General features: G+C 33.8%; 4 protein-coding genes across 6 annotated transcripts; 1 reads left to right on the top strand and 3 right to left on the bottom strand.

The window, feature by feature from the left end:
* Positions 1 to 8,877: 8,877 nt before the first annotated feature.
* tmem196b (transmembrane protein 196b) lies at positions 8,878 to 11,167 on the bottom strand. The gene is made up of 3 exons (XM_051131606.1): positions 11,003 to 11,167; positions 9,378 to 9,434; positions 8,878 to 9,153 (listed from the first exon to the last, which is right to left on the bottom strand). Exons 1-3 carry the CDS (start codon positions 11,165 to 11,167, stop codon positions 8,878 to 8,880), a joined length of 498 nt encoding a protein of 165 aa, XP_050987563.1.
* Positions 11,168 to 19,260: 8,093 nt separating this feature from the next.
* macc1 (MET transcriptional regulator MACC1) lies at positions 19,261 to 29,374 on the bottom strand. The gene is made up of 5 exons (XM_051132367.1): positions 29,231 to 29,374; positions 25,808 to 25,974; positions 22,908 to 24,958; positions 22,168 to 22,356; positions 19,261 to 20,224 (listed from the first exon to the last, which is right to left on the bottom strand). Exons 2-5 carry the CDS (start codon positions 25,923 to 25,925, stop codon positions 20,021 to 20,023), a joined length of 2,562 nt encoding a protein of 853 aa, XP_050988324.1. The 5' UTR covers positions 25,926 to 25,974; positions 29,231 to 29,374; the 3' UTR covers positions 19,261 to 20,020.
* Positions 29,375 to 33,994: 4,620 nt separating this feature from the next.
* abcb5 (ATP-binding cassette, sub-family B (MDR/TAP), member 5) lies at positions 33,995 to 55,369 on the top strand. The gene is made up of 29 exons (XM_051131825.1): positions 33,995 to 34,104; positions 34,859 to 34,934; positions 35,257 to 35,368; positions 38,411 to 38,465; positions 38,582 to 38,732; positions 38,977 to 39,064; positions 39,235 to 39,426; positions 39,546 to 39,717; positions 41,260 to 41,384; positions 41,564 to 41,741; positions 41,831 to 41,944; positions 42,042 to 42,152; positions 43,326 to 43,451; positions 43,610 to 43,813; positions 43,928 to 44,098; positions 44,273 to 44,434; positions 45,788 to 46,021; positions 46,119 to 46,268; positions 46,412 to 46,516; positions 47,937 to 48,014; positions 48,133 to 48,216; positions 48,682 to 48,885; positions 48,997 to 49,097; positions 51,812 to 51,952; positions 52,048 to 52,204; positions 52,283 to 52,480; positions 52,587 to 52,793; positions 53,755 to 53,901; positions 54,279 to 55,369. Exons 2-29 carry the CDS (start codon positions 34,883 to 34,885, stop codon positions 54,477 to 54,479), a joined length of 4,020 nt encoding a protein of 1,339 aa, XP_050987782.1. The 5' UTR covers positions 33,995 to 34,104; positions 34,859 to 34,882; the 3' UTR covers positions 54,480 to 55,369.
* Positions 55,370 to 55,889: 520 nt separating this feature from the next.
* sp8b (sp8 transcription factor b) lies at positions 55,890 to 60,932 on the bottom strand. Of its 3 annotated transcripts, none has more exons than XM_051130607.1 (2): positions 60,858 to 60,932; positions 55,890 to 58,502 (listed from the first exon to the last, which is right to left on the bottom strand). In XM_051130607.1, the coding sequence occupies exon 2, from the start codon at positions 58,467 to 58,469 to the stop codon at positions 57,156 to 57,158; it is 1,314 nt and encodes a 437-aa protein (XP_050986564.1). In that variant the 5' UTR covers positions 58,470 to 58,502; positions 60,858 to 60,932; the 3' UTR covers positions 55,890 to 57,155. The 3 variants fall into 3 exon arrangements, with proteins under 3 accessions (XP_050986564.1, XP_050986562.1, XP_050986563.1); XM_051130605.1 differs by lacking the exon at positions 60,858 to 60,932 and adding an exon at positions 58,875 to 59,005; XM_051130606.1 differs by lacking the exon at positions 60,858 to 60,932 and adding an exon at positions 58,722 to 58,862.
* Positions 60,933 to 64,913: the final 3,981 nt, after the last annotated feature.

Raw genomic sequence — 64,913 nt, 5'->3', positions numbered from 1 at the left:
ATATATATATATTTTAAGTCATTAATGGACCATAATTATTGGACAAATAGTATTTAGTACTAATTGATCTCCTTAAAATATTAAATAAATATGATTGAACTAAAATATAGAACATTTATTTAACTGAAAAATAGTTAAACTGTATGATCATATTATAAGTAAGCAATACCTGAGGGTTAAATACAAGAAAACCATATTAACCCTTACGAAAATTAACCATGGTTTTATTATAATAAAAGTGTAGTAGCCATGTTTTTTTTTTTTTTTTGGCACATTGATTACCATTTGTATAGCCGTAGTTTTACTACAAATACCATGGTTAAACTATGGTTAGTGTAGCAAGACCATGGTTAATTTGTGGTTACCATGGTTTAACTATTATTAACCATTAGTAACCATTATTTTTTGGTTTTATTTGTAGTAAAAACCATGTTTAATTTTCTTAAGGGTTGTCTCTCCATCACTCTCTAGAATCAAATTATACTGTAAATGTCATCGACGTAAAAAAAAACCCAAACCAAAACAGAACAAACAAAAAATAATAATAATATGCTGTAATGTTTGGCAACCCTGCCAACTATTTACAAAAATGTGGTAACCAGCATTTTGTAAGGCGGAAGTAAGCTTTTTCTTATGAATGTGTGAGACGTTTTATTTCGTAAACAGGCTAACTAGAAGAATAGTCAGTGCAGTAAACGGTAAAACTATTTGCGTTACAAAAAAATGATGGTTCTACTTTGAAATTCTATGATAATAAAGACCAGTTTGCAATATAAAGCAGCAAAACAAACTGTTTTGTACAGGTATAATAACTGGAAGCGAATGACACCGGAAGTGCACATTCAAGTTGCAAATGGCTGCGTTCTTACGTTAAAATAAGGTGAATAAAGGTAAGCATTTATAGTTATTTTTCAAAATATCGTCAGGGCTGTGATATAAGTTATATGTATATATGTATATAAATAATGCTAAAATGTGTTCTGATGTGGAGAAACCAACATGCAGGAAACAAAACAAAACAGGAAACAGGAAATTATATCACAGGGAGGACCCTCTGCAGACCCACTTGTGTGTCAAGATGTCATGTGGTGCAATTACCCCAAAATGTAATGATGTTTCTGAATTAATAATAATTCATTGTAATTGTGTGTGTTTACCTTGAAAAATATATTTGATAAACATTTCTGAAAATAATTATTAAAATGTGTACATTCACCTGTTGAAGGTGTAAAGAAATGATTACGTTTTCAAAAACAAGTCTGTCAGAACACAAATATCAGTGTTATATACAAATCTAATGATAAAAAATAAATGTTACAAAGAAATCTATAAAATATTAATATTGTAATACTTAAGTTGAAGTTACAGTAAAGTACTAAAATTACTAACACTAAAACTATCTAAACTAGTTTAAAAAATGATAAAAGCACATAAATAAAATGTAAACTAAAATTAAAATTAAAAAATTTAGCTCATAAGTGAAAGGTGTAGTTTGTAGAAATACATAAATAAGTTAACTGTGGATTTAAACTACTCTTTATGGTCAGAACATGACAAAGACTTCACGTTTTTTTGAATTCTTTACACCTTTCCAGCCATTTTTCTTTAACAAAATAACAGATTTTTTTTTTTTTTTTTAGTGTCTGCATGTTCTAATGAGTGATATTGTTTAAAATCATAAAACAGGTTTGTGTTGCCTGGCTTTGATGATGTGTATCTTCAACAGTTTGCAGTGCAATAACATTTTTGTCTCTTAGAAATGCACATTTGACAGTAGCTTGAATTGAGCGAGTAAACACATCTGTTCTAGTAAGCCAAGGATGAAGACATTTCATCTGCTTGATTTATAAACACACTGGAGTGATCCTTTTGTAGCCATTTCTAGAGATTTGTGGTAAACATCCTAAGGCTTCTTTGTCTGCAGTGCTGAGGTGTGTTTATGTCCTCAGTTTTAATTCAAGCTTTGTGCCAAGTGCTCGTTTTGATAGATTTCATACATATAGGAACTGTCTGATATGTTAAAGAAATAAAAATGTATTATTGAAACCTCATTTTCGTCCTACATTCATCATGTCATGCTCACAATAAATTGAATTCAGTCTGGTGATTTATCACATTTATTAAAGTGTAGTTGAGAATCAGTGACAGCAGTGCTCTAAAACTATTGTTAACAATATACTGTAATTATTTCATTACTTCAAATAAATTTAAAGTCTTCATGTTATATTTGTGCTTGTTAAAATGTATTTTACACCACTGGAATACTTCAGTGACACGCACACATACAGCACACAAATGTCATGCATAGTAATCACCACTAGATGGCAGTCATAATACTTTATTTAATATTAGTAGAAAGAATAGAGCATTTCAATGAAATTCAATCAATATCAGATTTTTAAAATCTGTATTACTAATTTACTATTAGTCAGAATTACAGTCAAAATTATTTTAATGAGGTAAACAGATATTGGTATGCGTAAAAATAAGCAATGGATTATTTATATTTTATTTATATGACTTTTATTAAATTCAACTTATCGAAAATATATTATTATTTTTATATTATAATATATATATATATATATATATATATATAATTTTAAAAAAATATTTTAGCATTTGATAAATGAATCATTAGTTGATAGACTTATATTGGATTATATAGCTTACATATAATATTCCTCACAGCAGTTAAACTTTTTATGGTCTTTTGCTGATATTTAGTGACCATTTCATCAATATTCTTGTAGTATTTGTATTTTTGTTCTTGTTATTTTGTTATTATTTTAGTTATTTTATTTTGTTACTTTTGTTGTTATTTTTTTCATCTGTTATTGTATTTGTGTTTTTGTTATTTTTGTTGTTTGTTATTTTTGCTATTATTGATTTTTATTTTATTTTTGTTGTTGTTATTTTTGTCCTTGTTATTTTTGTCATTTGTTACATTTGTTATTATTTTTGTTGTTGATGTTATATTTGTTATTATTTTATTATTATCATGATTGTTATTTTGTTTTTGTTAGTATTATTATTTTTTGTATTATTTCACATTATTGCTCCCTATTTTTTGCTTTTTATTTTATTTTATTGTTGTTATTTTTATTATTTTTGTTGTTATCATTTTTGTCATTTGTTATATTTCTTATTACTATTTTGCTGTTAATGTTATTTTAAAGTTATTATAATTATTGCCATTTGTTATTTTCATTGGTTGTTTTTGTTGTTGATGTTATTTTGTAGTTATTTTAGTTATGATTATCATGTTTGTTGTCTTTTTGTTATTTGTTATATTTGTTATTATTAGTTTGTAGTTATCTTGTTATTAATATTATTTTTGTTGTTGATGTTATTTTTGTTATTATTATTTTATTATTATCCTGTTTGTTGTTGTTATTTTTGTTGTTGTTGTTTTTATTATTATTTTTGTTGTTTATATTATTTTATAGTTGTTATTTTTGTTATTATTTTTGGTGTTATTTTATATTATTGCTCCTTATTTTTGCTACTATTGTTTTGCTGTTATTATTTTGTTGTTATTTTTGTCATTTGTTACATTTGTTATTATTTTTGTTGTTGATGTTTTTTATAGTTTTAATATTTGTTATGATTTTTGTTATTATTATTTTTGCTGTTGGTGTTATTTTATAGTTGTTGTTATTATTATTATTATTATTATTATTATTATAGTCATAATATTAGTTACAGTAGTTATTATTATTTTGTTATGTTGTTTTAGTTATTATTATTGTTATTATTTGTTAGAATTTTTGTTGTTATTTTATAGTTGTTGTATTATTTCATATTATTGCTCCCTATTTTTGATGTTTTTTTTTTTTTTTTGTTAATTTTGTTATTATTATTTTTGTTGTTATTATTATTATTGTCATTTGTTATATTAGAGATTTTGTCTTTACGGTTTGATCACTGTCAGCACTCCTCACTGTCCTTTACAGTCCATTGATGATAGATTATTAAAATAAAATTCATATAAAAATGTTTGTAGATGTTTTATCCTGAAATGGAAAACTCAATAACCATTCCACAAAATCCTTTTTTTCCTCTGAAGTTTATTTAAAATATAATAAAGTTAATATTTAAAACCTGACAGTCAGATTTAGTAGTGAGATTTAAAAATAATATTCATCCATCTGGTTCATTCATCTCACTAAAATCACATTGCATTGTAGTATACATTATGCATGAATTGTACTTGGTTGTATAATGCACATTTAGGCACATGCAGTAGTTCATCTAGGTATTAGACATAAAGAAAACATACATACTGTACACATACTGCAGAAATAGTAACGCACTTATATGACATGAACATGTTTGGCTTTGAAAAAGTTGGAAATGTTTTCTTTAGATATGGTCCTATTATATTATATAAGATTATTCTCTGTCCAGTCCAGTGGTGTACATTAATGATTGAACTTGTTGTTGTAACTTACATTAAATGGTAAAACATTTCAACAGTATGAAGGAATTCCAGTATAACCCAGTAAAACTGAAGGACAAAAAATAAAAAAAGGAAGAGTATAATTAAAGTTTCAGCCAGCACACTGTAAAAATGTATAGCACATGTGACCATTATATTATGTATTATTAAGACTTCTATTGGATGGATGCTCGTTTTGAAATGTACTGCTTTCCATTGAACATCTGATATGGTAACACTTTGCTTGTACAGAATCTTCATCCTTTTTTAATATTTAAATGAAGATGTTTTCATTGACAGAACTATTTACAAAGCCTATGAACATTCCACAAGGGGGCGATGTTACAAGGTAAAGTACTTAATCGTAATGGATTTGCCCACAACATCAGATACAAGCCTCTTTAAATGTAACTATTAGAATATTGTGAAAGCAATTAGATTTCACTAAAATGTATTTTGGAGTTGTAAAGTCTGATAAAACCTTACAAAAGGTGTTTTCTGTTTTTTTTCCACACTTACACACAGATTATTTACGTCTTGTGGCTTGTGAAACAGTGATTATTGTGTTCACAAATGTCTATATTCACAGTCATTATTTGCAGATTCACACATTCGAAATTTATAACGAAATCTTTAGTGTTTGTTTTGATGTCTTTTAGATAACTGATGTTTAGTCAACTGCTAGTGATGGAAATTTGAGTTGCACTTTATGTTTACTTTATATGTACATGTAATAATTCAGAAGACCTTAAAAAGTTAATTAAAAGGAAAAAAAACTCGACTGCCACGAAAGTCATTTTATAATTCGAACACTACCTGTAAATGGCTGCATATTGTTAGAGATCCACTCAGCTGCTGACACGTTTCACCAGCAGATGTCGTTGTTGTATTGTAAATTCAGAATATTCTCAAGGTCATTAACCGGCATGCTTGTCCTTAGTTATTAAGTAACAGCTTGGAGTTTTCCATCTGTAACTGTAATTTTTTGGCATTCAGTAATCAATTAGTACCAGAGTAGGCCTACCAGATCCTTGATTGGCCATTTTGTAAGGTGCTTTGAACACAGCCTGGTTATTGGAATGAGTTTTTCTGAGGAGACCTGGATGCAGATCCGAGGGTTTATGGCAGCTTTATGGCAGTGACGTGCTCCTGTTGTGTGTGGCATGCTTCACTGGAACTTCCTGACAGGCCAAGTGTAATCGTTTCTTCTCTCTCTCTCTCTCACGCACATACTCAGACAATTACACATAGATAAGAAGTATGCCTATGCTGTTCACTTATTTTTAACTCTATAAAGACTACTGGTCTTTATAGGCCTCTAAATTATCAACATGACCAAAACTGCTAAATAAACTGTTGAACACAAGCTACTATATGCCTTCTGTGCCCTCAGATTGAGTTTATACTTTTTAGACTTTAGTATAATTCTAAATACATTCCCCTAAATACAGTAAATCTTTATGCTGTGAAATCTTTTCTGATATTTATAAACTAAATGTAAGAATAACTTTTATATTGTTAGTAATGTTGTTAGTAATAGTTCAATCTCAAACTGATGCTTCATAAGGAAAAAATTATGCATGAAGAGCCAGGGGTGTAAACTTTTGAATAGAATGAAGATGTGTACATTTTTCTTTTCTTTTTTTTGCCTGAATATCTTTTTTTTTTTTTTTTTTTTTTTTCATTTAGCAGATGCTACAGAGACTTACATGTTTCCCAGAAGACAAAATAAGTTACATTTACCCTGTTCTTCAAATACTCACACTCTGTCCTCAGTGTGAAAATGGATCTCAAAATCATACAGTCATTGCTGGAAAGGGTTCAAATACTGAAATCCTGAAAAACCTGAAGGATTGTTCTGAAGAAATGCAAGCAGTTTAACTGTTTAGGACAAAGGGACTCATGAACAACTGTCAGTAAACAAGCTGTGGATCATTCAGTTAACAACACAGTATTAAGAATCAAGTGTATGTTAACTTTTGAACGGGGTAACTTTTATAAATTTAACGTCCAAATTTGTATAAATTTGTATGATCCTTATTATTTTGGTAAAACAGTTAACATTTTGCAGATTTTGCAAGGTGTATGTAAACTTTTGAATTGAACTGTATGCTATACGGTTATAAAGATCACATTTTATATGAGGTGTTTTTCCTCCTGTAGTATGAGCTCCTTAGTGTATGAATTAAAACATTCAAAACAACATTTTGTCAAAAAATAAATAAATAAAATAGATAATTCGAACTATTATTTTATATTTGGCCCCACAGGCCAACACAAAGTCATACTGACCTTTTAACCTTTGGAACCTTTGGTTTAACATATATTGCATTCTTCATTATTGGAAACTGACACCATCACACCTGACTCTTCATTCACTGACACTTAAAACTGTCTGGAATGTGGTAACTGATCAGCAAAAGACCAATAAAGACGAACTCAACCAAGATGTCAAGAAATGCTCGATTGCATTTTGTCAACTAACCTGCAGAATACTGGACGATGTATTAAATACTCGTCCAAGCCTGCACGATATATTAAACCCATTTAAAAATCATAATAACGCACAAGATATTGTGAATTCAGAGACTCTGTGATTCAATTAAATAAATATATGCGATGCAGGTTTAATATATGAGCTTTATTTAATGCAAGTAGGTCACGTAGTCTACGTGCCTCTCAGAGCGTCCGCGTTCACAGTAGTTAAATGCTTCTCCAAAGAAACAGTTATCATTTATGTGTGAAGCGTTTCAAACTCCGTCTCTGCATATCGTTGTGAATTTGTGTTCATTATAACGTTTATCTGGGAACGCAACGTACGCTATGTAAGGTAAATTATTTATAAACCTACACAAACACAAGAGAATACATGTTTCTCAATATGCAGTTTGTCGCGTTTTCAAAATAAAAGTTTAAACCCTCACTCTGAGTTCACACGTTTTCATGTCCACATATTCAAGAAATTACAGTAGCAAATAAAGATATTAGAGATTAAGTGGACATTTGAATTGTTGTTTAGTCAGTATTAGTGTAAAAACAATCGTCGGGCCGTTGGCGCCCTTTGCAGTCATTTGTTATAATGGGTGATGTACATTAGTTCTATTGTTTATAGAGAGTTTGCACCGACGTCACGTTCTGGTCAGTTACCCGGATGCCCGGCCATTGCGGCGATACTCATTTGTAAACAGAAGCATTACTTACGCGGTTTGTGTACCACTGAGGACGTTATTCTACTAATTTATGCTGTCTAAACTACGGAAAATGTGTGGAAGCTGCTAAATCATATAGAGAAGGACTTTTTATAGGAAAGGTCGTTTTATTTTGACAAACTGAAGTTAATACAGGGCTCAACGCTAAGAAGCGACAGTGTTTCCTTGGTTACTGCTGTACACAAATCTCCGCTGCTTTATAATGCGTTATACAGATGCTAGATGAAAAGAAAAAGCCATGTAAACTTTTCTGAAAACAGACAGTACCCCTCAGAGACACATTCATATAAACTCCTACGTTACCCCCTATTCATTATTATGGGTTTCTTACAATATTTCGTGCATCGTGAACAGTGAGATTGATCTGCCTGATACAATATTTACTCCTTTTTATGTCCGTTTTCAGCTGTTAACGGCTTTTTACAGACTAAATATGATAATAACATAATATTTACACACAAATGACATTTTGGAACATGAATGCTGTGCAGTGAATGTACGACTTGCACGGGCCACAGAGCAGTCCATATTGTCCAGCCCTGTAATAAGTTGTAAACATCCATACGATCTGCCTCCGTTGTCGCGGACTGATGATAAGACAGTTCTTCCTTCTATTTCTTATCCTGACATAGTGAATTACTTTCGTTTCTTCGTTTTTTCGCCAAGCCTATACGCAAGTTCCGTTCGGTTCAATGGCATTGTTTACACTCAATGCCGCCGCAATGGCCGACTTCCGGATTGATGACGTAACATGAAAACACTCTATAATAAATTACGTATTTTAACAGTTTTGTTTAATAAAACCATATGTTTGCTGCCTTTGATACTTTATTTGAACTAATTTGTTGCCTCATTGTTAATATTTTAAGTAGCTAATTTTAAAGGCTATTGTTCGCTTGTATATTACCACAAAACAATTAATAATGTGTTATCCGATTACTCGATTAATTGTCGGAATAATCGACCGTTTACTCTATTATCAAAACAATCATTAGTAACAGCCCTAACTATATATAAATGTTACTTTTATGGCACAAAACAAATCCTTTAGAATGATCATATTCCAGGATTTATTTTTATATATAACAGTGACATGAAACAGAATACCTGATATCTCACAAGAGACGTATTATCATGACTTAACTTACACTAAGCAATTTTACAAACCAAATTTACACTTTTACATTTTTAATGAAAATAAAATGGATCTCACAGTCCTTAGATAGTTCATCCACACGTTGCCTTCACCTTCTCGCCCATCTCCACAGAATGATGCAACGACAGATCTCTTTCCAGAAACAGTCTTTTCTGTTCACAGCTGGCGAGTCTGCAGGTGAGCCAGGTGGAGAGGGTGCAGCCCAAGATGCCCAGGCTGGCCAGGCAGAGGAAGGCCAGGTGTAGAGAGTACAGGCTGTTTGGTCGTTTCACCACTGCACGCACAAACTGGATGTTTAGAATTCCCCCAATAAGTCCACAGATGCAACAGGCTGAAAACAGGATCATCTGTGATGTGAGGCAGGACAAAACTGGTATGAGATAACAGTAATTACACAGCATTGACTATATGATGCAGTTTCTTATTACATGATAGTATCACTAGAGTGATAAAGCAGGGATTACAGGCAATGTTTACATGTCAGTGGAAGTGGCTTGCAATGGCTGTTATCTCTGTGAATGTGTATAGATTAGATAAAAAGTATTTATATTGTCACGCCTTATACTCTTACAGTCAGTCCAGTTCTTTTCTTCGCACACAGTATCCCGCATACTCCACAGATGAGAAACTGAAAAACAGATGTGTTATTGAATCTAAACCAAATTCTAATATGATTTCAAATTACACATTCTGGATATGATAGTTCAGTTGATCATTGCATATTGTGACAGTAAAGAAAACCCCTGATTAATCCTTGCTTAAGAATAAGAATAATTATTGTCAATTGTATTTTAAATTAAAAAGATTTCATATTACACATTCTGGGTATCATATTTTAGTAATAATATAATATAATATAATGTAATATAACTATATAGGAATAGGAGAAAAAAATACACTACTAGTCAAAAGTTTTTGAACAGTAAGAGTTTTAATGTATTTTAAAGAAGTCTCATCTGCTCACCAAGCCTGCATTTATGTGATCCAAAATATAGAAAGCAGTAATATTGTGAAATATTTTTTACTATTTAAAATAACTGCTTTCTATTTGTATATATATTAAAATGTAATTTATTCCTGTGATTAAAGCTAAATTATTAGTATTTTAAAATTTCTCCAGTCTTCAGTGTCACATGATCCTTCAAAAATCATTCTATGCTGATTTGCTGTTCAAGAAACATTTGTTATTATTATTATAATCATTATTAATATTTAAAACAGTTGAGTACATTTTTTCAGGGTTCTTTGATGAATAGAAAGATCCAAATATCAGCATTTATCTGAAATAAAAAGATTTTGTAACATTATACACTATACCATTCAAAAGCTTGGAGTCAGTATTTTTGTTTTTTGTTTTTTTGAAAAGAAATTATATAAATTAATACTTTAATTTAGCAAGGATGATTTAAATTGAACAAAAGTGATGATAAAGACATTTATAATGTTACAAAAGACTTCAATTTCAGATAAATGCTGTTCTTCTGAACTTTCTATTTATCAAAGAAACCTGACAAATTTCTGCTCAGCTGTTTTCAACACAATAATAATGATTACAAATGTTTTTGAGTACCAAATCATAATATTAGAATGATTTCTGAAGGATCATGGGACTGGAAAATGCAAAAAAAAAAAAAAAAAAAAAATCAGCTTTGAAATCACAGGAATGAATTACATTTTAAAATATATTAAAATAGAAAACTTTATTTTAAATAGTCAAAATTTTACTGTGTTTACTGTACTTTGGATCAAATAAATGCAAGCTTGGTGACCAAAAGAGACTTCTTTAAAAAACATTAAAAATCTTACTGTTCAAAAAATTGTGACTGGCAGTGTAGTAATAGATTTAACAAAGTATTAGCCAGAAATAATGTAATATAATATTATGGGTGATTATAATTGAATAACTGATTAACAATAATTAAACAAATAAATTCAATGAAACATTTGACATAAAAATATTTTAATATAATATCCATCCTTCCATTCCCCAAACCGCTAGTCCTATACAGGGTTGTGGATAATATAATATAATATAATAAAAGGTGACATGCATTACTTTCAGGTTTAAAATTACTTAAGAAAAAGTAGTAGAAATTAGTAAAGTTTTCTATTTTTTTATATTTCATTTTTGCTGATAAATATATTAATATTGTATACAAATGTCATGCTGAAGATACATTAGGATCTCTTACTTACACACACGCCGCTCCATATCGGTGTGGAGAAGGACGTCTGGCTTTTCTGTAGCCAGCGGGCTTGTGTGATCCCCAGCACACCCAGAGAGATGCAGGACACCCCGAGTCCAATATGAAAGACAGAGAGGACCAGCAAACTCCAAACAAGCGCTCGCTTGGTGCACATGCTCCTCCAGGCATCATTCCTTGCACTGTGAGAATGAGTCAAAGGGAGGAAATCCCTCTCTCACCTCGCCAGCCAGCTATTACAGATCTTCTATTACACATTCCAGCTTATAAGTGTTTAGTTTAAACTCTGATTTCAGTTTTGCAAGTATTAAAACATAAATAACCTACCTGTGTAGCTCCTTTCTTTCATTACATATAAAAATGTGTTTCTGATTTCAGTACTCTTATAAGCAGTTGGACAGTTTGTGATATGGCCATACAGGTCACATGACTAGATGACCTTTAACACACCAACCATAAACAAATGCAGCCTTCTATAATAGTCTGTTTCCCTGAATGCTTATTATTAAAGCACCTAAAGTTCTTAAAGAGATAGATCACTCAAAAATGAAAATTCTTTAATTAGCCTCATGCTATTCCAAACCTATATGACTTTCTTCTGTGGAACACAAAATAAGATATTTTGATGAATGTTTCAACTGTTTTGCAGTCAGTGGGGTCCAAAACATTTTTAAGAGGTGAACTGTGGAAGGACAGTTCCACTAAAAATGAAAGTCATTTACTCATCCTAATGACATTTCTGTCACATTTTGGGTCTGAAGAGATATGTAAATACAGATAATCCACAGAAGAATATCAGTGAAGCAGTGTTCATGCATACACATTGAACTCCGGACATAATATGAAGGAAGTGAAGAGCAGAGGAAAATGAGAACAAAGGAAAAGTTACTAGATAACAAAGGCAGGTAAAACCGGAACTGAACACAATAAAACGACACTAGTTTCAAACCTGTCTGCATTTCTTTCTTCCGTGAAACACAAAAGAAGATTTTTTGAAGAATGTTGGTAACCAAACAGTTTCTTGTCCCATTGACTTACATAGTATGTTTGTCAATGGGACATGAAGCTTTTGATGACCAACATTTTTCAAAATATCTTCTTTTGTTCCACAGAACAAAGTAAGTCATGCAGCTTTGGAACGACACGAGTGTAAACACTGACAGTAAATGATGACAGAATTTTCATTTTTTGGGTGGACTGTCCCTTTAAGTCTAAATATTAGAATAAATTAGTACCCTTCATTCACTTTACATTTTTAGTCCCTTAATTGCAAAATAACCGCTGTAAGTGACATCTGACAAATTAAATAGAAATGTAGTTTAACAAATGTATTATGATGGCCGTGACTCTGAAATAGCTCAGTGGGAGAGCTGGAGGTAGGGAAAGGAATCTATTTTTATCTTTCATCATTACATAAACTCCAGATACATGGCCCACTATCCACACTGATGTGCTCAGATTCCCCTCAGTGAGTGTGACACTGCTCGGCCACCCTCTGCATGTGATCCGGTGAAAGGGTCTTGCGACAAAGGCAGTCACATCCCATTAAGCTCAGTTTGATGTGCCTCAGTGCTTGTGAAAACACTGTCGAGTATGACCGCTCAGTGCTGACTTACCTTCAGGCACTTCTCACACGCTCTCTGAGATCTGCAGCACAGGATGAGATCTCTCCGCCTGAAACCTTCATTAAAAAAGTGTAAAATTGTCCCACTGTATTTTTAAGACCAAACAAGGAAACTTAAAAAGTTAGCTAGTTAAGTTATTAAAGTAGTTCTACACTGTAAAAAGTGATAACATGCAACTGTTTCCAATTTCCTCCTGATTTGACCCATAAGTATTCAGGTTGTTTCAGTAATGTTAAATAATTGAATTTTGACATTACTGTTTTTCAGTGTAAATTAAAGTAAAAGCTGTCCATACGCTTTCATTCAGTATTTTTAATATTGATTGTCTATTTTTTTCCTTATGCTTTCTTAAATGGCTTCTCGGGCTGCATTTTTAGCTTTTTACTGCTGGGAAATCATTAAATTGTTGCAGTACAAAAAGGTAAATTGCCGTTTCAAATTTACTTTACTGTGACCTGCTAGCTGTGTTTTAGAAAAGAAACTGCATTACACTGGAGGTCACTGTGTTGAAGCAGTGCAATGTGAAGCCTGCTGTTTTCCCTGTTTGTGCCTCTGAAGTGTGAAGCCAGTATGTTTTCCGGTCATTACCCTTGCTTTTCTCATTAGCGTGTGGTGTCACAGACACTGAGGTGCCCTGCAAGTTTTACACTGGATGGAGATGCAGCACATCTTGCCCACACAATACTCAGCATGAAGAGTAAATTCTTATTCTCAACCAATTTTTTACACTTTGTTTCACTGTTATATTAGGATTGAGGATAAGGATATAGACAAAAAGTACTTTGTACTCATATTTGCTACCCCATTAAATATAGAGCTTTGCAAAACTAGAAGATGTTTACATATAGTCCACAAGAGAAAATAATAGCTGAATTTATAAAAATGACCCCATTCAAAAGTTTACATACACTTGATTCTTTGATTTTTTGATTCATTTTTTTTTATTTCAGTTTTTTATTTCAGATTATTTCAGTTAATCTGCCTGCTGTTTTTCAGAAAAATCCTTCAGGTCCCACAAATTCTTGGTTTTTCAGCATTTTTGTGCATTTAAACCCTTTCCAACAATGACTGTGTGATTTTGAGATCCATCTTTTGACACTGAGGACAACTGAGGGACTCATATGCAACTATTACAGAAGGTTCAAACACTCACTGATGCTCCAGAAGGAAACACGATGCATTAAGAGCTGGGGGGTGCAAACTTTTTGAATTTGAAGATCAGGTTAAATTAAACAAATTTTGTCTTCTGGGAAACCTGTAAGTATCTTCTGTACCTTCTGAAGCGCCTTACTAAATGAAAAAAAAAAAAAGATCTTTAGGCAAAATAAGAAAAATTTACATTCTGTTCTTTCTGTTCAAAAGTTTTCACCCCAGCTCTTAATGCATCGTTTTTCCTTCTGGAGCATCAATGAGTGTTACAGGTGGAGCTGGGGAGGTGGAGGATTTCAGAGGAATGATGCAAAAGGCAAAGTAAATGCTAACCAGCCATTTAAATGTAAAGCAGCAAGCTCATTGGCTGCGTATGCAACATGAGCCAATCAGCTTGTGCTAAGTAGTTGCTGTGAATATCAGAAGTTTGCGTTCAAGAGTTTCATGACAGAACTTGACCTAATCCTAAAGGCTTTCACACACTGAACTCATCTGTGCTTGCAAAATCATATTCATCTTAGCAATTCATATAAATAATGAACATCTAACTCCATAAAAGACTTTTATTCCACCCTATTTCATTGCAGGTAATGACCTTAATTCTGAAAGCTGAATTGGCTTTGCTCGATTGCTCAATGGATGCCAAAGGTTAGCAGCTTGCAGAATGGAACAAACTAGTCCTTGAGAATTTCTCAGCTGCTTTGTGAGGTAAAAGTACCATTTCTTCACATACCAGACGCTATGATTAAACACCAGTGTGAAAACAATGGCTAAAGCTTCTCACCAAATAATAAAATAACAGTTAATGATGCTTGGCAAGGCACTTTCAAGGAACTTTCTAATATGCTATTGGCTATATTTCATTTAGTTCGCTCTGAAAAATGCTCTGTTATCCCCAGCTTTAACAATCCTTAAAGCAAAAAAGGGTAGATTCATAACGTCACTGAGGTTTTGGATGCAGTGTTTGTGTCCTAATATAGTGTATTATTAGCAGTCATTTAGAAATAGGTGCAGCACATGAGAAAAAGCAACACCCATTGATTGTGTATCTTGGAACGCATTCAGATTTAAACATTAAGTCGTGTCTGGGCGAGCTTCTTTATCAAATTAAGAATTTAAAAACCTTTCTAAACATAAAAAAATTACATAATAACAGATCTATACAGTTGCCATAGTGCAAAAAACATTCCAAGCAAACAGTCAAGGCTGACAGGAATGATATATGTCTATTGTATATCTAGACAAAATGATCCAAAAGCAGATTGAATCATTTACTGGACTAAAGAGAAATCATAAAACTAGGTGTAATAAATCAAAAGCTGTGATAAACAAGAATGTCATGCAAATTAAGCATGTTTTTTTATTATTGAGTATTTATAATGTATGTGCATTACCAGTCAAAAGTTTTTGAACAGTACGATTTTTAATGTTTTTAAAGTTTTTAAACAGTACAATTCTGAAATATTTTTACTATTTAAAATAACTTTTTTATTTGAACATATTTTAAAATGTAATTTATTCCTGTGATTTCAAACCTGAATTTTTAGCATCATTACTGCAGTAGCATGATTCTTCAGAAATCATTCCCATATTCTGATTTGTTGCTCAAAAAACATTTATTATTATTATGTTGAAAACAGCGGAGTAGAATTTTTCAGGTTTCTTTGATGAATAGAAAGTTCAGAAGAACAGCATTTATCTGAAATAGAAATCTTTCGTAACATTACAATTGTCTTTATCATCACTTTTGATCAATTTAAAGCATCCATACTAAAAAAAAGTATTAATTTCTATTTTAAAAAGTGTATAGTGTATAATATTACAAAAACGTTTTATTTCAAATAAATGCTGATCTTTGAATCTTTTCTATTCATTAAAGAATCCTGAAAAAAATTTTACTCAACTGTTTTAAATACTGATAATAATAATAATAATAATAATAATAATAATAAAAATGTATCTTGAAAAGCAATATTAGAATGATTTCTAAAGGATCATGTGACACTGAAGTCTGGAATAATGATGCTGAAAATGTAACTGAATAAATAATATTTTAAAATATATTCAAATAGAAAAAAAAGTTATTTTAAATATTAAAAATATTTCAGAATTTTACTGTTCTTGCTGTACTTTGGATCAAATAAATGCAGGCTTAGTGAGCGGAAAAGACTATTAAAAAAAAAAAAAAAAAAAAAAAAAAAAAAAAAAACCTTAAAAATCATACTGTTCAAAAACTTTTGACTGGTAGTGTAAATAGAACTACAATAACACTGAGAAATTGATGGTGAAACATTAAATAGACAGTCCATCCAAAAATAATTAATTGTGTCACCATTTACTCGCTCTCATATCATTCCAAACCAGTATGCATTTTTTTCTTTTATGGATATTTTGAAGTATGTTGGTAGCCAAATAGTTTCGGTTCCCCTTGACTTCCGTAATATTTTTAGTCATACTACGGACAATGGGTCCCAAGACTGTTTGGTTACCAACATTCTTCAAAATATCTTCTTTTGTGTTCCACAGAAGAAACAAAGTCAGGTTTGGAACACAGTGACAGAATTTCTATTTTTTATATTTTTATTATATTTATTACTTTAGATAACCAGTCAGAGACATCTAGTCCCTCCTCATCACATGCTGAGGTTGGGACTGGATTGGTGTTACCTAAAATAACACACTAACAGTCCTTGTGGCCTGTGAGACAGGAAACCACTCAATCAAGTTTAGATATTTGGACATGAATTGCATTAATATCATAGTGATATAAATGCAATTTCTAATCATTATTTCATATGTAATCATCAAAAATAATCAAAAAATATGTAGAGAAGTAGCTAATCTGAAAATGAAAATTCGGTCATCACGCAAAACTTCACTCTAGACTAAATGATGACAAAGTTAATTTTTGGGTGAACTATCTCTTTAAGGCAAAAAAATCATCTATGGCCCCGTCCCAAATGGCACCCTAAACTTCTTCCTCTGAGTCCGCACTTTCGTGACATAATGCCGCTTTGACTTTCAGGGAGAAGTCCGCTGTGGAGCTCGCACCCGTGCCGGCTCAGCAGAAGTGCGTATCGAGGGCACATAACAGCCACAAAGGGGGCACTTGTGAGCACCCTTCTGAACGCTAAAATGACGAGTGGGACACCCTATGGTCTCATGGATTTAACGGACATGCGCATGTGGCGCCCATTGTAAGACCGTAAGACAGCAAGTACACATGAAGTGTTCCATTCGGGACATGGCCTACTTCTCAAACATTGACTCTATGGTGGCACATTCCTGTAGCATACTTAACCTTTTCCTGGGCTTTTGAGTACTTATAAGTACTACATAACCACAACTTGGTAAAAGGCCAAATACAGCTTAGCTTAACTTATAGAGGGTGGCACTTGACAGTGAAACTCTTGCAGGATAAGGCCTAGGTAAACATGCAAGTTAAACAAGCAATAGATACCACAGGAAAGGGTGAAGGACATATTGATGTGCTAGCAAAGGTAAGGTTTGTTATTTGAAGAGACCATGCTTGTGTGTGACTGAGAACGCTTGAGATCTCTAAGCAGCGGACCGTACTTTCTTTGAAGTACTTCAGATAGTCTAGCAAGGCTGAAGGCTAATAAGCTTTATGAATATTCTATATTGTAAATGAGGCTGTGACATTGAGGTCACTATAGGATCCACTGGTGTTCACATAATGGCATCATTTTTAAATCATTGAAACAAAGTGACAGATTTGAGGCTGAGTTGCACATCACTGCATTACTCAGAATGCAATGCAGATATCGAGCCCTATGATTTCTGCGATGTGGAAAGCATGGATGGAATCCAGTCATGAAAATAGGGTTTACTTTATAATGCGGAATGTCATGGAAATTGTCAAATTTTGGATGAATAAATCAAAAGTAGGTCAGCCCTACGGACACCGTGGCAATAGAATAACCATTGGCTAGTACATTGATATTACAATGATATTACACAGCACCTGAAAGTGACCGACTCTAAGTTTGTGTAGATGCAGAGTTGACGGCTGCTTAATATCATTGCGCCTACTGCACCCATGGTACGGCAGCAAAGTTGCTTGATTATTTCTAAATGAGAATATAGTTCCTAGACATATTGAGCTAGAAAATCACAACTTTTCATTTTTCGTCCGTCTCTGAACACAATGTAACTACAGAAGAGTCCAATTTTAAATAGGAAAAATATCGAAGCTCTTTGGTCATTTTTAAGCAATATGTTAACGGTCTAGTCAGATTCAATGATCTATGCTAAGCTTTGCTAAAAGTGCTACCGCCAGACCCGGAGATCAGATGAATGGAATCGAAAATGGTAAAACTGGTTAAAAATGGTTTAACTCAAAGGGAGTTGGAAAGTGAGCTTATTTTTTTTAAAAGTGGAGTGTTTCTTTAAGATGTTATTTGTCATTAGGTGTTTCTGTAAAAAAGGGGGGGAAATTAAAATAATACTGGTAAGATAACAAAACTAATGTTACTACGAATTCTACTACTAATAACAATATAAAACACACTAAGGACTAATGAGCTGCTGGGTTCATGAATATTAATTACGTCGTCTGCATTTGCTCTAAGTGATTTGCTGAAATCAAAACAGGGGCTATAATAGGTGAGCACCAGCCAATGAGATTACCGCTTCCACATTAGTTCCGCCTACTACCAGATAAACCGGCTGTTCTTAAAAGCTGAAGAATTCCAAAGGAATTACGTTATTTTGACATGAAAATACAACAAAAAATATAATGAAAAAAAAAATTATAATAGTATTATAATAAATTATAGTACTGCTGCATTTTATTGTCAGTAACGTAACAGCGTTGTAACGGGTGAAACAGTAATTCGTTTGATTACTCGTTACTGAAAAAAATAACGCCGTTAGTAACACCGTTATTCCCATCACTGCCTAAATCAAAAGACAAAAAGTGTCTGTGAATATTAAGCCACAAAAATGTGATTTAAATATGAATCCTGCATGTTCTGCGTGTCTCTGTGTGAATGAATGGCGCAGACGCACGGTTTTGTTTACTACACAAATACTGAAGCGCACTTGAAGTGTTTTTAACCTCTGCTGCCTATATATATTAATTAGTAGAAATAGAAATTAGTAAAAAAAAAAAAATACTGAATTTGACAGAAAAAAAAAAACATTTTATAGGGCTTAAAATGTGTATTTTTGTTAAACTTGTAACAACTGATTTTAATTAATTAGAGATGTTTTTTTGATTAATATTTTTAAATTTAACCATTAAAAAAAGAGTCTAGAATTTAAATTTAAATTTAGAATTTAATAAATAAATAAATAAATAAAACACCTCAATCCATACAAATCTAAATGGAAAAAAATTAAATAAAACAGAATTTGGAAAAAACTAAAACGGAATTTGGGAAAAAACGGATTTAATGGGCATTTAATGGGAAGTAATTTCAAGATTAAAATACTTTTTTAAAATACAGTTTTATTAACTTTGCCCTTTATTATAGAGCTCCTTCATGAAATAAATGGTTACAATAAGTATTATGACAAATCTCAGTGTATTGGCATTAAAAAAATACAGCAATATAGATGCAATATAGATTTTTAAAGACTCTTCTAACACAAGAAAGGTTTGCAAGGACCCTTACTCTTAAACACTGTAGTTAGTACATTTAAAATGACAGTTAGAAATACGCAAAATATAAAAATAGATTAATACAATTTTCGAGTATAATACAACATACTTGAATATAACAAAGATATGATGTTAGATGTTAAAACTAGTATAACGGTACATCCTTGGATAGTGAAATTATCGATATACACTGACACGGACGAGTAACGAGTCACATTCCAGAAGGGCCTAAAAGCATGTAACACTTACACCAGATATTCCACATACAGCTTCAAATATTAAAACCTACTGATACAGATACTTACAGTTCAGCAAAACTGCTTAACTGAAACAAAGAAAGGAGGTAACCTTGAGGCAGTTCATCTAGAATGAAAATGTTTCAGATTCCATCTCTTAGTAACAACTTTTAAAAATCAGATGCGTTTTCACAAATTCATTATCACAGTGAATTCAACGTGAATACAACACATATAATATACAGACAGGTATACAGTAACAAATATTCAGTACTTTTCAAATAACAGATCCATTAAAAAATATGGCACAGCTATCAGTATGAACTCAGCAGGATCACCTCAATATGAAGTGCAGGCGCTCCGAGAGTCATCTCCTAATCTCTGAGGAAGGCGGATGCCCTTAGGATCTCCATGCAGTTGACAGTAATGAGAGCTCCAGTAATCTGTCTCCACTGCTTGGTCACTGGGCTCTTCATCTTATCCAAGGCCAGGTGAAGGTCCTGGATCATATCCCTGTAGCCGTCCCCATACCGCTTACTCCAGGCATACAGGAAGTCATATGCAGGCTTCCACATTGACTGTTGAAAGAAGTAAAATGAAAAATGAAATTGAAAAAAACATTTAAAATGCTGACATGTCAAATTACATAACTAGGATTGCACAAAAGAATATCATTAGCAAAAATTAAACTGGTTTGAATGGCTTTACTGCAGAGCAATTACTGTACACAATGTCATTTGATGGTCGATGTACGGAAGCCCGTTTCTGCCACAATATATAAAAAATAAAATAAAATAAAAAGAGGTAATTGGGACTTATCTGACAACTGTGGCTTTTTTCTTCGCAATTACGATTTTACATCTTACAATTCTGATTTTTTTTTCTCAGAATTGTGTGATATAAACTCACAACTGCGAGAAATAAAGTTGCAATTCTGAGTAATAAATTCAGAATTGTGAGATATAAACTCAGAATTCTTCCTCAGAACTGCGAGTTTATATCTCGCAATTTCGACTTTATAACTCACAACCGCAAGCTATTAAGTCAGAATTGTGATATAAAATGTGCAATTCTGAGAAAAAAAAAAAAAAAAAAAAAAAAAACTCTCAGAATTGGACAATTGTGAGTTTATATCTCACAATTCTGAGAAAAAGTTGTGAGATACAAACTCGTATTTGTGAGGAAAAACAAATCAGAATTGCAAGTTTATAACTTGCGACTCCGACTTTATTTCTTGCAATTGCTAGTTTACATATTGAGTAATGTACAATTTACATTACTCACAATTCTAAGGAAAAAAGTAAGAATTGCAAGATACAAACTCATATTTGTAGGGAAAAACAGAAATGCAAGTTTATATCTTTCGATTCTGACTTTATATTTTGCTATTCTGACTTTATAACTCACAATTCTGAAAAAAAAAGTAAAAATTGCGAGATACAAACTTGCATTTATGAGGATAAACAAGTCAGAATTGCAAGAAAAGTCAGAATTGCGAGAAAAAAAGAATTGTGAGATCCAAACTCGCATTTGTGAGGAAAAACAAGTCAGAATTGTGATATTATATTTTGCAGTTCTGACTTTATAACTCACAATTCGGAGATAAAAGTCAGAACTGCAAGATACAAACTTGTATTTGTGAGGAAAAATAAGAGAGTTTATATCTTGTGACTCTGACTTTATGACTCACTATTCTGACTTTATAACTCACAATTCTAAAAAAAAAAAAAAAAAAAAAAAAAAAAAAAAATTGCAGAATTGTGAAAAAAAGTCAGAATTGCGAGATACAATTCAGAATTACAAAAAAAAAAAAGAATTGTGAAAATGATATCTTGCAATTCTGACTTTATATCTTGTTACTCTTGTTTATAACTCACAATTCTGAGATAAAAGTCAGAATTGTGAGATACAAACTTGTATTTGTGAGGAAAACCAAAAAAAAACAGGACAGAATTGCGAGTTTATATCTTGCAATTGTGAGTTTATAACTCACGGGTTTTTAATCATGCAAATTTGAGAATAAATGTCAGAATTGCTAAATAAAAAGTCAATTGCGAGATAAGTCATAATTACCTTCTTTTTTTTATTCAGTAGCATAAACTGGCTTTAATATGGATGTGGTGAAAAAGCTGCCAGTAATCAAATTATTGATTTTGAAGCCATTGAAAATGATAGTTTTGAGAATACGGTTAAGATCGTGAATATGAGACAGATGCTGACTGTACTGGGGAAATGCTGTGACTTGATAACAGTGATGTTAAAATCATCTGCTCAAATTGAACACTTCTTAGTTTCAAAAGGTAACTAAATACACTTTAGTTTATTCTTTTGTAATTGTTGTTAAAATATCAGGAGAAATGTATGCTGTTGCAGCAGTTAGAGATCCATCCGTGTTGCATATACAGGTCTGGGTCGCTAAAGACCCGAATATATGTAATAATGATTGGCGAAACATCCATCCATTTAATGGATGATTGACTGAATAAGAAATGTTACAAACACGTTTTAGATTTTAGCTCACCTGGGTACTAACTTCTCCATTTTTCCCTTTGTGTGGTGCCTCATAAGCAGCAATCTGGGTATTGGAGAGCTTCCCGAGTTTCTCGGCAAGTTCCCGCCATCGCACTCCCAGCTCAACTGCTGTGGATAGAATCACTATATCCTGGATGAGATGGGCTACTACACCTTGAACATCCATCTTTAACAGCCCCTGTGAGGGATATAAATCATTAATAAAACTTGTTTTCTTAAGAATTTTGTTGTACACATAAATGTATGTCAGAATTAGGGCTGCAACGCTAAATCGCAATTCATGGATGGATTCCACGTTTTTCACGATTCCCTCTGGAATTGATTCTCAGATTGGTTTTTTACCAGCAGATGGCACTCTGATCTAGTTTTTAACCGCACACTTAAATGTTCACGAAGAAGAACACTGAAGATCACGTGTGCGTTCGGCTAAGTCATGTACTTGCACCTCAGCTCAGAATGCTTTTTGACACACCTCACTGTAAACACCCTTGTAATTCGCTTCAAACTTTTCGAACTTTATGCATGATTATTTTAGGTTCAAGAGTGTGTAAGAAATTGGAAGCTAGCAGAGTACGGCTGTTTCTAAAGCTAATGCCATCTGATGTTAAAAGCTAAGCTCAGAATCGATTAAAAAAAAGAGAATTGCGATGCATTCTAAAAATCTCAGAGAATTGATGCAGAATGCATCGATTTGTTTTCCCAGCCCTAGTCAGAATAAAAGATGCATACCATAATAAGCTCATGCTGGAACTTTTTCTTGATTTTCTCTGCATGACAGTCTTCCTTGAGCTTTTCTAAAACACAAGCCACCTTCTCTGCCTCTGTTTCAGCATGTCTCCTGGAGATGGCATCTATTGAGACCTCAGAGTAACCGAGAGCCTCCGCGAAGGTTCTCCAGCACTTAACGTGCTCTGTGACCAGGGTCTGAATAGCCGAGTACATGTAGGTGAGTTTTTTAAAAGGAATTGTCATATTGTCCAAGAGGACTGATGTGGTGAGATTAATTCCAGTGAAGTCAATAACTTGATCCCTGGTTATGACCTTCAAGTTCTTACAGTGCACCAAGCCAACTCTTCCTCGAAGAAAGCCGATGTACCATTCCTTAACCTTCATCTGACCTACAGATCTGACCGTTTCCTTAGAAAGCAAAGCAATTGTATCTCCTTTGAAGTATTCCAGAAGATATTCCACTCTTGGTTGTCTGAGAATCGATTTCATTGCTACCCCATACCAATGCAAATCCACAGGTCTGTCCTGAAACTTCTGGGAAAGGATTTCAGGGATCGATTCCTCAGGAATGGGTGTGGAACGAGTCACTTCCTTTTGTCGATCTACTCGCCTGTGATTATGTTTTTCTGACCTCAGAGGAGCAGCTTCGGGGGAGGTAACACAGAAATCTCCTAAAGTGAGATTATTTGGATCCTTCACCTCAATGTTGAGTTTGAAGGGACTCATTTCACCTCCACTCACCTTGACCAGATCTAACGGTAGATGGAGCACTTTTCCAGCTTCAAGCTGCTTCTGCTTAACCTCCTTATTCAAATCCGCTGGTTTCACTTCGAAGTTTGAATCCAACACTCTAGAAGCAATGTGAAGATCTTTAAGACCATGTGGGTTGAACTGATACTTTCCCCAAAGCTCCAAGACAACAGGGGGCAGGTTCCTGTCACCCCTATGGATATCAGAGAACGGAAGCCTCGGTGGAATATTATCATGGCTTGAAAAGACCAGCACCACTTTGAGCAAAGGGTGTATGTGTTTGGGCCCATAGATGGCAACCGTAATATTGCGATCCAAGTAATCCCATACTGACATAGCGGGTGGCTCCAAAACAGTGGCCTCGGCAGCAGTTATGACATACATTCGTGGTTTTAAATCAAAGAGCTTCATCTGTAACATGTCGTTGTATATGTAACAGTCTTTTATTTTCTGATAAGGTCCCTCTTTCCTCTGAGAGACTAGACCCACAAATGAGGTCAAGACGTGGCTTGTGGGGTCACTTTTTACTTTGGCAGCCATTCTCATCTCTAGCGAAATGCCCCCTGAAATATTATGGTTACTGAGGTTGACCTCTAAAAGAGGGCTCAGAGTTGTGGTGTAGTTGTTGTTTATTCCAGCGGGAGGATCAAGAAGAACTTTGAGGCCAATTTCTTGCACTTCACCTGGGGGGACGTGTCCCTGGGGAATATGGGCGGTGATATTGGAGTCTGGCAACTGCACAGAGCCTCCGTTGTGGTCAATTTTGCAGAGCATTTGAATGTCTGTGGCCTGAGTCTGGGCCCATCCAGGACTTTGTTTCATTAGGCTCAGGTCCAAACAGGACCTGGTTAGCTGCCTATGACTCAACCAAGCCAATTTGTAAGCTTCTCTGTCATTCTTCAACCACTCAAAATCAGGATTCAGGAAGGATTCTTTAGAGTTGAGTCTCATCGTTCTTTTGTCTTCCTTCTTCTCGAGGCTGTCAAGTATATCCGAGGCACTCCTCCACCTCCCAGATCGGTTTAAATTGTTTTGTCTGGGTGCTAAAAGATGGGCGAAGTTTGTTTCATCTGAGGATGTGCTGAGTGAGTCCTCATTAATACTGTCAAACAGAGATAAGGGATCCTCTTTCAGCATGGACACTCCAGAGTCGTAGGTGGTGGCGTGGACGATTTCATTTAAGAATGGATTTGACCTGCCCAGCTGATTCCAGAAGGGGTTGGTAGTTTGTTTCGGATTTTCAATTTCTTTCGGTAAGACAGGCCACTCTGAGGTTTTTCCAATCTCATAACCAAAGCCCCCTAAGAGAAGAGAAGATATCAAATGTCAGGACAGCCAAGAAACAAAATTCTAATACATATACACTACCAGTCCAAAGTTTTTAATGTTTTTTTAAAGAGGTCTCTTTTGCTCATCAAGCCTGCATTTGTTTGATCCAAAGCACAGCAAAAACAGTAACATTTTGAAATATTTTTACCATTTAAAATAACTGTTTTCTATTTTAATATATTTTAAAATATAATTTATTTCTGTGATCAAAGCTAAATTTCCAGCATCATTACTCCAGTCGTCAGTGTCACATGATCCTTCAGAAATCATTCTAATATGCTGATTTGCCATTCAGAAACATTTATTATTTTTATTCTTATTATCAATATTTAAAACCGCTGAGTAATTTTTTTCAGGATTTTATGATGAATAGAAAGACTCAAAGATCAGCATTTATCTCAAATACAAAGCTTTTGTAACATTATACACAATACCATTCAAAAGATTGGAGTCAGTAAAATTTCCATTTCAGATAACTTTCTATACATCAAAGAGACCTGAAAATGATGTTAAAATCACAGGAAAAAATTACATTGTAAAAATCTATTCAAATAGAAAACAGTTATTTTAAGTAGTAAAAATATTTCAGAATTTTACTGTTTTTGCTGTACTTTGGATCAAATAAATGCAGGCTTGGTGAGCAGAAGAGACTTCTTTTAAAAAAAAAAAAAAAAAAAAACATTACAAATCTTACTGTTCAAAAACGTTTGACTGTTACGTGTATTTTTAAGGACAAGTAGATCAGTTTAAAAAGTATGTTTTTGAAAATACAGCGGATGAATAAAATAGTTGGAAGAGAGAGCTAGTTTTTGCATACTTACCATGAAGGTTATTGTTGTTGATGGTCACATTCTCATCAATATCTATCAGCGTCCCCTCCGATCTACTCCGAAGTAGAGTCCCTGCACGACTGTTTGACTTTATCTTTGCAGCTGCCATTTTGAATATCCAAGATCAAATGACAACAGTCTTGTCTCTAATGTTAAAACTATTGAAAAAGAATAAACAAGTTAATATAAAAAAAGTCTAGTTTTGCATTTTTAAAAATGAAAGTTTTTAATCACAGCAGCTTGAGTTCAGTATGGACCCCTTTTATCAAATTTTTAAGCATTTTTGCTGAATAATGTTCTTGAGTCTGTGGTGTTTTCATGATCCCGCACCAGTCGGCAGTATCGGCACCTAACGTAAACAATGCCAATGAAAGTGAACAAAATTCGCATATTTTGCTGATTACTGCTGCTGAATGGTCAGTTATTGTCATGTTTTGGGCTGTTTTAATCAGTCGGACCAGGAAAACATTTTGAGTAGCCTACTATAGACTACTAGATATAACAAAAGTTATAACTAATCAAGGAAGAGTGCAAAAAATTGTCTGAGGATCAAAAGCCACTTGTGGTTGGCGAAACTGAAGCAGGATTTCCAGGGCAAGAATCTTGACAACATTCATGTTTGTGCTTATCATTTCCAGTTAGGTAGGTGAAATATTAGGCTAATATCTTAATTATTACTGCTCGTACACATTTTTGCCACCTATTAACTTTAGTTTGTCAAAATATTGTGCCCTTTCCTGCTTACTATGGGGTTCCATTTGTGCCAAAAAAGAGGCGACTGCTTTGTGCTTTGTACTACACATTTGTCTTTGTCTACAGTTATTGCCTAATTATTCAGGTAAATCAGTATATGTTGACGTGCATGTTGTCTGTTGACATCGTCTTAATCTGTCGTCCTGTCGTCTTTTTCTCTGTTTTTTTTTACTGTTGTCCTAACTGTCATTTTGTTCTGTCGACCTGTTCTGTCATCCTAACTGACGTCTTGTTCTGTCGTCCTAACTGTCGTCTTGTTCTGTCGTCCTGTTCTGTCATCCTAACTGTCGTCTTGTTCTGTCATCCTAACTGTCGTCTTGTTCTGTCATCCTAACTGTCGTCTTGTTCTGTCGTCTTGTTCTGTCGTCCTTACTGTCTTATTCTGTCATTCTTACTGTCGTCTTGTTCTGTCATCCTAACTGTCGTCTTGTTCTGTCGTCCTGTTCTGTCATCCTAACTGTCGTCTTGTTCTGTCGTCCTGTTCTGTCATCCTAACTGTCGTCTTGTTCTGTCGTCCTGTTCTGTCATCCTAACTGTCGTCTTGTTCTGTCATCCTAACTGTCGTCTTGTTCTGTCATCCTTACTGTCGTCTTGTTCTGTCATCCTAACTGTCGTCTTGTTCTGTCATCCTTACTGTCGTCTTGTTCTGTCATCCTAACTGTCGTCTTGTTCTGTCGTCTTATTCTGTCATTCTTACTGTCGTCCTGTTCTGTCATCCTAACTGTCGTCCTGTTCACCGCGGTCGAGTGAGCCGCCATCTGGATTTGCTGCACGTCTATTAGTGGCCGGCCATCTGGCCAAAAAGCTGAGGAACATCTATATTTCAGCGGTTAAAATTTAAATGTGCTAGAAAACAGGGAAAAAGCATTTACAAAATGTATATATATATTGTTCATTATAGAAGATACAATATTTCGAATACTTTCGAGATATACTTTCGAATACATTATACTGTAAAGTTTTCTGAAAAAATAAAGTTTGTTAAAATACATTCTAACACTGAATGTTTGCTCCTTTTTTTCTACATGCATTATTAAAATCTCTTATTAAAAGTTTCTTATTACTGTCTTAGAAAACTTTACAGAATAATGTATTCAAAAGTAATATAATTGTATCTTCTATAATGAACTATATATATATATATATATATATACCTTTTGTAAATACTTTTTCCCTGTTTTCTAGCACATTTAAATTTTAACCGCTGAAATATAGATGTTCGTCAGCTTTTTGGCCGCATCTTGTCTCCTTACCGTAATTCCACTAATAGACGTGCAGCAAATCCAGATGGCGGCTCACTTGACCGCCGTGAACAGGACGACAGTAAGAATGACAGAATAAGACGACAGTAAGAATGACAGAATAAGACAGTAAGGACGACAGAACAAGACGACAGAACAAGACGACAGTTAGGACGACAGAACAGGACGACAGTTAGGACGACAGAACAAGACGACAGTAAGGATGACAGAACAGGTCGACAGAACAAAATGACAGTTAGGACAACAGTAAAAAAACAGAAAAAAAGACGACAGGACGACAGATTAAGACGACGTCAACAGACAACATGCACGTCAACATATACTGATTTACCTGAATAATTAGGCAATAACTGTAGACAAAGACAAATGTGTACAAAGCACAAAGCAGTCGCCTCTTTTTTGGCACAAATGGAACCCCATAGCTTACAGAGTCCTTCTCTATATGATTTAGCAGCTTCCACATGGTTTTTCCATGGTTTAGACAGAACAACATATTCAGTAGTACATTAATCAATCAATCCATACTGTTGTTTACATCCGAGTATCACCAATATGGCCATGCCTCCTGGTAACTAACTAAATTGTGTTATATATGCTATATATGTAACTTAAATTTACAGTACATAATTCAACAATGGTTTTAGAAATCATCGAACACTCCTTTTCTTTAACATACCTTTATGTTTTTCACATCACATCTTGAATTTCTTATCAATAATCTGAGTAATGCATTGTTTGTTTAAACAGTAAATAGTCGTTTACAAATAAATAACTCAAAGTTTATGCTTAAACAATGAGTCAATAAATGTCTCAATGAGTCAGTGAAACTCCCCAGGTTGTTTTGAATCATTTCTTCTGTCGTAAGTCTCTGAATGCCGTCCAGTATCCTCTCTGTCCTGCTTCCGTCAATGACTCATTATAATACTTATTATTCAGTGGTGATGCATGAAAACAGGTCTGTCTTGTCTGAATATCAGTCTCTTTTACAAAGCTTTGTCTCGGTGGTGAAGGGCTGAGAACTCCATTAAAATCAACACGCGCTAACACGCCCTGCATCAGCCACGTCACAATACACCTGTTTGTTTTTCAACGCATGCAAACGTCATTCCATATTACAAACATAAACGTTCTATTCCACTGAGAGTTTCTCTATTTTTTTTTTTTTAAATCATGTTAAAATTTAAAGATTAGCCCATTAACACGTCACATAATAAAAACACGTCACGCTGTACTTCAACATGCACACAATCTGTTTAATTCAAAACACGTGAAAGACTTGATGTAGTCAAATACTTTTTTTTATTATATATATATATATATATACTCATGCTTAGGTTTAACAAATAAACTATATAGCCTAAATACATTTTTGAAAACTATTTAAGCTTAAAACACTTACCTGGAACATGGTAGTTTACCCACTCAGTCCTTATGCGAACTTTTTAAACGTCGGGGAGTGTCACCGACTGTACACCTTACGCTTCTGTGTGCCTCTGTCTGCTTGAATAGTGGAGAAGTGCAAACTGGGATACGTAGTACTAAATAGTCAAACAATTGTATTGAACTTCATTCACAGGTTCCCATTAGACTCCACCACCCACAAGCCTCCTGTTTTTGTGCGCAGAGCGTTGCAACACCTGAAACTGAATGGAAAAAGTGGTTTCGGTATGCAAATTCATTAAAGACATTTTTTTCTATGTTTACAAAAGAAGAAGAAAAAGAAATAATCTAAAGCACTTAAAATGTCTATCACGAAATAACTTTTTATTATTAATAACAGCTGAAACTCAACAAAGCCAAGTCAGAAAGAGAAAACGTTTTCTAGAAAGGCTGTAAAATTGATGAAATGATCATACGAAGAGTTCCAATGCAAAAGCCTCTAAAAGCCATCTTGATACAAAATGAGATAACCATATTGAGTGAATGCTTTCCAAACATAGTGTATGTTTATCAAGTATCACATCAAGCCTCAACCCATCCAGAAATACTAGTACATAGAAACCTATTCATAGCAGCCAGAAAGAAATGCTAATTTTAAAGAAAAACGTCAGACGTGCTTAGAGGGTTTTGCATCTGAACTCGTCATATGTACTCAGATGTTGTTCATTTGGATCTATTAGTTTATACCCCTGCTTTATGACGTCAGTGAAATTACCTGTTCACACGAATCATATTTATAGACCGTTTTATCACAAGTAGGCTACGCCTTTAATTCATTTTTCAGTTAATTTCTTGGTTAAGTTTTCCCCTTGGGTCACTGAGGTCACTCATTGATAAAACAGAGGAGTCTTGTTGTTTGTTTTGGAAAAGAAATGCATGCTCGAAGCTATGTATACATTTTTATTTATTTATTATATAGTTTACATTATAAATTTTATATGTCATTGAAAGTGCATTTTCACCATCTGAGTGTGTGTGCTCAAACGTCACATGTTTATAGCCATAATATTATCTAATAACCTCACACAGAGGGCACGCCTTAATGTGAAATTCACATTTTTATGTAGTAGAATTACGTTTAAGATAAGATTGACTTGAGACGTAAACGTCAAGGGGTCCAGTAACATCGTGTTAGATTATATTTTATGGCTCATTAACACGATTAAACGTCGGTGACCACCATCTAGTGGTTAACTTTAGCTAGTTCAGCTATGAATTCATGGTAACACATGGTAACTATTTCGTAAACATTTGATTTAACAGCGTACAATACTTTTATTGAAAGCATTTGTTACCTAGGTTAACGTTAATTTACAAATATTATTGTAATTGTTGTTCAGTGCTAATTCCTGTTTGTGCATAGGACATTAACTATTATTTTATACATCAATAATGCTGTATAATTGTTCGTTGTTATTTCAAAATGTAACTAATTTTAACAAATTTAATCTTTATTAAAACAAACATTTGTATTTTATTTTATTTTTGTATTTGAAAACAGAAAAATGGGCTCTTGCATTATTTGTGATAAGTTGCAAAGTAGGCTAAACAGACAGATTATTTTTATTATTTTCATTTGCATATCCTGTTAAACACTGCCAGGAGGAATATATGCTGAATACATGCAAACACACACACACACACACACACACACACACACACACACACTCATTCACATACTAACAAATCAACTTGAACAGAGTGCACATTTATTAAATACTTAAAATAAGTTAGAGGGCAACAAGTTTAAAAGAAACTCACATGCCTCCGGGCAACCAAAGATCTTGAAATTTTAAGATCTGCATTGATAATGCTGCCCTAACACTCAAGGTGATCAGATGAATGGAATGTCCTAAGAAAGAATGTCTTCATTTCTTGAACACTGGCACCTAAACAGATGATCAAAGACAGATAGGGTTATGCCTTAAAATGGTCATGGGTCTCAGTGTAATGCTTTCTTAAAAAATTCAAAGTTTAATTAGTTCCGCAGTAACTGATAGATTTACTGCCTAAAACAAAATGTATGTTTATACCCAATGAAAAAAAAAAAAATATGAGCAATGTCTAGATATAAATGCAAATTATGAAGGACAAAGGTAAAACCCTGTATTCAAATACCATTCATAGGCTTGATGTGTAACCCTGTGCAGAAGTCAAGCCAAGTTCTTTTTTTTTTTTTTTTTTTTATCAAAACATAAATTTACAGTATCTTGTTGTGAAACAATCTGTGTTCAATGAGAAACCTGACTGTACAGGTGTCATGCGTATTTAAAAGGGAAGAATTTCGCACAGAGCATTCTTTCTTATGCGGGTTCATCTTAAGAAGACTGTCAAACCAGTATGTTGATTGACCTGTCAGGCTGCCACCAGAGGAGACAAAAATGCAGATTATTTCTTAGATCAGGTACTAAAGTTCACGAGTGCAACTGAGTTCATTTATAAAACTGCACTTATATAAATAGACAGACTGGTTTGCATATGGCGCCAAAATATGGACTGTCACGCTATGACTGGGTACATGCCCGCATGTTTGTTGTTAATGTGTTAGAGGTCGACGCAGCTCCAAAAACAACTCCTTTTGTAGATATTGTCTTAGGTTTGCTCTCAGAAACGTTGTCAATGCAAAGAGCAATACTAAGAAAAAGTTAAGCCATATTGAAAGTTTGTTTTAAAATCTTGGGAGGATTAAAACTGTTTAGTTTGTCTATAGCTATGCTATATATTTTTAATACAAAGTTGTTCAACATAAATCTATTACCTTTGCTTGACATTTTGCCTCAAATTTCTCATACACCCACCCGACTCAATCCAGTCCTTGCACCATTCTGAATATAATTTCTAGCTAGTTTTTTGAGTATAGCAGATGACCAAACCCATAAAATCACCCTAAAATACTAATAAATAAATAAAAACACTACCATGGATTTTATAAATGCACCATGGTATAAATAAAAAAGCCACTACTGGTACTGAGTTTTAGAATAGGAAATTCTCAACTGAATGTTCATAATCTGGTTTAGAATATTGTTAATATAATGTTGATGACAAACACACATACACAATTTGTTGTGTCAGTTAAAAATAATTTGTTACCCCGCTGCCTTAAAATTTTAAGTTCAGTCAACTAAAATAAGTTTAGTCAACTTGAAATGTTAAGTTGTACTAAGTAACAATTTAGATATTGGTGTTTGCTAAACTTAACAGATGGGTAAGTAACCCAGCTGCCTTCAAATTTTAAGTTGATTCAACTCAAATATCTAAGTTGTCACTTAGTATAATTTAACATTTCAAGTTGAATAAACTTTTTTTTGAGTTGAGTGAACTTAAAATTACAGCCAGGTTACAAATAATTTTAAGTTGACTCAACAAATTGTTTTTTACAGTGTACCTTACCATTAATTACCCATTAAAATAATATTTATTATGTTTTTTTTTTTTCATTTTATATGTTTTTAAAAGCCATTGTTAAATTAACTTTAAAAAAACTGCTTATAATTTTGTAACACAAATATTTGTTAGTGTTGCTTAGTATTTACAAATTGAAACAATTTAAAATATTTTAATCTCTCTTTGGTTTGCTTGATCACTGTTTTTTGTTTGTTTGTTTGTTTGTTTTGGTCAGTATCCTCTGGAAAACCACTTTAGATATAAGATTTGTAAAGCTATATATATATATATATATATATATATATTAAATGAAACATTTTAATTGAATTAAATACATTTAATAGTCTAAACCATGGTGTTATTATAGTAAAAAGTATGTAGCTGTGTTTTTTGGTGTATTGATTACCATTTGTATAACCACAGTTTTAAACCATGCTTAACGCAGCAAAACCATGGTTAATTTGTGGTTGATAAAAAAAACAATAGAACATCACAGAAAAATCTAAGGGTTTCCACTACAAATACCATTACAAACATCTATAGTGTGTTTTGGGACATATTCCATTAGGATTTATTAATTTTAACAAGCCACCAACAGAATGTAACCCCAACAGAGTTCATTACAGTTTCCAATAAAACCAATACAAGTCCCATTATAATCATACAACTTTTTCAACAGGCTAACTAAAGCAACTATGGTCATTTGGATTTATTTGTAGTAAAACCATGATTGATTTTCATAAGGGAGAGGCCTTATTAACATTGTTTCATTAAACTTTAAGTTTAAGTTTTGTAAATACAACATGAGGTTTGTATTGACCATCATTTCACCATCTACACTCAAAGCCATTTCTGTGCCCCTATCGTCATCAAACTGCAAGAATTATGATAACAGTATTCAGACAGGTTTCTCGAAGTCCCGCCTCACGCCATTGAATGCTCTCATCGGGAGGGCCAAAAAAACACAACCATGATTTGAAAATGCTAAGTCATAGTGTTTGATTATCCCATATCTTCCTTATATGGCCTAGCTGCTTCTGCATAATAAAGTTTGATGGGAAGTAGGACGTCACCTTTAATCAGTGATGAAGACGAAAGCGCAACATAACAGAAAGCTTTAATGGTATTCTTAAATACCGTATAAAAAGTCTAACGCACCTCCATTTCGAACTCTTAGGAGGACCATAGTTCGTACCTTCTTATCAGTTCATCTTTAATTTTTTATATAACCTCATTTAACCTAAATTTTTCCGTTATAAGGGCAAAAGTCACTGTATATTCTGCTTCGCACGCCTACATTTTTGTCTTTTGTGCAGCATTGACTCAGGAGGAGGCGTGTCCAGGTATCACAAAGCGCTATAAAACATCATGTAACAGAAGGAGAGGCTCAGCCTGCTCTATCTACATATTGTCTGTTCGATTGCAGCTTTGTGATCACCACATGGGGTAAGCCGGTAAATTTACATATTAAATGCTTTTTTTTTGTTTAGACTTTCTGGTAAATTTCGGACAGTATTAAAATATAATATTTTACTATATACAAATGTGAAAATGGGTGATAGTTAGGGTTTTAAAATTTAAATATATTTTCTTTTTAAGTTATTATTATTATTATTATTATTATTTTTATTGTATGCTTTCCGATCACAGGCTATCACATTGCGCTTTTAGCTTATACACTTCCGTTTATGTTGTAACCGGTTATGTAACATGCATGTTGCATGCAGGAGGGATGAATGAATTTAAAGTAAGAGATAAGCTTATGTAATAACACCAGCATGCTAGATAAGGAAGTAAAACATATATGTAAAACATCTCTTTGTATTTAAAGGTCTTGTATTTATAAGAAAATATTAATGTAATATTATAAATGTGTTCACTTAAGCAATACGATTTCGTTTTTCATCCCCTCTGAGCATTTATTCAAATTAAAATTTTAAAAGCCGTTATTTACATACTAAAATGATTATTATAATGGCTGTGAGCTTCTTGAGTTGAAAAAGTTCTAGATGTGATTCCTTTAAAATCACCACTACACTAATTATTTTCTTAAAAAATGCTGAAAAAAATCTTTAAATGATTATCAGGATAGAAAACCTTTAAGCTGTAATTGTAAACTGTTTTTAATGTGTACATTCTTTTGAACCAGCATTGTTTACAGTCAATGTTTTATTTTTTTATTTTTATTTTTTTTATTTAGCCACGAGAACCTTGTGCTGTCACAATGAAAGAAGAGCCAAGCGTTCCGTCGACAGACCCTCCACCTTACTTGCAAGGTGTGTTCTGTATATTCATTTACATATTACATTTACATTTATTCATTTGCCAGACATTTTTCCCCCGAAGTGATTTACAATTTACAAACCTTACTTGTCGCAGCAGCCAACAATATTCAGAGTACACAAATATAAAAAATATTAGATTGGTGTAGTTTGAGCAGAAGTGATTTCATTAAATGGCAATTCTAAATATATATATATGTATCTAGGTCTATTTTGTAAAATGCTGCGTCATTTAGAGTTAATTATTTATATTCGTCAGACACCCTAGACTTACACCACCTGTTCCTTAAGTAAACATAAACCTCTTTTTGTGCAGAGGTGATCCCTGAGGGCTTCGTCAACCTAGCTTACACCCAGGATGAGAAACCTCAGGAAGACAAACCAGAGGAGCCACCAAAGGAGTCCTCTAAAAAATCAAAGGGCAAAGGGTAAATGTGACCAAGAAGCTGATTTTTTGTAGTTTTTGATGTGTTAGATTTGAATTAGGTTGTTTTTTATGAGAAAGTAGATTCACTGATAAAATAAATAAACTAGAGTCAGAAATGAACCAGAGCTGAGGGCAAAAATTCCACAGAAACTGTTCAGAATTCTCTAGATATTTAAAATGTTCACCAATACACATCTGGTGTTTTTAACTGATAATCTAATCAGGGGTTTCAAACCGGAGAACCTCAGTCGGTGTACAATTTTAGGAAATCATTTTGTGTTTAAATCCTAATTTGAGCTTAATTATTATTTTTTGCCTTTTCAGTTTTTTAGAAGTCATGGCGTTGATGTTGTTTCATTGCAGTATGTTTTATTATAATGTAAAATAATATTTATTATGTATTATTTTTTTCTCTGGAAAACCACTTTAGATATAAGATTTGTAAAGCTATATATATATATATATATATATATATATATATTAAATGAAACATTTTAATTGAATTAAATACATTTAATAGTCTAAATATTTTAATAATCTCTTTTGGCTATAACATAAATGAAAATTACTTTAAAAAAAGAAAAAAAAAAAAAAAAGGAAAGAAGGAAGAAGGCATACAGTTGCAAACTTCTTGTCTAATATTATATACCAAATATATTTATATTATTCTGTTCGATTTTTGCTATGGATTTAGACACCATGGTGACCATATCAATTAATCAATAAGTTGTGTTTATTAACATTAGTTAATGCATCGTGAACTAACATGAACAAATGAAAAATTACTGTATTTTTTTAAATTAACTAACATTAACAAAGATGAATACATACCGTATTAAATATATTGTTCATTGTTCATTCATGTTAGATAATACGTTAACTAATGTAACAAATGACATCTTATTGTAAAGTGTTACTGCATAACATGTTGTATAACTTATTTTATTTAGAGAATACTTTATTGAAAAAATGTTTTATTAAAAAAATAAATAAATAAATTATAAGTAAATAAAAATGAACATTAACTATTGTTAACAAATAACACCTTATTGTAAAGTGCTACTGCATAACTTATGTTGTGTAACTTTTTTTTTTTAAAAAAAAGCCTCTAAAAATTATTTTATTAAGAGAATGCTCTATTAAAAAAATTATTTAATAAAATAAAATAAATTATAAACAAATTAAAATAAACATTAACTAATGTAAACAAATAACACCTTGTTGTAAAGTGCTACTGCATAACTTATGTTGTGTAACTTATTTAAAAAAAAAACCTTTAAAAAATGATTTTATTTAGAGAATACTTTATTGAAAAATTATTTTATAAAAAAATAGCAAAATAAATTACAAGTAAATTAAAATAAACATTAACTAATGTAAACAAATAACACCTTATTGTAAAGTGCTACTGCATAACTTAAGTAGTGTAACTTATTTTAAAAAAAGCCTTTAAAAAATGATTTTATTAAGAAAATTATTTATTGAAAAATTTAATAAAAATAAATTAAATTATAAACAAATTAAAATAAACATTAACTAATGTAAACAAATAACACCTTATTGTAAAGTGCTACTGCATAACTTAAGTAGTGTAACTTATTTTTTTAAAAAAGCCTCTAAAAATGATTTTATTAAGAAAATTATTTATTGAAAAATTTAATAAAAATAAATTAAATTATAAACAAATTAAAATAAACGTTAACTAATGCTAACAAATAACACCTTATTGTAAAGCGCCACTACATAACTTATGTTGTATAACTTATTTTAAAAAAAGCCTTTAAAAATGATTTTATTTAGAGAATACTTTATTGAAAAATTATTTTATAAAAAAATAGCAAAATAAATTACGAGTAAATTAAAATGAACATTAACTAATGTAAACAAATAACACCTTATTGTAAAGTGCTACTGCATAACTTATGTTGTGCAACTTATTTTTTAAAAAAGCCTCTAAAAATGATTTTATTAAGAAAATTATTTATTGAAAAAATTTAATAAAAATAAATTAAATTATAAACCAATTAAAATAAACATTAACTAATGCTAACAAATAACACCTTATTGTAAAGCGCCACTACATAACTTATGTTGTATAACTTATTTAAAAAAAAAGCCTTTAAAAAATGATTTTATTTAGAGAATACTTTATTGAAAAATTATTTTATAAAAAAATAGCAAAATAAATTACAAGTAAATTAAAATGAACATTAACTAATGTAAACAAATAACACCTTATTGTAAAGTGCTACTGCATAACTTATGTTGTGTAACTTATTTTTTAAAAAAGCCTGTAAAAATGATTTTATTAAGAAAATTTTTTATTGAAAAATTTAATAAAAATAAATTAAATTATAAACAAATTAAAATAAACATTAACTAATGCTAACAAATAACACCTTATTGTAAAGTGCTACTGCATAACTTATGTTGTGCAACTTATTTTTTAAAAAAGCCTGTAAAAATGATTTTATTAAGAAAATTTTTTATTAAAAATAATTAAAAATAAATTATAAACAAATTAAAATAAACATTAACTAATGCTAACAAATAACACCTTATTGTAAAGCGCCACTACATAACTTATGTTGTGCAACTTATTTTTTAAAAAAGCCTGTAAAAATGATTTTATTAAGAAAATTATTTACTGAAAAATTTAATAAAAATTAATTAAATTATAAACAAATAAAAATAAACATTAACTAATGTAAACAAATAACACCTTATTGTAAAGTGCTACTGCATAACTTATGTTGTGCAACTTATTTAAAAAAAAAAAAAACTTTTAAAAATGATTTTGTTAAGAGAATGCTTTATTGAAAAATTATTTAATAAAAATAAAATAAATTATAAACAAATTAAAATAAACATTAATGTTAGCAAATAACACCTTATCCTAAAGTGTTACTGCATAACAAATGTTTTATAATATATATACAGGTATAAAAAGCTTCTAAAAAATATTTTATTAAAAAAAAAAAATATATATATATATGTAAAATAAATAAATAACTTTAAACATACTATATTTTTGTTTAAATAGCAAAAAGGAAAAAAAGAAGAAAGAGCCGGTGAAAGCAGTTGGATTTTTTCAGCTGGTAAGTGTGCATCTCTTCTGCATCAAAGAATTATTAATTTGTGGCTTTTACAATCAGTGATATAACATACAGTGATAAGCCCTGAGGACAGCAGTCACATGTTTGTTGTGTTGCAGTTTCGGTATGCCACCTGTCCGGAGGTGCTGCTTATGCTGATTGGCCTGGTGTGCGCGGCAGCCCATGGGGTTGCGTTGCCTCTCATGTGCGTGGTTTTCGGAGAAATGACTGACAGCTTTGTGTCGAGTGGGCAGGCCGGTAACCTGACAGGTATATTTAACAGTACAATAAAGAATCATCCCTATCTAAGCATGCGTGTATTCATGCAGTAGAAACATTAGTCCTTGCTAAATATAGCTCTTTTAAAGTCTGTCAATAGAACGGCCAGATCTGAGTTGCTAATGTAAACGTAACCCTTAGTGTTACAGCGCAGCAGTCGTTTCATAAATATTTACTCTTATATGGTGGTCTGGTATTACTGGTTTCGGGAAATGCTGCTCTCAAATGTTTGCAGGAAACTTCACTGGAAACATCAGCTTCATCAACTCGTCAACGTGTTTGGCTGGTTCTCCTGAAATAGGCATTGAAGATAAAATGACAAAGTAAGGAGCCATCTGGTGTCAGATTCATTCTCATTCAGTTCACCTGTTAATAATTTAGTGAAGTTTCTTAATTATATTTGTAACATCAGTGACTGAGTTAGAATCTTTCACCTTTGATTCATTCCCTTGTTTGTTTAACTGTGACATAATTTGCTGGATTGTTTACACAGACACGCTTATTACTTCGTTGCGATCGGGGCTGCTGTCCTGGTCCTGGGGACGTTCCAGGTAATGCTTTTCCTGCTTACTGCTGCTAAGCAAACAAAAAGGATCCGGGAGAAGTACTTTCATGCCATCCTTCACCAGCAGATGTCATGGTTTGACACGCATCCGATCGGAGAGCTGAACATAAGACTCACTGAGTACGTGAAGTGCAGCTATGTTGCAGACTCTTGTTTCTGTCACCTGATCAGTTCTTTTGGTTACATCTCAGGTGTTTAAACATAAGCTTTACTGATCTTTCTTCTTTCCCCCAATGCAGTGATATAAACACTATCAACGATGGCCTTGGAGACAAAATCTGTGTGTTTGTTCAGTTCTTCTGCACATTTATTGCTGGTTTCGTCATTGGTTTTGTCTACGGATGGAAGCTGACACTGGTTATTCTTGCTGTCAGTCCCCTGCTGGCAGGATCAGCAGCTGTTTGGTCTAAAGTACGTGTGATGTTTTATTGTCTGTTTATATATATACGTATACAGTACCAGTCAAAAGTTTTTGAACAGTAAGATTTTTAATGTTTTTAAAAAAGTCTCTTTTGCTCACCAAACCTGCATTTATTTTATCAGCAAAAACAGTCAAATTTTAAAATATTTTTACTATTTAAAATAACTGCTTTCTATTTGAATGTAATTTATTCTTGTGATTTCAAAGCTAAATTTTCAGCATCATTACTCCAGTCACATGATCCTTCAGAAATCATTCTAATATTCTGATTTGCTGCTCAAAAAACATATTATTATTATTATGTTGAAAACAGCTCAGTAGGATTTTTTCAGGTTTCTTTGATGAATAGAAAGTTTGGAAGAACAGCATTTATCTTTATATGATTTATTTATATATTTTGATCAATTTAAAGCATCCTTGTTAAAAAGAAGTATTAATTTCTGTCATTTCTTTCCTTTTGATCTTTCTATTCATCAAAGAATCCTAAAAAAATACTCAACTGTTTTAAATATTGATAATAATAATAATAATAATAATGTTTTTATTGAGATTTAAATGTTTTTTGAGCAGCAAATCAGAATATTAGAATGATTTTTGAAAAAAATGTGACTGGAGAAATCACAGGAATAAACTGCATTTTAAAATATATTCAAATAGAAAACAGGTATTTTAAATAGTAAAAATATTTCAAAATATTACTGTTTTGCTGTACTTTTGATCAATTAAATGCAGGCTTGGTCAGCAAAAGAGTTTTTTTTTTATAGAATCTTACTGTTTAAAAACTTTTGGCTGGTAGTGTATATATAGCTGGGTAGATTACTTACAAATTGTAGTCCGTTAGTGATTACAGATTACATAAAAACTAGTTAGTAATGTAATCTAGGTTACTTATTTTAAGTTATGTATTCTGAGTACTTTTTTAGATTTTAAAATGACTTATTATCTTATTAACTTACCATACCATATAAAAAGAACAGAACATATATTCAACATTACACAGTGAATTGATAGATGAGTTCAAAAGCTACTAATTAATTAAATCCTAAAAAATGTAAAATAAAACATCTGAATATAGTCAAAATCATAAATAAATACTATGACACTCAGTAGGATTTTTATACAGGAAAATTTAAAAGAGAAAAATTAGGGAGAATAAATTATGAATAATTTAAATAAATAATATAATAATCCAGATTAACAGTGTTTAATAATAGATGTTTTTTTGAGCAGTAAATCAGTATATTAGAATGATTTTTGAAGGATCATGTGACTGGCGTAATGATGCTAAAAATTCAGCTTTGAAATCACAGAAATAAATTACACTTTAAAATATATTCAAATAGAAAACAGTTATTTTAAATAGTAAAAATATGTCAAAATTCACTGTTTTTGCTGTAATTTGAATCAAATAAATTCAGGCTTGGTAAGCAGAAGAGACTTCTTTAAAAATCTAACTGTTCAAAAATTTTTACTGGTAGTGTATATTTTTTATTTTATTTATTTTTCATTTATAAATATATTGTCGCCTACAGATTCTCGCTTCCCTGACCAGTAAGGAGCTCACAGCATATGCAAAAGCAGGAGCCGTAGCTGAAGAGATTCTGGTCGCTATCCGGACTGTTGTGGCATTTAATGGGCAGAAGAAAGCAGTGGAAAAGTGAGCACATTCTGTACTTTTAACTCATCACCATACATTCACAACTATTATGTCACTTAAACAGGAGAGATAAGATTGGGCCTTCCTCTAAATGTAAAGAATGTGACCAAGCTGTTCTGAGGGTGTATGCAATAGAAGACAAACGGTTTTCTGTGACCAACTATTTTTATGTATTCTAGGTATGAGAAAAACTTGGTGGAAGCAAAGAACTTTGGGGTTAAGAAAGCCATTACCACTAATGTGTCCATGGGGTTGACACAGTTCATTATATTTGCCACTTATGCGCTGGCATTTTGGTATGGGACAAAACTCTCTGTGGACGAGCCACAGAATTACTCCATTGGAAAAGTCCTCACTGTAAGTTTTTTTTGAGACTGATCTGTTTCTGAATAAAGTCACAGGAGGAGATGTTTCTTAACCACCTGATTTGTTACTTTCAACCCCAGGTTTTCTTCTCTGTGATGATTGGCGCCTTCTCTTTGGGTCAGGGAGCTCCAAACCTGGAGAGCATTGCCAAGGCCCGTGGTGCTGCTTATGAGGTCTACAAAACAATTGACATGGTACAACATACAGTCTGTCTTTAAGTTCAGATTTATTATATTTATACCTGTATTGTTATTCTGGATGACTTATTTCTGTTTGTGTTACCTATTTCAGCCTCGTCCCATTGACAGCAGTTCAAAAGAAGGTCACAAACCAGACCATGTGAAAGGGGATATTGAATTCAAGAATATCCACTTCAACTATCCCTCCAGAAAAGATGTGAAGGTACAGTTGCATGTTTTTCCACCTGTCAGGAACTTCATTTTTGATACTATCCATTTAGTGTTGGGGTGTAACTATTACACATTACTATTACTATTACTATTTCACATGAACCAATCATCTTTACTAGTTATAGCATGAAATAAACATGAATGAACATCAGAAGGTATCAAGTTCAAGTCCACCGACTTTAATCTACTCTCCTGTCTGGTTTGTCGGACAAAACTGTGTATTTGGTGTTAGCATTGGTCAGATCGCCTATTAATCAAACTCCTGGCGAAGAGTCCGTTGAGCAGCCAAGACTGAGCAAAGTTCAGAAATAACTCAGGCTAAAGATATGCCTCATGTCTCTTTAAATAGATTTTTAATGATATAAGGCATTTGCATCATTTGGAGCAACCACGCATCGTGTGGTGCGACCAATAATAGGAATAACTGTATTAAAATAAAAATAAAATATCTCATTTCTGCGGTTAAAATATAAATCACTGCTACAGCGTGATTAAGTAAATGGTATTTTTAAAACTTTTCTATCAGTTTTATGCAATTTACAGAAAAATAAGTCTGCTATCTACATTTAAGAAGGTGACTCTGAAATTATAAAACAAAAATATGAGATCATTATTTACAAAAACTCAAAATAAATGCGATTACTTTGTTTCCAAACACTTTAATTACTGAGAACGTCTAATGTTAAGCATGTTAAGGAAATGAATTAATTTCAATAGAAATCGTGGTCGCACCACATGACATTTTTTAAGGCTATGGCCAATTCATCGAGATGAAAAAACACTAAAATCACTGATTTAATTTATGTTTATCAAAGCCATATATTTTATATTTATCAAATATAGGCGGTAACAGGTCATGTTTTCAGGCCAGTTTAATTTTTATTTTGACTTAACAATGTGGTTATATAGAAGTGTTTGAGTTGTTTACTTACTTTTTTAATTAGTCTTCCCATTAACGCCATTATATTGTTCATTCAGACTGATTCGCGAATGTGAAACGTTTCTCCATTCATTCTCAATTACCCCCTACCAAACTCACACACAGCATTAACTAATACTGGTAAATTTAAGTCTGAAAAGTTGGCTTATAATCAGTATAGTACTGATATATTGAGCTTCTGTAATGCTAAGCTACTGAGGACTGATTCATTGTGTCCCATTGCAGATTCTACAGGGAATGAGCCTGAAAGTCCCTCATGGAAAAACCATTGCTTTGGTTGGAGCCAGTGGCTGTGGGAAAAGCACAACAATCCAGCTTCTGCAGCGCTTCTATGACCCTGATGCAGGAGAGGTAACACTGACTAATGAGCAACCGTAAATCATTTCCCCTCTCAGTTAAAGCTGCATTCTTGCAGTACTTCATATCACAAAAAATCTGATGTATTTCAGTCATAAGAGCAGCCTCAGGAAAGAAGAGCTGTTTATTTTATGAAATGTGGACAATTGCAGGTGACGCTAGACGGTCATGATATCCGCTCTCTGAATGTACGCTGGCTGAGGGAGAACATGGGTATTGTGAGTCAGGAGCCTGTTCTGTTTGGAACCACCATCGCTGAGAATATACGCTACGGCCGTGAAGACGCCACAGATGAAGACATTGAACGGGCCATTAAAGAAGCCAATGCCTACGATTTCATTTCCAAACTACCAGATGTAAGTACTGCAAGGTGTCCCCCAGGGATCTGTTCTTGGCCCGCTACTATTCATTATTTACATACTACTCTTGTTTGTTTGTAATTGTGAAATTTTTTTCTTTCTCTGAGATAGAAGCTGAACACTATGGTTGGAGAAAGAGGGGCTCAGCTGAGTGGGGGCCAAAAACAGAGGATAGCTATTGCTCGAGCTCTTGTCAAAAACCCCAAAATCCTCCTGCTGGATGAGGCCACATCAGCCCTGGACACACAGAGCGAGTCCATCGTTCAGGCAGCTTTGGACAAGGTAATGCAAAACATACAGGATTTCCACAAGTACTGGAATTAACGGGTTACAGATGTAGATTATGGATATAAATGTCTTTTATTACAGTTTTTGTTGTGCTAACAAAGTATTAACCAACAAAAGTTCAACACTGCATTAAACAAGTGATTAATACTTATGTGTGTTGTTTCTTAGGCCAGAGCTGGACGTACCACCATTGTGATTGCACACCGGCTGTCAACTATTCGTTCGGCAGATATAATTGCTGGCTTCAATGACGGCAAAGTGGTGGAACAGGGAACTCACAGAGAACTCATGGCCAAGAAAGGAGTTTACTATTCTCTTGTGATGCAACAGGTACATTTGTTTCTGTACATGGCAACTGTGCAGTAATAGTGGGACAGAACGGACTTTTTTTATTTCAGTGCTGTTTCCTTAAATGAGAAATAATTTCCTTAAAACACATGTAACAAATTTGATATTCTTAAATTTTTTTTTTTGTTGTCTAAACTTTAAATCATGAAATGAATAAAATGTATTTTATTCTATTGACAGCCACTATTTGTAACAGAAATACCAGTAAGAGAAATACCAGTTTGTTGTTACTTTAAAGGTTTATACATCTTATATTTATTCTTACAGTTAGTAGAAAAAAGATTGGCAAATAGATAGATAGACAGATAGATTGTTGACCATTTTTTTATAATTATAAAACAGAATAATATAAGATGTATTTTTTTTTTTTTATTATATTGTCCCCAAAAGTTGGGTTCAGTAAGATTGAATCTTTTTGAAAGAAAGAAATCTTTTATCTTACTGACCCCCAATTTTTTTCAGTAGTGTGTGTGTAGTGTGTGTACGTGTGTGTTGGTTGCAGTGAAAATATAAAAGCTGATTATAATGAAATATTACCATTATAATATCATGCTTGATATATATATATATATATATATATATATATATATATATATACATACATACACAAAAGTTTTAAGATTTTTAAGGTTCTTTAAAGAATGTAATTTATTCCTGTGATTTCGAAGCTGAATTTTTTGCATCATTACTCCGGTCACATGATCTTCCGAAATTATTGTAATATTCTGATTTGCTGCTCAAAAAATTATTTCTTCTTATTATTATGTTGAAAACAACCAAGTATAATTTTTTCACGTTTCTTTGATAAATATAAAGTTCAGAAAACCAGAATTTATTTGAAATAGAAATCTTTTGTAACACTATACATGTCTTTAGCATCACTTTTGATCAAATTTAAGCATCCTTGCTAAATAAATGTATTAATTCCTATTAGTTTATAATTTAATGTATGATGTTACAAAAGCTTTTTAATTTCAGATAAATGTTTTTTGGATCTTTCTATTCATCTAATTCATCATGTGACACTGAAGACTGGAGTAATGATACTCAAAATATAGCTTTACAGAAATAAATTATATTTTAAAATATATTCAAATAGAAAGCAGTTATTTCAAGTAGTAAAAATATTTCACAATATTACTGCTTTTGCTGCATTTTGAATCAAATAACTGCAGGCGAGCAGAAGAGAAATCTTAAAAAAAAAAAAAAAAAAATCTAACTGTTCAAAAACCTTTGACTGGTAATGTATATATATTAGGAAGGGGGAGTTCTTTGGCATGATAATTAGTTATTTGTTGATTTTTAAAACATGATTGTATTCATTTACGTTAACAGACGGCTGGGAGACCGAACGATGATCTTGATGCCAATGAAGATGACATTCAGGATGTTTCTGAGGGAGAAACCGAGGATGAGGAATCTTCTGAAACAGAGACTCCTGAGGGAGGAACGGAAATGCAAATGGAGAATGGAACCCTTAGACGAAGCTTAAGACGTGGCAGTGGAAGACATTCCTCCAGAAAGAAGTCCTCAAGGAAGAAGAGCAAGAAATCCAAAAAAGACAAAAAGGTACATGCACTCTACTTCTTTGATGCTACAGAGTGAATCACACTGGTGATTCATAAATGCAGTAAATGGATCCTAATCATTTCAAATTTTCTTTTAGGAAAAGGAAAAAGTTGAAGAAATACCTTTCACTAAAATTCTGGCTCTGAACAAGCCGGAATGGCCTTACCTGCTGGTGGGCATTCTGGCCAGCCTTGTGGGTGGAGCTGTTTATCCCTGTGTGGCCATTCTGTTTGCCAAAATCATTGGTGTGAGTGTCCTTTGTCTTTGTTCACACATCTCTGAACAAAAATCTCTATTGTGCAAATTTTGCTTCCAGCTCATCTCCATGTGATAGTTTCAAAGCAATTCATATAAAAATGTTCATGACAATAGAATCTCATCTGTTTCTAGGTGTTTGCAGAGGTTGACCCTGACATAAAGCGCCAGAAGACCATGATGTTCTCACTTCTCTTTCTACTAATTGGAGCAGTGGCCTTTGTCACCTATTTCTTCCAGGTGAGTCTATGTTGCATTGCTTTTGCTCATAGTTCATAGTTTATAGATATGAAAAAACTGCTAACACATAATTTACCTTTAGTACTAACCAACCAGAAACCTAACAACCACCTAATAATTCCCTAGCATAGGGACTTTTTGCACAGGCAATAAATAAATAAATACATAAATAAATGCATACATACATACATAAACTGTGTTTTTTTTAATAAAGAATCTCTTATGCCCAGCAATGCTGCATTTATTTAATTAAAAATACAGTAAAGCAGTAAACATTCTTGTAATATTTGACAATATAATGTAAAATGTTACTGTGAAATATTATTAGAATTAACAATTACATATATAATAAATAATATAAATAATATAAATATAAATATTAAATAAATAAATAATACTTGAATGTAGTTTATAAATAAAGTATATTTATACATACACTATTCAAAATGTTGAGTTTGGAAAGATTTTTTTTCTTTTTTTTGTTTTTAAATAAAGAAGTCCATATTCCCCACCAATGTTGCATTTATTTGATTAAAAATACAGTAAAATAGTAAATATTCTTGTAATATCTTACAAAATAATGTAAAATGTTACTGTGAAATATTAGAATTAACAAGTATATATATAATAAATAATATAAATATTAAATAAATACATAATACTAGTATCTAGTTTATAAATAAATTATATTTATACATATACCATTCAAAATTCTGAGTTCGGTAAGATTTTCAAAAAGATTTTTTTTTTTTTTTAAACAAAGTCTCTAATCCCCACCAATGTTGCATTTATTTGATTAATAATATATAAAAACAGTAAATATTCTTGTAATATCTTACAAAATAATGCAAAATGTTACTGTGAAATCTTAGAATTAACAATTATATATATATATATATATATATATATGTATTATAAATAATATAAATATTTAATAAATAAATAATACTAGTATCTAGTTTATAAATAAAGTATATTTATACATATACCATTCAAAATTCTGAGTTCAGTAAGATTTTTTAAAAGATTTTTTGTTTCTTTTTAAATAAAGAAGCGTTTTAGGCCCAGCAATGCTGCATTTATATGATTAAAAATACAGTAAAACAGTAAATATTCCTGTAACATTTTACAAAATAGTGTAAAATGTTTCTGTGAAATATTACAATTAAAAACATAAAATAACTGCTTTATATTTGAATATTTGAAATATTTTACAATGTAATTTATTCCTGTGATGGCAAAGCTGAATTTTAGTAGCCATTACTCCAGTCTTCACTTTTACATGATCCTTCAGAAATCATTCTAATATGTTGATTTGGTGTTCAAGAAACATTTTTATTATAATTGTTGAAAACAGTTGCTCTACTTAATGTAGTTGTTGAACATGTGGTGTATTCACATCAGTTTCTCTGTCCATCAGGGCTTCATGTTTGGTAAATCTGGGGAGCTTCTAACCATGAGGTTGAGAAGAAAGGCTTTCAACGCCATGATGAGACAGGTACGGCGCATTTCCCGCATCTCTCGCTCCATTACTCTCTGCAGTTGAGAACTAATCTGGCACAAACAGATAGCTATTGAAATGTGCGCTTCATCCTCAAGCCTGTTTCTCTTAACAGGAGATTGCTTGGTTTGATGACAACAACAATGCAGTGGGAGTCCTGACCACTAAATTAGCCACAGATGCGTCTCTGGTTAAAGGGGTGAGTGGAACACAGTGATTTGCCATCAGAACCAGTAATTAAGCTTTCACTGTGGATGCAGCCTGTGTTTTTGGCTCTGGTTCATTACATCCATCTCTTTAAACCGTTATAGGCCTGGCTGAATTTGTTTCTCAGCCGCATTTAAGTGAGAGCTAATCTATACGACTACAGCTTTTAGTATTAATAGCGCAACTTATTTTTGAATTCACAGGTACACGACCATCTCAAAAGTTAGGGGTCAGAATATTTTTTACATGTTTGAAGAAGTCTCTTATGCTCACCGATTTATTTAATCACAAACACTGAAATATTGGGAAATATTATTACGATTTTAAATAATTATACTCTGTTTAAAAAGTTAAAATGTCATTTATTCCATTTTGATCCTTAAATATTATATTTCTTGATAATGTAGCTTAGTTAGGTGTTGACTTTTATTTTTCTCTCTTTTTTTCTCATGTCTAGGCAGCAGGATCCAGATTAGGTCTAGCCACAAACACTATCTGTGCTCTGTGCATCGCTGTCATTGTGGCCTTCATCCATAGCTGGCAGCTCACCTTGCTTATCCTTGCCTGCGTCCCCTTCCTCACGGGGGCAAATTTCATCCAGATGAGAGCCATGGCAGGACACACATCCAAAGATCAGAGTGCACTGGAGATGTCTGGCAAGGTACAGTACACTGGGTCGTTGACCTTCTTTGTTCAATTGGTGTGATTCAATTTATGCAGTAAATGATTATGACTGCTGGCTGATGATGTTATTTCCAACTCTTCCCCACAGATATCCACAGAAACTGTTGAGAACTTCAAAACGGTTGTTTCATTAACCCGTGAAGAAGTCTTCTTCCGCAAGTTTAATGACAGCCTGCGCGAGCCATACAAGTAAAATCTCATTTTTAACACTAAACTCTTTAATACAGGGGTTTTCGAACTGGGGTTCGGTGACCACAAGGGGGCGCTAGAGGCCCTGTTAATATTAACGCAAAAGGCAAAATGCATTTTAGGGGCTGTCAAAGTTAAGCTAAAATATTTCATTCAAAATATTATTAAAAACGTGTTAAAAGCACATTGAATTGAAAATGGTTCTCTTCGGGCTTATAACTTTAACATTACTGTAATACTAGGTTTAAAAGAAGGATAAAAGAATATATATTTAAAAGGGACATTGGATGCAAAATTCACTTTTACATGGTGTTTGCATATAAATGTGTCTTAGCAGTTCAGCCTAGAATGATAAAAATCCAATCACTACTTTTTTTAATCCCCAAAAAACTAAACAATTATCTCAATTATCAAGCCGTTTTGATTTTCTGAGCAGTATGATGTCATATTGCGCAGGCCCCGCCCACGGCCGCTGTCCCGCTGTCACGGCCGGCTAAGACTGTCCCGCATTAGTATTTTTCCACCCTCAGCCAGTTGAACACTGTCTGGCATTTTCTCTGAGCTCGAGCTACTGTACTGACAACAGTGTCTCGTAAGCAATGCAGGTGTTTTGTAGTTGGATGTAAAAAGTGAACATAAGAGTCTTAATTTTCTCCCGACATGAGAGGTACTGAGAACGCAGAGGATTAGTGTTGTTTTTGATGGTAATGAGCCACTGGATACACAAAAAATGGAAGAGAGAGGTGGAGTGAGCAGTAGCTCATTATCATTTAAAGAGACATGCACCAAAACAGGTCATTGTGAACAGAGCTGCTTTTGACAAGGTAAAAAAGTGTTGAGGAATTTTTAAGTATGTTACAGACATTTCATTAAAACCCTGAAAAATCATATAAACTTGTAGAAAATGTATATCGTCTGCAATGATATCGTACTTAATGTTTTAACAATGTTCTATTTGACATTATGGAGTATTTTGCGGAAAAAAAAACACAATTTAAAACACCTACCAAGTGCAGTCCACGCATTACCTGAAGTTTAGACTAGTGTGCATATGCATTAACAGTGCGTTTTTTTCACTGCATGATTCAGTCTATTAAAATACATTTAGAATGATCATAAATTCAAGACGTGGAGATAGGAAATGAATGATTTATTCCACTTCATATAGTTAATCAATATCACATTAAAACTAATTAAATTAAAGCTAATTCCACATTTAAAGTATTTTTTTTATTATTTAAATAATTTCAAATATCAGTATTCAACATTTGTTTATTAAATGCATAACCTGCATTAAACTGTGTGTAAATACATCTAAATGCCAGATGCAGATTCTGTGTTTCCTCTGCATTGCAAAGACAAATTTTGTTGATACTGATTTCATTTGCTTGGTAACAGCCCAAATGTAAGAATTTGATTTAAAAAATAAAAAAAAAATGGCATTTTAAAGGTTAAAATGCCCATAAAAGGTAACAGTCTATTTAAATTTATTTAACTGACCACCACACAGAATATGAAGAATATCAAAAAAATTAAGAGTCAGCTGTCCATGGTAGTCTTTAAGATACCAGCACAATAACACATCTCATTAAATTTATTAATTTAAAGTAATAAAGCTAAACATACATGTATATATCAAAACTAGTGAAAATGAAAAAAGCATATGAAATGATTAAAATGAAAATGAAAACAGAAAATCTAAAAATAGAAACTATAATACTATTTAAATAATAGTAAAATAACACTGCTCACGAGGGAACCATATTTGGGGTCTCAGAAATTGCAAACGGCTAATTTTATCCGTTTTGGAAAATAAAATGTGTCAAAAATTTTGAAAACCCCTGTCTTAAAGACTTCACTTCCAGAACTAATATTTCCTGATAATTTACTCACCCCCATGTCATCCAAGATGTTCATGTCTTTCTTTCTTTAGTCGCAAAGAAATGAAGGTTTTTGAAAAAAACATTCCAGGATTTTTCTCCATATAGTGGACTTCAATGGGGATCAGCAGGTTCAAATTGCAGTTTCAATGCGGCTTCAAAAGGGCCAGCCAAGGGCCTTATCTAATGAAACAAAAAATGAAAGTATAAAAATGATATACTTTCTAACCACAAATGCTTGTCTTGCACTAGCTTGACTTAGTGCATTAAGTATCAACCCAGTGTTTACAAAGCATACGTGCAAAGAAACGGCCTTTACCAAAAAAGGTTAAACAATGATGTTGGACAATTTTGAAGTTTTTCGCCCTACTCTACTATTTTGAACCGGAGTACATAGACGAAGAACTAACCATGCATGACCTTTCGAGTGTAATTATGTAATGCTTGAAGTCATGGACGTGCATCACAGAGCTAGTGCAAGACGAGTGTTTTGTGGTTAAAAAGTATATACATTTTTCTATATAAGACCTTTTATTCTTTGGGTGGGATCGTGCAGAGCCCTTTGAAGTTGCATTGAAACTGCAATTTGGACCTTCAATCCGTTGCCTATTATAGAAGTCCACTGTATGGAGAAAAATCCTGGAATGTTTTCCTCAAAAAACATATTTTTTTGCAACTGAAGAAAGAAAGACATGAACATCTTAAATGACATAATGGGGAGTAAATCATAAGTAAATTTTCATTCTGGAAGTGAACTTCTCCTTTAACACATTCTCAGCTAATGCCAAATCCGATTCAGCAAAATCTCACAAACCACAATATGTGATATTTCAGATCTAGTTTGTGTAAAGCACCCATCTACGGAGTCACCTTTGCTCTTGCCCAATGCATTCCTTACCTGGTCAATGCTGCAATCTTCCGCTTTGGAGCCTGGCTCATTGCACACTGCTACACGGAATATGAAAATGTTTTCTTGTAAGTACAGTTTCTATAAAGACTTTATATATATGTGATATTTAAATATCAAACATACTCTTTACTACATTGATGTGTTGGTTTGTCCTCCACAGGGTGTTTTCTGTGATTGTCTTTGCTGCGATGAACATCGGTCAGTCCTCATCATTCGCCCCTGACTTTGCCAAAGCCAAAGCGGCAGCTGGGAGGATCTTACTGCTGCTAGAAAAGAAACCAGCCATTGATATCTATGATGAGTCTGGACAACGACCAGTAAGTATGAAATCATCAAACGGTCAGACGTGGTCACCAAAAAGCACAATGTGATCTAATTTTCTTATCTTTTTTTAGGCAAGCTTTACAGGGAATATTGAATTCCGAGAAGTGCATTTCTCCTATCCGACGCGTCAGAATGTGAAAGTCCTACAGGGCCTGAATGTGTCTGTGACTCAGGGACAGACGCTGGCCCTTGTGGGCAGCAGCGGTTGTGGCAAGAGCACCACCATTCAGCTTCTGGAGCGTTTCTACGATCCTGCTTCGGGCCAAGTGGTGAGTTCATCAGGTGGTTTTGTGTGCCTAGAGGTCTAAACCATTAGTTTGGCTCCAGGGATCAATTTATGCCTCACATTCTGTCTGGTTTTTGCTTGTTGCACAGTTTGTAGATGGTAATGACAGCAGAAATCTCAACCTGGCATGGCTGCGCACGCAGATGGGGCTGGTGTCTCAGGAGCCCATCCTGTTTGATTGCAGCATCGCTGAGAACATTCAGTATGGAGACAACAGCCGTGTCGTCACCCAGGAGGAGATTGAGGAAGCTGCGAAGGCAGCCAACATTCATAACTTCATCCTTGACCTTCCAGAGGTATGCATGATGTCTCTATTAATGTGTGTGTTTGTGCATTTTGCTTTACGAATATGTTAACAAACTGTATTATTGTGAAATATTATTACAGTTATTACTATTTTAATATATTTTAAAATGGTATTTATTCCAGTGATGCAAAACCTAATTTTCAGCACCATTACTCCAGTCTTCAGTGTCACACGTTGTGCTGCTTAATATATATATATATTTTTTTTTGAACAGTGGTGTATATTGGTTAAAAAGATTTCTGTTTTAAATAAATGCTGTTCTTTTTATCGTTTTATTCTTTTAAAAATAATCCCGAAAACGTTTCACAGGTTCCAAAAAAAATATTAAGAAGCACAACTGTTTTCAGCATTGATAATAATAGTAATAAATCAGCATATTAGAATGATTTCTGAAGACTGGAGTAATGATGCTAAAAAAATCAGCTTGCATCACAGAAATAAATTATATTTTAAAATATATTAAAAGAGAAAACCATTATTTTAAATAAAGATAATATTTCACCATATTACTGTTTATTCTGTATTATTTATTAAATAATGCAGCCTTCATAAGCATAAGAAACTTCTTTAAAAAACATTAAAAATCATACTGATGCCACACTTTTGAACCGCAGTGTATAATAAACTAATGAAAAAATACAAAATCGCAACGAAATTACTAAAACTTTAACTAAAATGAAAATAAAAACAAAATTTTAAAGTAAAAACTATTTTAAAATATTACTAAAAACTATAATAGCATCTTAATGAAAAGCATTTATATGCTTTTTATAATGTCTACACTTTTAATCAATTTGAATAGAAGTATTAATTTCTATAAGAAAAAAATATATTACATTATATTATATTATATTATATTATATTATATTATATTATATTTTATTTTATTTAAAGCCACCAATAAAACAGTCTGTTTTCATCATCTATATACATATATAATATCCTTTCAGAAATACAACACTAGAGTCGGAGACAAAGGCACTCAGCTGTCTGGAGGACAGAAGCAAAGAATAGCCATTGCTCGAGCTCTGGTCCGCAATCCCAAACTTCTGCTGCTGGACGAGGCCACATCTGCACTCGACACAGAGAGCGAAAAGGTTTGTACAGCTGTTACACATATATATTTTCAAAACTTTTTAAGAGTATTTCATCATTAAGTTAATTTGATTAATTAAAAGAGTTCCTTTTCAATGCAGAATGGACAGTGTGCATTTCTGACTTGAACCAGCAGGTGGCACTTTTGGTAGTTTGAACCAAACTTGTATGCCTGTGATCCTGCTGGTTTTAGGGAATGCCTTTAAAATGATGAATTCACACTCTAGAATTAACAATCATTCATTTTGAAAAGAAGATTAAACCTAAGAATCAAGTCAAGAGATCTATTTATAAAGTGCTGCTTTAAATGTACATTTACTTAGTGTTCACTAGTTTAAAGTTTAAAGTTTCGGCCACTTCTTTCTTTCCTGTAACACAGATCGTGCAGAAGGCCCTCGATGACGCTCGGCATGGCCGCACATGTATCGTCATTGCCCATCGCTTGTCCACTATTTATAATGCTGACATCATCGTGGTTGTTCAGAACGGCAAGGTGACTGAGCAGGGAACGCATGCCCAACTCATGGCCAAACAAGGGGCCTACCATGCTCTGGTGAATGCACAAGTGTCTGCTCACTAACCTAACCTCCCTTTGATTTATTTTAATTGTTGCATATCTAAAATGAAGGGCAAAGTTAAATAATGAAACGGTGCAGTTAATCTTACCTTAAATTTAAATGATGTTATCGTCTCTGTCCTAAAAGTTATTTTTGTTTGTTTTAGAACTAACTGTTGCAATCTTAGCGTGAGTTCGATGTAAGAAGCGTACTGTCGATTTGAAAAACACTACTTGAAGAAACATTTAAATATTTAAACTCTTAAAAAAAACAATGCAACGTGGCTAGATATTAATACGAGAAACAAAAAATGTAGGATAGTTACTATTTACACTTTTTGTTACTTTGTTACTGAGATCCTATTCTTATATAAAAAGGAAAATATATATATCTATAGCTTTTTTTTTTTTTTTTCACTTTTTTATACAGTAGAGTGTAAATATTATAGTAGTGTTATTTATTGTACATAAAACAATGTACAGTAAAAATCCCTTAAAACTTTATGCCAATACGTCTCTGCTTTAACAGGTAATTGCAGTACTTTTACCTAATGTTTTGAAGATTGTATGCGCTTGTACAGTGGCGTAAACCCTGAATGTGAATGTTGCTTTTGTTTATGTGCACTCGGCGCATGGGGGCGCAATATGTTCGTGATTTGAGCCTCCAACATGTTGGACCTTTTTTCTGCACAAGCTTTAACTTTATTGTCTTTCGAATAGTACCTGCTTTTGTTCTTATGTTATTTCTGTTAATATTAAGCATTGTTTATTGTTAAGATGCTTCTTCGATTTTTGTACAATAAATTATACATCATTCTCTGCTCTCGTTCATTTTCCTATCCTTCACGTTTAAATGAAACTGTTTTATTTAAAGTACAAATAACTTGTTGAAAGTAAATTTAAGTTCTGTTTAAGTCTCATTTTGTGTGTCATTTTGTTTGTGTGGTCACATGTTGTGGCGGTACATTTTTATTAATTATTTTTTTCGTATGTGCGCTGATAATATTCATGCTCATTTTCGAAAGACAAACTCGGAAAAAACCTTCAACATTAATTGTTTTAGTAGCTACTAAAGAGTAACACTTTGTTTTATTAGTTTGGTGTTCAATATTTCAAATCGACTGCAAAAGTAGGATATATCTTTCGCAAAGTAGCAAATACAGAAACCTAATTTATAGTCACCGTTTTTAACAAAGTCGCACACAATTTAACATTTGAGTGACTGTATAATTTTACGAGTCAGAATTCGTGTTTAACTAATATAAAATGATTTCAGAATCACACGTTTGGGTTCATTCTTGGCTAAGGAACGTGTAGAACTTATAAGTTAGACTAAAAAATAATTGCATCAAATAGTAATTTACTAAAGTGGGTTTCACAACAACTGCAGTTTTAACATTTAAAGACATTTTTATTTTTTCAGTTGGTGATGAAATGGCGTAACAGGTCCTGCACTAGAGCACATTTTATTTGATAGAAATCGGACATTGCAGTAATATCAACGGCAAACCGTTCACTGTGGCTGAATCCATGTTGACTTTATTGAGTGGCTTAAATTAGAAAGCCAATTTCTCAAATAAACGATGTGAAATAAACGCTCACCTTACATGTGCATGCTTACATAAATTAGAAAACGTGATTAAACACTGAATTCTGAATTTAAAATCTTACAAATCATTTCAAAGTGCGTCTATGACAGACCTCCAAAAAAAAAAAAATAAAACAAAATAAAAAATCAAGTCCAACTCGTGGATAAATATGACGTTTTTCTTCACAAAAAACACTCCCGTACAGTTTTGGATATTTACTAGAGTCAATATATGCAACTAAAAATACTATTCAAAATTTGCGTCTTGAACAAATACATACCCAAGTTTTACATCAGTGTGGAATAACCTTCTAGTCTATTCTATTTTATTTTCAATATTTACATTCTTTTGCAGCAACAGGAAATAAGTACATTTCATACAAACTTAGGATTTGTAGTCTGTAGTTTCGACAAAGACCAATGTGCGATATATAGACTATCTTTTCGAATATTAAAGAAATGAATTTGTAAATGACAAAACGAAGTCTATTCAACACTACGGCAATTTATCCTTACGAAATTGGATTTTAGTAGTGTTCATGAATAAAGTGCCACAGTTTGGTTTTGAGAAAAACAAAAAGTTAGCAATGACAGGCCACTTCACTGATGGGTAAAATACTTTTTTTTTCTGTTTCATAACAACAGTAAGTAAAATAAGACTATTCGACAAATACCCATCAGAATGCACATATCAAGATTATGTCCTTTTTAATATTCCCTTATTTTACCAAGAATCTGTGCAGACCAAAACAGGCTTACTTCATTGTAAATTACATTTTAATCGTAAATTGAATCACTTTACAACATCCAAGTGAAATGGCCACGCGGTTATTTCACCAGGTGACACTTTATAATAACTTTCACTTTTAACCATAACAGAAAATTAGTTAATGTACACTCGAATAGCTAAACAGGGATGAAACTTTGGTTTAGATCGTTTCATATAGGATATTCAGAACTGAATGCGCATTAACTAGCGCTCTGCTAGTGTTTGTTAACAACTGGAAGTTTTTATAAAGTGTTACCGAACGAACAGCACAACCTTTTTGTGAACCGTCAGAGAAGTTTCTAGTCCATTCGAGATTGGTGTACGTGCATTTGGAATTGTGGGATTAATCGAGGGAGTTTGCACGGCCGTTCATGCCCGTCGTCGGGACAGGCTCGGGGGGTTGCAACAGGTCAGGTGAGTGGCACGAAGGGCTACCGGGCACGCTGTGCTCGCTGTCGGTGTCACTCCCTCGTTTCCCACCACTCGCCCCAGAGCCCGACCCTGACGAGCCTCCGGCACTGTGCGTTTTGACATGTTTACTGAGGTGGTCGCTCCGCATGAACCGCTTGTTACACACGGGACAAGCGAAGCGCTTCTCGCCGGTGTGCGTGCGTAAATGTCGCTGGAGCTCGTCGGAGCGTGTGAACCTCTTCCCACAGAACAACCAGTTACACACAAACGGCCTTTCTCCGGTGTGCCACCTCAAATGAGCCTTGAGGTGCGACGTTTTGCCGTACACTTTCCCACAGCCGGGAATGTGACAGCTGTGTAGCCCTTTTCTGCGGAGGCTCGCGCCAGCTGGACCCAGGCGTTCCGCCTCTTGACAGTTCGGGCAGTCGCACGTCGCTCTGCCCGAGTAGCGCCGCGCCGAGGACCGCGGAGATCCCGCCAACGAGGCCGTCGGACCCCCTGTCAACATGGAACCTCCCGCTCCACCCAGGGGAGAGGGACTGGAGTCCGGGTACGAGGAGAGCACGGGTTTGAATCCGTCCATGAGATGCTGACCGGTGGTCAGGAGATGCGGGGACGCACTGGTACTAAAGGCAGAGTGGCTTAAACTCGAGTAGTCTGAGTTGTATCCCCCCAAAGGAGAGTGTAAGGAAGTCTGCAGCCCACCGGAGTGAAGGGACGTCTGGAGCGCGGCTCCGTTCGGGTTCTGCACGTCAATCCAGCCGGCTCCCACGTCCCACCACGCGGATGCGCCCGTGGTGCCCACATCCCCAGTGGGTATGCCCGGGTGCGAGGACTTGAACCACGACTCGTAGGGATGCGCCACGCTCATTCTCGGGTAGATGCTTTGCAAACTGTCCACGGACGTGTGCACCTTGGAAATAAACATGGGCTGGTGGCTGGGCTCTTGGGAGTTGTTGGAAACCGACGCCTGGAAAACGGAGTAGTCGTTTCCGAAGTGGGAGTTGGACGAAGTACCAGAAGTTAAGGAAAAGGCACTGGATCCCGTGGAAGTGTTCGTGCCAAAAGAGTCGCTTAAACCACCACCATTCCGAGTGAAAGAAGATAAACTGGATCCCAAACTACAGCTGCTGGCTGTCGCTCGTTTCCACGGGTGGAATCCTTTTCCGAACGAAGACGAGTTATCCGAAATAGAGGAAGGAGAAGGACTCGGACTCCCGATTTTGTTACACGTCGCAGCCAACATGGCTAAAGGAGTCGACCCCAATCTCGGCTCCTCCTGGAACAAAAGAAGAAGTTAGAAGGTAAGTGAAGATGATATATAAATATATTTGGGAACTGGGTGCGTTCGAAGAACAGTTTTAACTTGCTCTCTTTACAACCCCAGCACACCTGAAGCATGGCAGTAACGAAATCTTAACCACTGAAATGCAAGCACTCGCAAACACAAAACAAAAGCGAAACACAGCATATAAATACCAATATATGTTATACATACAATGTCGTAGTTGAGAAATGGAAGTCCTGCTCGTTTCTCTCGCTTAAAACATAATCAAGTGACTCTCTCCCCGGCTGACCCAAGAAATTTTAATCCCCACGGCAGGACAATAAAGGAAACTAATTAAACCAGCACGAAACTCCTTAGACTCACCCCTAGAAGTGAAGTTGCCATCACAAAAGTGCCCTCCTCAGAGGATCTTTTTATATTTATGAATCAGAGCACTGTTTTTTTAGAGGTGTGCAATACAATGATGTGGTCCGCCCATTCCAGCACAATTGTAGCTCCTCTCACGGCTTTGAAGTGCCGCTGTGACACGGGCGACCAATCAGGAAGAGCCGTACCTTCACGCGGCCACATTCTAGCGTGAGGTCATCGATAGAGCACTTCAGACAAGATCTCCACCCCTTCCAACACCCCCCTCATAATAAAACTCAACTTAAATGAGTAGGACTGGAAGTTTTGGGGAAAACTTTTCTATTCTTTTGTGGAAAGAGGTTAACGAGGTTACTGGACCCCCTCATCTGTTAGGAATTATTATTATTATTATTATTATTATTATTATTATTATTATTATTATGTAACGTCTGCTACGAGTTGTGATAATGGAAAAATAGCAATTGTTTATCATATCACTCTTACAAATCGTTGTCATTGTTTCACAGGTTGTTATGTACAATATTTATTCCCATAAACTGTTTTAAAGAAATTAGGCTGTTCAGGCCCTTTAATTTTTTTTAGAAAATAATTTTAACTGTACTATAAATGTTTGACAATTATTTCGAAAATTAACTCGTTTAATAAAACTTTTCTTTAGCAAACACAAGTTTAAATAATTCAAACAAGCTCGATTATGTGTCGAAAGATTTAAGAATTGCAAAACGAAATCAATATAGCTTATATATATATAAACTCTCATAACTTTGTTATGACAAACCATCTCTTTCTTTCGCTCTCTCCCTATTTACACACACGCAAACACACATATTACAAATAACACATAAAGCATTTGAGACAGGACTGGTGTGTTTTCTGACATTTGGTTATTATATTACGAATTGCGAGCTCTGTGAACTTGTTAACTCGTGTTGGTCAGTACAAAAAAAAAAAAAAAAAAAAATCATTTCACATAATGCATGTAAACGTCTTTACAAGGTGGAATATGGCTTTTGTGTTCTGTTAACTCTCAACAGTAATACAGTGGCGGGGTATTGATATCAGGACGATGAATGCAGAAATGCTCTCAGGATAATGATGTAGCCCTGGCTACTCTATTTACATGCGTCTTGGACCGGAGGCATAAATTTCATTTGAATTTCAAATTTAATAAAGCAGGAGGTTTTTAATCATGAGAAGTTTTATTTGTTTGATATTAACATTCTTATTGACCGGCTCCGTTGACCAACTTGGTCATTATAGGACAGCAAAAAGTTAATTAAAACGACCGAAGATTATTCATCAAATCATCTGCCTCCGCCGTGTCGCCTCCTTTATTGCGGGAAGTGATAGATGGCTGATCAGATTCATTTCTCTGTTTCTTCGATTTGCACATCAGCTCTGTTGTTTCCTTGGCAGTGCTTACCCTTTCTAATTCAAAGAACAAGAAGCAGTTGAACTCAGAAATGAGAGTGAGAAAAATACGCAACCAAAATTAACCAAGACACATCGGAATAATAGGAAATACTGTGCGCCCATTTTTAAATTCTGAAACAAAATGTGCAAAGTTTGTAAAGCTAATTCTACAGAATGAATACAAATAAAATAATTAAACGTACAGTTTGATTCAAACATCCAGCACGTAACAAAATGACATTTAACTTTTCTCTCAGATAATTCTCAGACTTTTGTTTGTGGATGGTGAGATGGTGAAAACTGAATAAAAATAAAACCCACCAACTAACGAATCTCTCTCCAACACTAAAACATTTTCATACCACGCAGATCCCCGAAATATACATGTCTTTACATCAGCACTAACAGAAAAATAAATAAAGTGGTGAAACTTCACGGCGATACATTTCCATAACTCAACGTGCACGCGCAAGCCGTGCCAAAATACAAATGTCACACACACACAAGCAAATGTCCCATAAACTGCAGCATTGTTTGATTGCAACAGATGCATGATGCACATACCGTGTCTGTGTCCTCGCTTTATTGATTGACCCCGTGCGCATCTCCTCTCGCACAGCAGAAGGCAGTGGCGCTCACGCACAGTCAACGCGCAGACCCTGGAAGATAAATGTTACTTTGGGAATTGAGTTTAATTACGAATAACGGAGGAGCCGCTCGGCCACCGGTGGTGTAATCAAAACATGTGTTCATGTCCTCTGACAAGACAGCGAGAGCTGTGTGATCCGCAGAGCATGAGGTGGAAACGCAGCAACAGCGTGTGATTTTTTAAAGAACACTATTGCATGCACATTTAACAATTTTATTACGTTTCAAATTATTATTTAAAACTAATAATAAAAGGTTATATACTGGGACAAAAATAAAATATAACTCGTCATTTCTGATTAGAGGTTTTAATACTGTAAATGATCAATTTAAATAAATGAACGATCAAAAGGCGTTGAAAAACACCAACAAAACGTTCGTGCGTGTAATATCCTGTTGCTTTCTTTCCCAAGATGCCATACAGGCCACTGACGTTCCTTTTGGCCTGTATTGAACAGATGTCCCCAGCCCTGCCTTTCTTCTCCCATGCATGGGCTACATTACCGTCATGAAATCAAGCTGAAGAAACCTGTCCCATTCGTGGCCCTAATCATCGCGTTATTCTGGCCCAGTGCGCACGAACAAAATGGGTTTAATATTGCGTGCTCTCAATAATTTTGCGAAAAGAAAAGAGGGGAAGTCAGCGGCTGTGTCCCGGAGATGGTGGGGGCACTTTCCTCTTTAATCTGATGATTATCCAGGAAAACTGATAATCCAGTGGTCTACCTGTCCGAGTCCTGCGAAACACCAGCAGACTAATTACCGGAATTCGAAACTAGTAATAAAGATTTAGGACTACGTTGAAAGCGTCGATTTAAAAAAAAAAAAAAGAACGAATAATAATAAATAAAATAAGTCTTTAATAAAAGACTTTTATTTATTTATTTATTTATTTTTGATAGAACGTCAGAATTTCTTGTTAAATAAGCCTAAACAAGTATTTACTTCTGGCTGAATTTATTTACAAGGAATCTGTTTTTGTTTTACAGGATTAGAGGTTCATAACATTTTTCTAGCTATATAAGATGTACATTTGACAGTTATTTATAGCCCAGAATATTTATTTACATATACTATATATATAGTTATACAAATAACTCTCTCTCTCTCTTTCTCTCTCTCTGTCTCTCTCTCTCTCTCTTTTACTTGTTATACAAATGATTTCAAGCCTTATGAACTGTTACTATAGTTCAATGTAATGCCTTTGTAAAATATCATATAAATGTGGGGCCATGGCCGGACTCTTTCTTTTCAGCAGGAGGTGGGACAGAGAGACCAGATGTCCCTGTGTGTGCAGGGCTGCCAAGTGAGGCTAGGGCAGTGGAGCCCGAGACACAAGAGCCCAAATGGTGTGACAAAGGAGGAGCAGGAAGCCTGGCTCTGCCTGGATGAACCTCAGAGAGCGCCAGTCCACATCCACATCCCAGCCCCAACCCTCGGCCCACGTCCCACAACCCCATTGAACTACTAGAGCAGGGCCGTGGACCATGTGCTGACTTTTTGCTGGATCACACAACCATAGACATGATCACAGGAGTGTAAACACTGACATATGATCACTAGAGGACAAGTGTGTGGAGTTTAAGCAGAAAGCTCACACACACGCAGGTTTGTCCCTCAGAAACACATTTATAATGTTTTTCAAGTCTCTAGTATTTTTAAAACACTGTGTTGGCAATGAATACAAGCTGCTTTGGGTAATTAATGAATTCCAGATAATGTGGTGTTTGTCATATGACATACACCAACATGCACTGCTTGTGTGTGTCCCGTGTCCAATAACTCATTCATCTTGATTTAATCAGTGTTGTGTGGACACTAGATGGGGGAGGAGGCATCCAGCGGCTAATCACCAAAGCTAAACACCTGGAAATGTGGCATCATGGGCTATGTGGTCATTATCATTATCATAAGCCCTCTAATTAACCAACAAATCACATGCTAATGTAACACACTATACTAGAGCCAATGTACTTAACTGAATGACAGATGCAAATTTTCTTAGGTTTAAATATGACAACAGGGTCAGCTCTTGCTATGACCCGAGGGCCTTGTTTTGATCATAAACTCTAATTTTGGGGTGAAAGGGGCGATTTGATGTTTCAAAAGTTAATCCCTTCGATTGAAATGTCTGATGAATGTCTAAAATGATTTGGACTGAAAGTTGCAGGAGACAAAATAAAATGAAATAAAAAAAAGCTAAATAAATAAGTACAAACAAATAAGACCAATAGATAGATAGATAGATAGATAGACAGACAGACAGACAGACAATAAATAAGAGTAGACAGACAGATATAAAAAAAATATGTATAGACGGACAGACAGACAGACAGACAGATAGATAGATAGATAGATAGATAGATAGATAGATAGATAGAGTAATTTAGACTAAATCAATAAATAAGAGTAGACAGACAGACAGATAGATAGATAGATAGATAGATAGATAGATAGATAAATACAGTAATTTAGACTAAATCAATAAAAAAGCGTTGATAGACAGACAGACAGACAGATAGATAGATAGATAGATAGATAGATAGATAGATAGATAGATTAATTTAGACTAAATCAATAAATAGGAGTAGTCAGATGTAAAAAATAGATGTAAAAAAATAAGATTAGACGGATGGACGGATGAACGGACATAAAAAAACAAATAAGATTAGACGGACGGATGGAAAGATGGACGGACAGACAGACAGACAGACAGATAGATAGATAGATACAGACAGACAGACAGATATAAAAAGTATTTATACTAAACAAGCAAATAAGTTTAGACGGACGGACAGACAGACAGACAGACAGATTGACAGATAGACAGATATAAAAAGTATTTATAGTAAACAAGCAAATAAGTTTAGATGGACGGACAGACGGACGGATGGACGGACGGACGGACACACAGACAGACAGACAGACAGACAGATATAAAAATTATTTATACTAAACAAGCAAATAAGTTTAGATGGACGGACAGACAGACAGACAGATTGACAGATAGACAGATATAAAAAGTATTTATACTAAACAAGCAAATAAGTTTAGACGGACGGACAGACGGACGGATGGACGGACGGACGGACACACAGACAGACAGACAGACAGATATAAAAATTATTTATACTAAACAAGCAAATAAGATTAGACGGACGGACAGATGGACGGACATAAAAAACAAATAAGATTAGACAGACGGACGGATGGACAGACAGACAGACAGACACAGATAGATTATATATATATATATATATATATATATATACACACACACACACACACACACACATATTTGTTTTTTGTGAATTGTGGGGACTTTCCATAGACTTCTGTAGATTTTATACTGACCAAACGATATTGTCTATCCCCTAACCCAACCCTAACCCTAAACCTAGCCCTCACAGAAAACATGTTTGCATCGTTATACTTTCAGATAAACACCATTTACTATTTTTAATAATTTTTTAATATTGTGGGGACCGCAGTCCGGGTCAGGTTTTCAGGTTTTACTATCCTTGTGGGGACATTTGGTCCCCACAATGTAGCAAAAACAAGTACATTCATACCAAATAAATAAATAAATAAATAAAGTTACACAGTACACATTTTTGCTTTTACATTAATACTTTTTATCAAAACTAGTTAAATAGTAGTGTAACAACATCAAGGCTTTACCAAATACAGTATCTATCGCTTGTGTTTGTTCAGCCATGCATGAAAACGCAGTTAAGTATGATGCATTCTGAGGAGCAGTGCTTTTGTGTCAGGCTATTTGCTGGCCATAGTGAGGTCATCAGGAGTGGGTAAGCAGGCTTTGTAAAGGCCCCTGCACAGGTGTGGCAGCAGCCCTCGCTGAAGGAGTGCAGTGAAGCACGAACAATCATCTAAATGTCTGTGAGATGAAATGGCTAGTTAACAATCTTTTGACTGCCCCAACCTCCGAGCTTTTGTCGGGTATCGATCGAC

This window comes from Labeo rohita, chromosome 16, assembly GCF_022985175.1.
Source record: "Labeo rohita strain BAU-BD-2019 chromosome 16, IGBB_LRoh.1.0, whole genome shotgun sequence".
Lineage (NCBI taxonomy): Eukaryota > Metazoa > Chordata > Actinopteri > Cypriniformes > Cyprinidae > Labeo > Labeo rohita.
This window is presented reverse-complemented; position numbering and strand designations above follow the sequence as displayed.

Bases quoted from the DNA above. Each gene is read 5' to 3' on its own strand.
- sp8b (XM_051130605.1), bottom strand. From the start codon at position 58,895: ATGGCAACTTCACTTCTAGGG. The intron at 58,503-58,874 runs GTGAGTCTAAGG...CTTTTGTTCCAG, and splicing joins TGGCAACTTCACTTCTAGGG to GAGGAGCCGAGATTGGGGTC.
- tmem196b (XM_051131606.1), bottom strand. From the start codon at position 11,167: ATGTGCACCAAGCGAGCGCTTGTTTGGAGTTTGCTGGTCCTCTCTGTC. The intron at 9,435-11,002 runs GTAAGTAAGAGA...TCTGTTTTTCAG, and splicing joins CGATATGGAGCGGCGTGTGT to TTTCTCATCTGTGGAGTATG. The intron at 9,154-9,377 runs GTAAGAGTATAA...CTCACATCACAG, and splicing joins AGAAAAGAACTGGACTGACT to ATGATCCTGTTTTCAGCCTG.
- macc1 (XM_051132367.1), bottom strand. From the start codon at position 25,925: ATGGCAGCTGCAAAGATAAAGTCAAACAGTCGTGCAGGGACTCTACTT. The intron at 24,959-25,807 runs GTAAGTATGCAA...CTCTTCTCTTAG, and splicing joins CAACAACAATAACCTTCATG to GGGGCTTTGGTTATGAGATT. The intron at 22,357-22,907 runs GTATGCATCTTT...TATCCCTCACAG, and splicing joins TCCAGCATGAGCTTATTATG to GGGCTGTTAAAGATGGATGT.
- abcb5 (XM_051131825.1), top strand. From the start codon at position 34,883: ATGAAAGAAGAGCCAAGCGTTCCGTCGACAGACCCTCCACCTTACTTG. The intron at 39,718-41,259 runs GTACGTGTGATG...TGTCGCCTACAG, and splicing joins CAGCAGCTGTTTGGTCTAAA to ATTCTCGCTTCCCTGACCAG. The intron at 49,098-51,811 runs GTAAAATCTCAT...GTGATATTTCAG, and splicing joins AGCCTGCGCGAGCCATACAA to ATCTAGTTTGTGTAAAGCAC.